Here is a 72,089-nt window from a genome sequence, read left to right on the forward strand (position 1 = left end):
ACAATGCTGCAACCCCTTATCCTGGAGCTTCCCTCCCATCAATCCCATTCAATAGCTATTTTTTAAAATAGCCACTTGATCACCCAGGTGGTTCTGGAAAACAGCCATTTTTGCAATGGTGTGAACATGCCTGGCGGAAGGCTGATTCATGTTGAAACACCGTCTCTGTGCCCAGTGCTGTTTCCAATCAACAGCCACCAGATGTTAACAACTTTTGGTCACTCCTGATCTGGGCTGAGCTATGGTGGCTGTTTCCTAACAAGATGCTGTGGCCGTGGCACATGTAATTCAGGTCATTATTCATTAAGTCCAACGCAACACCCTAGTAATTGAGTATCTGCATTTAGGTTCTTGAAGAATGTAGTATTTGTAGTCAGGTTCCCAGATATCCGGCAGTAGCCATACATAGCTGCTCCTCCCTGCTGCCACCAGACATTTTCTGAGTGCGAACCTGTCTCTCCTTCCCCACCCCCACCAGGCCCAATGACACCTCAGTGTCACGGTTGTATTCCTTCATGCCCCTCCTCTCAGTTCCAAGCCTCATACGCACAAAGGAAAGGGCTTCCCCCCTCCCATCTATCCCAATAACCCGTCTCATTTCTCCCATTAATCCACACTCTTGTCCTCCTGTTTCCTCTGGTAGCCACTCTCCTCTCCCTCCCATTTGTACCTTTCCTTTCCTGGCTACTCTCACCACCACCTCCACTTTGGGGAAAAGCAGTTCACATCTCTCCCTCCCCACTGTTTTTTCAGTGGAAGGAAACAGTGATCCCCATCCCAAGAGAACGAGCCCATCACTCTCCTCCAATCAGCCCCTCCAAATGGACAGCTACAGGTAAAGGAGTAGGGGAGAGGTTATTCAGCCAAAACAAACTTCTTTTTGTGGAGGGAGACCCTTATTGCTCCTTTCCTGCTCCCTTTATTTATGGTTTTCCTTGGCTGTGTTAAGTCTAATTTAGGCCCAGATCCTTATTTGTATCTCTGGAGTAGATCGCCTGTCTATGCAGAGTCCCACTGAAGACGGGGACAGGAACAGGGGTAGACCATAGTGGATCCTTCCTGTTGCAGGGATGGAATCTTCGATGGTAAGTTTCTTGGAGCCGGGATCATCACCTTGTCTACAAGAAGTGACCTGGGCACCTATGAAGCTTTACAAGTAATAGCAGCCCTGCCCTGGATCTGCCTGGATGACTTCCATATCCTATGAAATGGATCAAGCATTCCAATGGTTGTTGGAGGTTGTTGTTTGGTTTGGGTTTTTTTGGTACAGGAAACTTAATTTTGTACCTGTACCGTTACCTTTCATTTAATAGTTATACAGAACAATATTTGTAACTCCCTTATATTCTTGTAGCAACATAACTTTCAGTGTTTCTAAAATCATGTAGGTTTGCAGAAAAAAAGTGACAATGTCATGTTACTTATGGCAAAAACACTAGCAATCTTAAGGATTACGTTTTATGTAGTTCAGTCTAGCAAAGAGTTAGGTTACTATCTCTGATATCACAAAATCAATTCTTAACAAAGAAGTCAATGATGCTTTTCACAAATGACATTTCTGTTATGTGGAACTGGCATTTACATTTCCTTTTATCACCAGTGGTTGCTGGATCAAGACTGTAATGTATTATTTGTTTAATGTCAACCCTAAGTTCTCTACAGCACCAAAGAAAGTAAGGCAGAGTCTCTGACCCAAGATAATTACACTGGAAGATGCTGCAGAGCTCAACTCAACATAATAGTCCTTATTCTCACAAACAGTCCCTTTGACATTTTCTTACACATGAATGATACTCTGCAGAGTTGCATCGTAGGTGATAACAGTAGCACTTGGGGTATGTCTACACTGCAAAACAAAAACATGACAAGAAAAAAAAGCAGCACATTGCAGCAGCAAGTCTCAGAGCCTAGCTCTACCGACTCAGGCTTGAGCTATGGTGCTGAAAAGTGCCATGTAGACTCAGACGGAATGTCTATATGGCTATTTTTAGCACTGTAGTGTGACCCCAAGTATGTAGACCTGCGCTTCGAGACTCTCTGCCATGGGTTTATTTTTGCAGTGTAGACATATCCTTAGAGGCATCAACTTAGATCAGAGCCCCATGGTGATAGGCACTGTACAAACACACAATGAGAGACGGTCCCTGATCTGAAGCACTTACAATCTAAACAGGCAACAAAGTGTAGGAGAAAAGGTACATTATTATTCCCATTTAACAAATAGGAAACTGACCCAGATTAAGCAACTTGGCTAAATTGCACAGGAAATCTATGGCACATCTGGGAATGGAGTCCAGCTCTCTCAAGTCCCAGTCCAGGGCCTCAACCAGCCCTTCTCTGCATTATGACAAAGTCTTAATAAAAAGACAGTTTTACAAAAATAATTAAAAATATAAAGGGCCTGATCTTGCCTAAGATGATAAAGCAGCAAAGATTCCTGTGGCACCTTATAGACTAACAGACGTATTGGAGCATGAGCTTTCGCGGGTGAATACCCACTTCGTCAGATGCATGTCAGTTGATTAAGATGACAATTACACTTTGCATTTTGTTATTTGTACTGTAAATATACCTAGCATATTTTTGGGTGCCGTAAAAATAATAATCACTAAACAGCTTTGATACGCTATAATTTTCAGAGGAAAACAACCAAGCTCAAATATCCAAAAATTTTTTTAAGGCATACTGATTTGTTAAAAAATAGGTCAAACCTTTAAACTGTCAACATTAGGCACAAGTATTGCAGCAGTTAATTCTGCTCTCAGTCACACTAAAGATTTATCCCAACTTATTCTCTCATACCAATGTAAATTAGATGTCACTCCCTGGAAGTCAATAGTGTTATACCAGTGTAAGACCGGTACAAGTGAGTGGCACTTTTAAATCCAGATTTCTGTTTGGTCACAGAGAGCAGAATCTGCCTCTCTTATTTACAGCTTTACTTTTTTTTTTTAATTAAAAAAAAGACACTAAAATTTGGACAACTTCCATCTTACTTACAGTGGTGACAACCAATAGCCATGCTGGTGATGTGGAAGGCAGTTTATCCTAGCTTTGTCATTCTTATCACATCCTTCCAGAGCATCTAATACTGCCTAGCAGAAGCTTGACCAGCTCCTTAGTAGTGACTGCCTCTCCAATCAGAGCTCGCTGAACACAAATTTGTTGTGAGTAAGGATGTAAGAAGGGAAATGGAAGATGAGAGAATTATGAATAAATTATACATAATTGAACTGCCCTGCCATAGTTTTCTTAGACCTATAGTCTTCATGTTGTTGTTAGCCAGAGATTATGATGATCCTATAAAAAGCCTATTTTCTAGTTCAGTGGCTCAGAAAGACAGTTTTTCTCTCTGCTGATTCCCCAGATAATTACAGCTGCCTGTTGAGAGGTTCATTACCATCAGCTGGCTGGTATTTAGCAAGGGCTTCAGTGGCCCCTCCATGGTGTGTGATGCAGTTGGAGCGTGTTTCATTGCACCTTTGTAGCCTGCCTTTATTCTAGGGTTTATATGCTTTTCTCAATTACAGATCCTGGGCTGTAAATTAGATGAAGGGAAAAAACCAGCCTTACCGAATTGATCTCGGACCATCAATGCTAACTTATAGTTAGGATACTCTGATCAAGTTTGTTGTTGTTGACACTAGAACACCCATTTTTATGGCTTGTGTACTGTATCCAAACTAGAAAAGCGACTAAACAACATCCAAGGACCCACTATGCTCTTAACTGCGCTACTAGTAATAAGAAGTAACTCCACTGAAATTACATGAGTGTAAAAGCAGAGGCTGCAACTACTTACAGTACCAAATATGCTCATTTCACAGTTATCTTATCTTTCCTCCTTCAACATCTGGTCGTCTCTCCACCTTGTGTTTCTAGGCCCCCTTCCCCAGCCACTATGAACAATAATTAGTTACATTTGAGGAAGTAAGCAGCACAGTGACTGCAAGGGAAAGGCTAGTGTGTGACTGATTTAATACTATTCCTTCCTTCCCTACCTTTTGTGGAGAAAATGACTTGTTACTGTACTAGGAATAATTCCCTAGAAACCCTGCTGTGAACCTGTAATCAGTCTTTTGGTTTAGGAGAATACCTAAAGCGGCACCTAAATTCTGTCAAACACACTGGGCCAAATTTTTGCTCTCAGTTACATTAGCATAAATCTAGAGCAACTCCTCTGGCAGCAAACTATCCAACGAGAGAAGAATTCAGTGGCCTGTTTCCATTTGGACTTATGATATTGTTTGTTTTCGCTGGGTTGGGAAGGCAAACAGTGAAATCACCACACTACTGTTTCCTCTAAATCAAGCACTGCTCAGGGCCATCTCTCTGGAGTAACAGCAATGTGCGCACAGCACTCTTTCTGACACAGAACTTTTTTCTCCTCTTACAATGCATAGTCTCTGTAAAGCTATTTCAAACCAACATGTGGGCCAAAAGGCCCCATATCCTTATTGCGTTATAGTTAACAAAGCTTTCCTTCCTTTTATTTGTGCTGTCTGGAGAGCCAGCTGAATTTCTGTTAGGCATTTAAACCACAGTCACTTATTCTGAGTAGCACATGCAGGACACAAAAGCCCATTGATAAAAGCCAACGTTCTTCAGCAATGGGACTGTTTAAATAAGTGCGATCATCAACAAACAATTGTCAGTGCAATTCTAAAAATGGCTTATTAGAACCAAGTGGCAAAATTCTTCATCCCACAACTGAGATTAATTTTACAGCAACCTATCAGAAGGGCGGTGTGGCAGATCTGCAAAGCACACAGTGATCCTGAGTCTTTAAAAACCACAGTTATAAAGGGGAAGGATCCCCTCCACAGTAGTCAGTGAAACTGTCCTCAAACCCCAAGTAAGCAGGCAAGATATACTCACACTGCATATAGTCCAAACTTGTCCCCTTTCTGGAGTTTGACATCAGCTTAAAGCTTTCTCCCCACATGTGGGAGTTCCTTGGGCCTCTTCTGATCTAGTTCTGTAGATCTCTTTGTTTCAGCTTGATCCTCCAGCACCTCTCAACTCCTCACAAGCTAAGATCCTCCCACTATCCTGAGTCAGCAGTAATTCCTCTGCCTCTAACACAAGGTTCTAACACCTGCACAAAGGGCTGGAACCTCCCATTAGCTGCAGAGAAGAGTGGCCTAGCAGAGGACCTGTATTGCCATGCAAGGTCCTAAAAACTGCCCCTCTGTGACCCTTGCTAGTAGCACCTGCACTGAATAATGGTTGTTATTAAACACATTTTCAACCACACTGTGGATGCGGAGTTTATGAAATATTTCCATGACTGGCAGTGTATCATCATACAAAGACCAGAAAACCCAGCATCTCTAACTCAGTTGTTATGCTGGCATCCAGTTTTGAGCCCTGAAAACATATAAACACACACATGCTGGTTTAGTGAAAAAAGATTCAGCGTTTTTTAAAAATATATGATTTCATGCTATTCATTAAAAGAATCAGCTACTTTTTTCTGAATCCACCTTTACTGAAGATAATTTTGGTAGATGCAAAAAGGCCCTTACAAAACTAGAAAACACTATGAACCAAATTCATCCACGTTGTACCTCCATGGAGTTATCTAACTACACACCACTTGCATGCACAGAGTATACAGAAAATCTACACCATCTCTTGGATCTAAATAATACTGTATTTAGAATATACTCAATGTGAGCACACATAATTTTATCCAAACACACACTCACTGCAGCTATTCTTGCCAGCAAGTTAAAGAAGTATGGGCTGGATGATTGGACTATAACGTGGCTAGAAAGCTGGCTAAATCATCGGGCTCAACAGGTATTGATCAATGGCTCCATGTCTAGTTGGCAGCCGGTATCGAGCCGAGTGCCCCAAGGGTCGGTCCTGGGGCTAGTTTTGTTCAATATCTTCATTAATGATCTGGAGGATGGCATGGATTGCACCCTCAGCAAGTTTGCAGATGACACTAAACTGAGAGGAGTGGTAGATATGCTGGAGGGTAGCGATAGGATACAGAGGGACTAGATGACCTCCTGATGTCCCTTCCAACCCTGATATTCTATGATTCTATGGTCTTATAAAATATACATACATATTTTTGTTTGCACTTTACGTTATTTATTGAGTGGTAATGCCGTGCTCTGCACTTTACAGGATATGGAGTAAGACACAGTCCATGCCCCAAAAGATCTTGAATATGTGTATTCATATTGCTTCAGATGCAGATTTGGCTACATTTAGAATCACAGAATATCAGGGTTGGAAGAGACCTCAGGAGGTCAGCTAGTCCCACCCCCTGCTCAAGGCAGGACCAATCCCCAGCTAAATCATCCCAGCCAGGGCTTTGCCAAGCTGGGCCTTAAAAACCTCTAAGGAAGGAGATTCCACCATCTCCCTAGGTAACCCATTCCTGTGCTTCACCACCCTCCGAAGGAAACGCTATTTCACAATACCCACCCTAGACCTCCCCTACTGCAACTTTAGGCTATTGCTCCTTGTTCTGAGACCTATCCAGTCTCTTCAAAATCAGACTCCTACCATCCACTCTTCTTAGGGCTACATCTTGAAACCTTTCAGAAGCTGAAGTTATTTTGGAATCCAGCAGGCCACTTATTAAATGGAGCTTTATTTTGGGAGCACATTACTCTGATCCTCAGACAGCTGCTCTGGCTGCCTGTGGGCTTCTGGGGAGACTTCAAGGCCTTTAAAGCTCTACCCAGTCTGGGTTGTTTTATTGTCGGCAGAGGCACTTGAGCTGGTGCAGCCTCTGCATAGAAGAGAAGCAGGTGGCAAGGATCTTGACTCTCAAATGTGTTTCATCCCTGTGGTCATCACAACTCAGATTTTTTCAGCCTTTCAGACACGCAGCAAAGTTAATCTTTTAAATCTGGCATTTGAGAGGGGGCTGGTGGAAGGTTGGATGGGGTTGGTTGTTAATGGAGTATAATTAATTTGTGGGGCTGGAATGGATTATGAGTGTATGGACAGCTGGTAGTGGATATAAGTGACAGTTATATAGGTTTTTTTAAATTCTGGTTGTCAGTTTCAGCTATTGGAAGTTGTGGTCAGAGCTTAGGATGGCGTTTCTAGTACATATGTCTTAGAAACTGAAATAAACAATAACTAAAATATGTTCTGAAAAACTTTTCTTTGTGTTCAAGAAATCCAGAAAACCAGAAGGTTACAGTTTAAACCAGCCAGATCTGAAACGGTAGAACAGAGACCTGAGAAGCAGGGGCAGCTCAGCTTTTGGGGAATCTGTGCTATTCCCCTATTAAAAAAAAAAAAAAGAAAGAAAAAAAAAAGAAAAGAGTTAAAATAAATGTACCTTCCTTCCAGTCCCATGTGCCACTTGCAGCCCTCAGTGTAACACATCCATCCTTCATGTGGGGAAGCTACCCTGCAGTCCAAGAATGCATAGCCTACATCCCACAAGGAGTTACCAACTCAGCTGAAGTGAGAAGTGCCCAAGCTGCACTCAATACCTGGCAGCCAGAGCAGAGGACTGACATTATGAACTAAGGACCATTCCTGTGAGGTGTTACATAGTCTCAACTTCAGTGGAGGCTGATGAGGCTCAGCAGAATGACAGAGATGCTCAGCACCGCACAGGAACGAGCCCTTCATTCTTAGAATATCAGGAGCTAGGGTTGTTCCAGTTTTCCACTGTCACCTGCTGAAATACCTGGAATCAGATACCAGGGCAGGCATATTTTCCCTCTAAGTGCTCACTGTTTTATTGAATGCATGGATAGGAACACCCAGAATGCACAATCAGCCTTTTATTTTTTAAACACACAAGCTCTGAGTCCTACCATTTTTGCAAGGACATTTTCACGTTAGCCAGCTGAAGAAAAAAGTCCCATTCTGCCTTCAGATGCACACGCATGGCTCCTGCTGAAATGAAGTGAGCCACAATTAGGCCAGCAGGCTTACTGTTTGCAAGGTGACTGTCAGTTGATCGAAGGGTGTCAAGATCTCACCTGAGTATTCATAGCTAGGACCTGACATTCTCAATCTGCCTCCCTGAATTCTCTCATTCCAGAGCAGAGGACTTTTAAAAACTGTTATGTTACTGAGCTAAAAATAGCTCTTCTGGAATCCATGGTAAAGTCAAGTTTGTGATTCAATTTAGTTATTCCATAACGAGCAAGTAGCAGTGCAACTCTTTGAACTCCCTGAAATACATGAAGGACAAACTGATCCATCACAAGAGATTATACCGTGAGTTCCAACTGGCAAAATATCAAACATGAATGATTAATGTGAATGATATTGTAGCTAGCCTAGTCATTCCAAAGCCTAATTCACGGATATTTTGTGCTCATATTGTTGGTTTGAAAAGTATCCTTTCTTTTCAAATTGTAGGGGGACGGAAGGGCGCAAGCATGAACGGGGCTTATCTACCCATCTAAGTTGCTCCAGTTGAACTTAAATCTGTTTTAAAACCAGTTTAGTTAAATCAGTGCTAAACCCTGTATAAGGGTGACTTGTACTTATGAATATTACATCTTAGTGTAAACTTGTTCCTAATCAATTTCAGCTAAACCGCTTTAAGCCAGGCATATATGTATTTATGGGTGCCCATACAGCCTTTTGCACCAGTTTAAGTAGATTGATTTTAAATCACAGTTGGTGCAACTTTGCATGTAGACAAGCCTGAAGTCCTTTTGTATATTGATTATGATTCTATCATAGAATCATAGATTATTAGAGTTGGAAGGGACCTCAGGAGATCATCTAGTCCAACCCCCTGCTCAAAGCAGGACCAATCCCCAAATGGCCCCCTCAAGGATTGAACTCACAACCTTGGGTTTAGCAGGCCAATGCTCAAACCACTGAGCTTCCTCACCCAAGGAGCTAAAAATGTAATATATATTTAACTCGAATGTTACTATGTTTGAATGTTATGGTCCAATTCTGATCTCACTTTCACCGGTGTAATTTGGAATATTACTCCACTGAAGTCAAAGAGTCAGATTCTGATATCAGCTTCACTGATGTATTTCTGGAGTAACTCAAATGATGCCAAATGTTTTTCCTTTCTGAGATTTTAAATGGTCATTAAAAAAAATAAATCCTGATCTCAGGTGAAAGCAGAGCTGGAGAAGTCTGAGCTCTAGGGCATGGTTTAGAAAGATTAAATAAAAAGGGAGTCCTCTTAGGAAAGCCACCAAGAAAGGAACATGAGACATCGCACTGGAAAGGTCATCAAGGCTAGGCCCCTGCAAAGGCAGGGAACCCACTCTGATAGATATTATACACATATTTCCATATCTATGAAAGAGAAGAACAATTAAAACATCTCCTCCTTTGTGTGTGTGGGTGGGTAGGGGGGAGTAACAGCCTATGTAAAGAGCTGAAACTGGAATATTGGGCTCACTCTTACCTTTTGTTCCCCGTCCATTTAGGCAGTCCCTTGTTCGGCACTGTGACTGTAAGCTGTTTGGGGCTGAGCCTGCCTCTTTGTTATCTGTCTGTACAGTGCCTACCACAACAGGGCTAGGGCTTCCAGGCACTGCTGCAATACCAATAACAATGAGTAGTGGCCATGGAGGAGTATGGTGTGATAGACACACTGACAGACACACACTGTTCTGATTATCAGCTTGTCCCTGCAAAGTGCTGAGTGCTTCCTTCTAGCTACTGAGCTCCCTCTACTCCCACTGGAGTCAATGGGAACTGGGGACCACTTCCTAGCAGGACTGGGCCCTGTGTGCATCTCGGAGTGAGACGGCAAATACATTCTGCTGCATTCTTGATTTTAATTTTTGACCTTTAAGCACCTGTCTTATTCAGCAGGGATTGTCCATGCAGCCTAAATGACCTTCAGATAAGCAGTACAATGCGCTGTATCACTCTGCCTGGCGTACCTGACTGCATCTCATACAGCTTCACTTTCACATTGTGCAGGAAAGGGAAGGACTAAAGCAGAAAACCTAGCTCGCAAATGTAGTGTCCTTTTACATCTTGCACTAGAGACCTCCTTTCCCATTTTCCTGCCATCACTGATTGTAGAGTACCCGAAAAGTAAAAGTGAGACTGTTGCTACGTGTATTTACCTCCTAGACACAACCTAGACACAAATAGGGCCCAGTTCCATTAGGTATTGTGAGTCCTCAACGCCAAGTGACTTCAGTGGGAGTCAAGCGAGCTCATTATTTAGAATGAGGCCTGCAACATGATGATGATAAAACATTCTCAGATAGTAGTCTCCAAATCTCTCTATGTATTACAGATGTCTGTATTTCCAGTCACACTGATGTATACTATTATAAACTGGGTAAAACCTTCAGTTAAAACTTTGTTCTAACTGATGTGTGAATGTGCCCTTCTCTTAAAATAGTTGGAAGAAACTAGCGGGGTGTGTGTGTGTGAGAGAGAGATCTACTGGCTATTGTAACCAGGTGTGTGTGGAGAAAACACACAAAAAGTGAGAACAGACAAAAACAGAGAGACTACAAAGGCAAAAAAAGCCAAACAGTAGCCTCCGAGTACAGTATGAATTGGGAAAAAAAGCTAGAGATAAAGATTTTGGGTCTGTTGGCTAAAAAGGGTTGGGGCATTAAGCTAAAAAACCCCCCACTCCTTTTGTTCTGAGTTCCTCCTGCATTCAGAGAAGCAGAACTTTGTACATTCCTTGTAAATAAACAAGAGTGCATCAAAGAATAGCAGCCTCCATCAATTCTCCTTCCAACTGGAACATTCCCAGGGCCCTGAAATTTGACTGGCTCCTTGGGTTGAAAAGGAACAGAAATGTTAATTCCAAATTCTTCCTTGTCTTCCCCACAACCTGAAGCAAACACTCACCAGCAACTATACTCCACACCACAGAAACACTAACCCAGGAACCAATCCCTCTAACAAATCCCTTTGCCTACTCTGTCCCCATATCTACTCTAGCGACACCATCAGAGGACCCAACCACATGAGCCATACTATCAGAGGCTCATTCACCTGCCCATCTACTAATGTGATATATTCTATCATGTGCCAGCAATGCCCCTCTGCCATGTACATTGGCCAAACCAGACAGACAATCTCTACGTAAAAGAATAAATGGACAAAAATCAGACATCAGGAACGGTAACATACAAAAGCCAGTAGGAGAACACTTCAATCTCCCTGGACATTCTCTAACAGATTTAAAAGTAGCCATCCTTCAACAAAAAAACTTCAAAAACAGACTTCAAAGAGAAACTGCAGAGCTATAATTCATTTGGAAACTTAACACCATTAATTTGGACTTGAATAGAGACTGGGAGTGGCTGACTCACTACAAAAGCAATTTTCCCTCTTGGTATTGACACTTCCTCATCAATTACTGGGAGTGGACCACATCCACCCTGACTGAATTGGCCTCGTCATCACTGGTTCTCCACTTGTAAGGTAACTCCCTTCTCTTATGTGCCAGTATATCTATGCCCGTATGTGTAATTTTCACTCCATGCATCAGAAGAAGTGGGATTTTTACCCACGAAAGCTTATGCCCAAATAAATCTGTTAGTCTTTAAGGTGCCACCAGATTCCTCTTTTTTCCCCCTTGTCTTTGTGTATATTCTGTGTAGCATGGTGGTTTTTTTGTTTGTTTGTTTTTTTAATTCTTTCACTAATAGGTTCTGACCATAGAATAATGACATTTTCCAATTATATCTGTAAATTTCCCCTAATGCCAATCTCACATCTTTTTCTCGAGGAGGTTTAGGTAGAGAACATTCTTTGTTCACAAGTAGGCCCCCCGAGTGGTCTTGATTCCCAATACAGGTGCCCAAGCCTATCAGGTTATCATTTGGACTCGGGTTGGGCACTTAAGAGGCAGCTTTTTTGAGGCATTGGTGTCTGTGGAACCACTCAGCCCAGGATATCTTGACCAGAGTAAGTCTATCCATTCAACAGCTAGCTAGATTCCCATATTGTTTTTCATCCTTGGTATCCAAGCACTTTCCAAGTAAAAAGACATAGCAATAATATCCATTGACCACAGAGGCAGACACAAGAAACCTGCCTAAGAACTGTTTCCCCCTCTTATATTCAGAACTATAATAAGGAAAGAACAAATGAGATCTACACAGGTTGCAGTTTGTGTTATTTTTCATCAAAGAAAGCATTCCAAGTACATTTTCAGGCATGTGTTACTATATAATATTTTTACATGCATTAAATAATTTTCATAAATTATACAAATTATCTTGTTCCATCAACAATGATTTGAGCAAACCTGCTCTATGATCACTTTTTCTAATCTAGTACCAAAACCACAGTGAACTTCACAAATCAGAAATGGGCACAGAAGCAACATGTCTATCATACAATAACAGAGCAAGTCCCCCTGGACATTTCAACGCTAGAACAAGTCAGGTTATCACAAGTGTAATATTCTTACCTAAAGTCAAGTGACACTCAGGAAAAAACAAAATACGTTCCTTCCAGTCTAATCCTTACAAACTATGATCCCTGAGCAGGCTATACCAGGGACAAATGCATCAGCATTAACATGAAATGGCTTTTGGAAAGTAATTCATTTTTTTTTTAAATCCAGGCAGTTGAAGTATCATTCCAAATGGCAATCTCCAAAACTGAATTCCACTGTATACTTTTACACACTGATCTCTTGACTGGCACTTGTTTTGCAAATACTTTGGAGATATTGCATTGAGCCTCAAATCTGTTTCCAGGTGTCCTACTGAAAAACAGTACTATGGCAACTTCCCAACAATGCAATTAACGTGTAACATGCTGCTTAGTTTTTGTGTTAAATGCTTTGCCAGGAAATAAAATGCAACCAGTTATGGACACCAAAACGAGGAGGAAGAAACTGAATATTTTAAACACACAACTGATGCTACATATGGGGTGATCGAAGTTTGAATTCTGAACGTGCTGCTTGTTCCAGGGCTGGGTGCATCGTAAAGGCAGCACACTGCGCTCCTTGGGGATGGGGGGGAAGAGGAAGAGACCCTCATGTTGCTCTCTGATGCCCTCCCTCACCCTGGCTGACTCAGGAGCAGCATTAACCCGTAGGACTCGGGCCCTCTGTGTTATGCACTTGAATGCTGTTTTCAGTACCTCTACACTTCTCTCACACCTCATAATGGAAGCATCCTCCATATTCCCTTCTTTCCCTTCCCAGCAACAGGACAAGGCCCCTCCGTCATAGTTACACCTCCTGGCCTCCCACTGCACACTCCTCTGTAGTGAGAGCAAGTCATTTCACTATCAGAGATTTCACCATATAGAACTGCAACACTTTTACTCCAACAGCTGCATCCTTTCCGATCATGGGAGTAAATCAGAGTCAGCAGCCAGTTAGGCACCCAGTGTTGATTCTGAACTCAAACTTTGGGGCCGAATTCCCTGGTGGAGTAAGTGGACTCTTCTGACTTCATTGGCATTTTGTACACTAACTCTAGCAGAGAATGAAATTCTTGTTTTTTGTGGCTCATTATTTCTTTGGCACAAATTTGCTCCTTCCTCTTTCTATATTGTTTGGCCAACTGTGCGTTACTGAACGGCCAGCCCACTGAAATACATATTAGGCTGACTGTGACTGTGCAAACCCCAGCTGTTTGTTAAAATGCCTTTAGGAGTTTCTCACATAATCAATGGTGATGTCGTCTGACTGAGCCCCTTTACTCACTCCTTCTGCAGCATCAGCCAAAGCCTGGGAGCTTGGGCAGTAGCCTGAGGTGATGTCCCCGAGAGGCCTGCCTGTGATGTTTTTTCAGCCACTGAATGTCTGGGTGCTGGTCCCTGGTAAAACAAAGCACACAGGACTGGAACTTGAGCTGGGTGGAAGCCCATGTGTGTCTATAAGGTTGTTTTCTTTTATACTTTCATCCTATTTAAGTTGGACTGCTCCTCCTGCCCACAGCTTTGCTAGCCTTCTCCTCAATCAAAAAAGGGGGGGAAAGGTTTTCCATAAATTGTTTTTAACTTGTTTCCAACTCTGTCTCTACCCTCGACTATTCTGCTCTCTCTAAGGCAGCATTTTTAGCATTCATCACAGGGACCCAAATAGAGCTCTCCCAGCTGAGGAGAATTTAAATTTGAGTAAGTTAAATTTGAGCAGTCTACTGACTACAAAGCTATATGACATGCTGCGTCCTCCTTTGGCTCTATGTTCTTGTAGGGTTTTGTTCCCCTCTACTGGCTGGTTTACATAACAAAATTATGAGATTATTGCTGGCTCCAGCTAACAAAAGTAAGCATATAATTAAGGGTTAGAGGTTTATGCTTTTGGTGATGAAGTCTATAATTCAAATCTCACTGTCAGCCCAAATAGATTCAGTTATATTATGACTTAAATATTGTCCTAATTTGGACTAATACTGAGGTTTATAGGCTTTTTAGTCCACCCCAAGGAGGAGATTGTAGCATAGGCTTGGTTTTTACTGAAAAGCAGTTACTCAGTTTAAACTGACTTTGGGATTATATCAGTGTTCAGGACACACTGTTGCAACCATCAAAACAGCATATTTTACCTTGCACAACTACTCTAAATTAATAACAAAAATGGATACATCTCAAAAGGGTTTTTCCAACCACCCATTAATGCCATCAAGTCTTTAGAAGCTGTTACTAGTGTTGGTATGTGCCAAAAAACACATGAGGAATAGGAAAAAAAAAACACAGAGGGAGGGAAGACTGATTTGGAGGAGTGATTTAGAGCAAAGGATTTACTAGCTGTGCAAGACTGGATGTAGGCCGATTCATATGGAATCATGGCGCTGACCAGGTGACTCTGTAGCAGGTACTGGTGCAACTGAATCAGGAGTAATGATCCCTGGTTAGCAAACAGGGAGTGCAGCCTCAGTCGTCCCCAGCCCAGCTCTATTGTCCTGCAAGTTGTCTGATCTTTTCAGGGCATGATACAATTACCAATGGGGGCAAACGTATACATATGTATCTGTATGGCAGCATGTGCACTGCAAGCCAGATCTTTGTTCATTACGTTTGGAAGTAGATCTCCTAGGTTCAGATTGGTTTCTCTTTGGATTCTCAGCTCTTGGATTTGGCAGTACTGTCAGTCAGTTGGGGACTCTGATGTGTTGCTGTTCTATGGGCATCTCCCCAGCTCACCTTCCAGTGTGTGGTGTGATAGACCCAGGCCAGGTGGGAACAGCAGAGTAGTAGAAGGAAGATATACTGGCCACTGGATAAGCAGTTTTCTGTTCCCTGAGTGACCAGAGCAGGGGCTGCTCCAGGCTAATGAGAACACCTGACTCCAAATAACCTGCTAAGAGTCAGGTGAGGCTGTTAAGCACTTGACTCTAATTAAGGCCCCTCTGATGCTATAAAAGGGCTCACTCCAGTCAGGCCAGGGGGAGCCAGAGGAGAGGAAGTGTGTGCATGCAAGGAACTAGGAGCAAGAGACGTGCAAGAAGCTGAGAATGAAAAGGCGTACTGCTGGAGGACTGAGAAGTACAAGCGTTATCAGACATCAGGAGGAAGGTCCAGTGGTGAGGACAAAGAAGGTGTTGGGAGGAGGCCATGGGGAAGTAGCCCAGGGAGTTGTTGCTGTCATGCAGCTGTTACAGGAGGCATTATAGACAGCTGCAATCCACAGGGCCCTGGGCTGGAACCTGGAGTAGAGGGCGGGCCTGGGTTCCCCCCCAAACCTCCCAACTCCTGATCAAACACAGGAGGAATTGACCTGGACTGTGGCTTCTACCAGAGGGGAAGGTCTTTGGGTTGTTTCCTGACCCACAGGGTGAATCTGTGAGGCGAGCAAATCCGCCAACAAGCGCAGGACCCACCAAGGTAGAGGAGGAACTTTGTCACAGTGGATGCATCACATAACACTGATTAGCAGACTCACTTTATTACCCATTTCTGATACTGCTGTCTGTCTATGGAATCGTTTGTTCAATGACTAAAGAGGAGCCACCTCCACTGAGAAATATGGCAACTGTTTAAGCACAAAGCCACACTATATACATATCCAGGAAAGGAAGAAAAAAAACAAACATTCTGAGATGACTGTAAAAGATCCTGATATTTCTGAGCACTTACCCCTCCAAGTGAAGACCATAGAAGTTGCTCAGCACCTTCGGAAGTCAGGCCTCCATTTAATCCTTTGATGTTAGAAATGGTCATCAGATTTGTGGGAGATACCACACCTTCTCACTCCTGACTCTGAAAAGATAAAAACAAAACCTCCTCTTTTAGGTCTTCTGCACCAAAGAGATTTGAAACGCTAAATGCTAAAAATACCTTCTAGCATATAAGTGTGTTCCCATGTCAGCAAAGAAAAAAAAATATCTACCTTTTGCACTGGACAAGCTCACAAAAGTTGTCTTCAACAGTATATGAACCGGATGGGGCTTTCTGTGGTTTTGCTGCGATTATAAATTACAATGCTGTTTATAATAAGGTTTTTATTTTTCTTCAATCATATGGGAGTTTTAAAAACTCTAAAATACTCAGCATTCCGCAGTCTCTGCCCACAAGCAAGTGTGAGACGGCTCCAAGACTCCTCAACTTGTTTGCATTGCAATATGTTTCTAATGAAAAACCAAGCTTCTTAAATGTGGAGACATCACAAATACAGGACTTCTTCATACGAGCGTTGTGTAAGATGAAATAGAGATTGAAATCACACGGCTGTACAGAAATGTAATAGGGTTCTATTGTGCTAGATCCTGTAGAATTTTTTTTTAAAAGTATGAGATCCTCTCTATAGAGTATTTGAACCATCCTATAGAATTCTGTAGCTAGGATTCTATATAAAATGGGCAAAGTTAGCTGAATTATGTAATTCCTTATTGGCCAACTTTTTATTTGACTATTGTAAGGCCCTTATCCAAACCCCATTTAAAGTCAATAGTCATATTTCCACTGACTTCAATAAGCTTTGCATCAGGCCATATATGCTTACAAGCATTTGCATGCCTTGGCATAGTTAGTGAAATCTAGTTACAGTAAAGAACATGCAGAAAAGAATGGTTCAAGACATGCTTCTTCCCAGCTTTTTAAATACTGTGGATAATGAAGCAATTTTCGACTAGAAATAAAAAACAGCACAAGTCCTGTGATTAGCACTGAAAGCAATCACCCAACGTAGATGCATCTAAAAAATTTCCATCACTTCAGAGAAAACGAAGTGGAACCAGATGTGGAAAAATGAAAAGGAATGTAAAAAATATAATTAGTCTGAAAATGTTTATTTCATTCCCCCCCCACACACACAACTTTTTTTTTTAAAGTGTGAAGTCAAAGCACATAAATAAGACTTTTTCTAACCAGAGGCCCAAGATCTCTAAATATTTGTGCTGCCCCCCACCAGACTTCGACTGATACTTTCTCCCCCTTCTCTTTCCCGATCCTTCTTGAGAAGTCTGCCTTCCACTCAATCTTTGCTTTTATCATCACCCCCATATGTTATTCCCTCAGTATTGCCTTTCTTCCATTATCCTCAGGTCTCTTTCTCTATTACCTAGCCAGACCCATTCATTTGTATGCTGCCACTAAAAGACTCATAAGACAACCATGCACTCACTTGTCCTAATCAAACTCATGCCCTCACCAAAGCCACACACCCTCGGAACCTATGTGGCCATTCACTAATTTCCTTCTTGCATGTATCTTCCTCTCTGAGACGCAGCCATTTATCACTCACTAGCTATCCCGCCACGTCCTGTTCACTAGGCTTCCCAATGCATCCACCAATTTTCTCCTCCACCCGACCAGGCAGGCACCAGTCTCCCACATACATGTGCATGTGTACCATGAACATCACTGCCCCCGCCCCCAACTACTGCAGCTCTCTGGCCATTCCTCTCCCACAAAGCTGGGCTCTTTGGATGCTCCTAACCCTCACCTGTGTGCCTTTCAACCTTCCCTGCTTAGGAAGATTTTCAGGTCTAGCCATGCAATAAGTTGCAACCTTTCATGGGTTGTTCTCACACCAATCCTTTGTTTGCAATAGCAGAGTGAACACTGTTGTGCTGTCCTTTAAATGTGCCTGTACGTCCACTGCAGTTAACACAATTGCTTTTGCTGTGTCAGAGTGCTGTTTTTTTTCCAATTGTTCTCAGAACATTTTATGAATTCTCTTTGCATTACACATATTGGAATTCTTGCTGATTGGTTCAGCAAGAAACACTAGTGGATTGCAGCAGAATTGTTTCCAGTAGGCATGGTCCGCAAAGAAAAAGGTCTTCTCTATGAACAAAGCAAATGGAAGAGCACAGAGTGGTATTTAAACCTCTGGCATGTCAAGTTATTTAAAAGCCTCCTTTTCACAGTCCAGAGAATTGACCTTTCATTGCCTAGCAGAATAATACTAACTTTTGTTCCAATTATGAGGGGTTTTTTTTGTTTGGCTTAAAACAAAAATATTTTTAATCTTTGCATAATAAGGCTATTTGGATTTGAGACCAGAGTCTGCAAACAAAAAAAAAAAAAAAAAAAAAAAAAAAAGCACTATTCTTCTTCTATACAAGCTTCTGAAAGGGCACACAAAGAACTAATTTCTCCATGAGAAAGCTAGTATTTAAGATTATTGAGCCAGCCAGAGCATTGTGCAATGCTTGGTTACAGCACTGATCTGCACCATAGTTATAACCTAAAACAAATCCTTAGTCAGTAGTTGGTGAATTGTGTTTGGACCCTGCCATCTCCCCTGATCTGCATGCTGGGCTGGGACTGGGAGCAAAGGACTCCAAAGTCCTAATACAGCCCCTAAAATCATCTCTCTCTCCCAGCTGTTGAGCAAGTCACAGTCTCTCTGCTTCTGTAAAATGCAGATAACAGTGTTGAACTTAATTTTCACTTAGATTTTTTTTCAAATGTGAAAAATAAAATCTACAGCAATAAATTCCCAACATGTTTTACATGTTCAGTAATTTAGTCTAAAAATGGACACGTGAATATGCAAGGAACAACGAACAAAGATAAAATAAGCAAGACTGTAATCTAGGGGTGGGCAAACTTTTTGGCCCGAGGGCCACACCTGGGAATAGAAATAGTACGGCAGGCCACGAATGCTCACAAAATTGGGTTGGGGTGCAGGACGGGCTGTGGGCTCTGGGGTGGAGCTGGGGATGGGAGGTTTGGAGTGAAGGGGGATGCTCCGGGCTGAGAGTGAAGGGTTTGAAGAGTGGGAGGGGATCAGGGCTGAGGCAGGGGGTTGGGGCATGGGGAGAGGCTCAGGGGGTGCAGGCTCCAAGCGGTGTTTACCTCAAGTTGCTCCTAAAAGCAGTGGCATGTTCCTTCTCCAGCCCCCAACTCAGTGCGCCGGCCAAAGCGGAACTAAGCCGTGTGGTCTGACCCCAGACCCAGTGCCCCAGTCAGAGCACTGGAGCATGGCCAAGCCGCGTGGTCAGGCCCCCCACCCGGAGCAGGGTCGAGCCGCATGGTGCAGCTCGCTGGCCAGCTTTGAATGGCTTGCAGGCTAGATCCGGCCCGTAGGTCATAGTTTGCTGACTCCTGCTGTAATCAGTACTAGTCTTTCTAGGGTGTTTCAAGGATTAATCATCGCAGTTCCCACAGCTTGCTGAAGTGGGCTCAATTCTTGGCCTTAAAGATGAAATGTCAGATCTTCAGCTGGTGTAAATCAGCACAGAGTTATTGACAACATGACTGCAATGGTGCTACACTAATTCACACCAGCTCAGAATCTGGCCCAACAGTGCTTTAAATTCTAAAATTTAAAAACATGGTTGTTGCCAGCACAATCTCACTGCAGTGTGGATAAAGCTTTAGCTGACTATTCCAACACCTCTTTATTTTACAGTATTTGTGGCTCCCTGTAATTTCTCCATGCTGGAAATCAGCCAGGACAACTGGATTAGCAGTGTTTAGTTTTGCCAATTTCTGACAAAATGGAAGAAAGTTATGCTACCATGCTTCATAAACCTGTGACCTGAAAACCAACAAACCACGGCAATACAGTCAGACGACAAGCATACCAAACTCATGTAGGAGTACTGGACTTTGTAATGCACAGTTCACCACCAAAATACCCATGCGGTTTAAAAAATGCAAGTACAGACACTGTACCAGCACTGTAAATCAGCAAGCAAATAAGTGAATGCAATTTGCAGTGAATATTTAAAGCCACTTCTGCAGATTTGACATTAGCTTCTGCTAATGAGCATGGTATTGCTTTTGATGCCAATGTTTTCCTGGAACAAATACATTGGCTCCTCATTTTGTCACATCCATACAACTAGTCAGACAAACCACGTTTCCTTAAACACATGACAATGAAATAGCATGTTTGTTCACACAGACACAAAGAGACCCATTGAGATATAGCAGATAGATGGGTCGAGAACATTGAAAAAAAAAATTCACTGAAAGAAGGCTTGACCAGTTCTGGGAAAAATATATTTTGAAAGTGAACTGTGATTTTTAATTGGAATAACTGACTGGGAAAATTATTTTCCCATAGTGCATCATAAGGGATGCCACTGTTAGCCATTTCTCTATCTTCCCCGTGCCTCAGATCAACATGCAGAAACAGTTTTATCTGTATATAGATCAACCCAAATAACATTTCTAAATGTAGATACTACAGTCGCCAGGGCTGTACCTACCTAGATAGAAAATCATAGGACGTAGTTTTTTTTTCTTGAGCATGAAAGATACCTGGGTGAAATGTAGGTCAGTAGAACAAAATGGCTTCTAATGAATATTATGCATTAGTAAGACACGTTAACAAATGGCCTCTTATTAACTAGCACTAGCTCTTCAAGAGTCAACATCAAATGGAGTCACAGGAAGCTTTAAAGTAATTGAAGTGTAAGGTCCAGACAATCATGTCGTTAGCCTTCACCATCATATCAGACTAACATCATGACAAACACAGACCAGTGCAATGTCAAACTGTCATATCAGTTATTCTGCAACTTTCTGCCATTCAACTTGGCATAATATTGCCTCCTTCTGTCCTCTCTTCTGACGAACAGAAGAAGCTTGAGTACATTCAGTCAGCCCATAGGACCCCACAGTCCAGCCATAGGAGGGCACAACAGAACATTGTTCCCTATTGGCAGGACCCTCTGTATTCTTTGGCTGTATAAGAAGCCTATGTAGTCACCTGGAGCTGAAGAATTGCACTTCCGAATCTAAAATTGTCTTTTAAAAAGCCTGTTTCCAAGGCCCATGGTAGTGGAGGTAAGCAGCCTGAAAAATTCAGAACTGCCACATTCATCTGAATGGGTGTGAATACTCACATGGTCTAAATGTCATTTTAAGATGTCACTGCTGATCTTTTTTAGCAGAAATATCCAAGTAATGTACATCTCCCACAATCCTAAATTGCTCCTGTCCATGTGCCCCAAGCTCCAAATATATCTCACATAGCTGCCAAAACCCGGTTTTGTGTTGTCTGCAAAGTTTTGACAATTGGAAGCATAGACACTATGTAAAATAATTTGTATTTAATTAAAAACAATGGGGCCCTACTCTTTAATGTCATGGAGTTAAAATTCAGCAAGCAGAAAAGACAAACTGCTGAGAAGCAAGAACACTAACAACTGTAAACAATTAATAAGCTAATATGGTTAATGCCCGCCCAGTAGAACAATGCTAACCCTCCCTTCACAGCCCATTGGATGTCTGTAAGCACTCACCCCTCCCCTCCCCACCCTGCCTCCTTCCCTCACAAGGTAGTCATAGTTGTTTGATGCAATTAGAATGACCTCTATATGTACGCACTGTTCTTATTTTTAATCTTTGGTCAGGGTTCTCTCTTGACTTGTCTCCGTATGTACAAATTAATGTATATAACTGGCCACTATGGCACCGTATTTTCGAAGTTGCTTGTCAGTCTTCCCAATACTGTAAATAACCCCCCTTCAGTATTGTCTGTGCTTGTCTGATTCTTGGGGAAAAGAATCTTTTTGCCTAATGTTACTAAGTGTTATTTTTCATTTTTACATAATTAAAAAGTCAAGATTTTTTTAAATGTAAATGAAGCTGGCATGGAATTAAAGTCCAGCTGATGGCGTTTTGTCTATAGTACATTTTCTAACATTTTATCCAGTCTAGTTTTGTATGTGCCAAGTGATGAAGTTTCTGCCACTTCTTTGAGATTATTTCATAGCCTTACAAAACTCAAGTCAAGATAATTTTCATAATATTTATTCAATTTAAGGACTCTTCTCTAATTTCATCCAGTTACTCCTAGTTATATCTCTGTGCTCCATCTGTGACACGTTACCTCCATTCTTCATACAGCTATCTGTAATTTAATGCCCTCTTGCTCTCCTTGTCTTCTGTCTAACCAAGGTGTATAGCTTTACTCCATAAATTAATCCTTCTAGGGCTTATAATAATTCATTTTTGGTGCCCCTTTGACATTCTCTGTTATTCAATGTTATCCAGATAGTAAAGTGCCTAGAAGTTGATAAAAGTAGCAAAGAATCCTGTGGCACCTTATAGACTAACAGACGTTTTGGAGCATGAGCTTTCATGGCATGCATCTGACAAAGTGGGTATTCACCCACGAAAGCTCATGCTCCAAAACGTCTGTTAGTCTATAAGGTGCCACAGGATTCTTTGCTGCTTTTACAGATCCAGACTAACACGGCTACCCCTCTGATACTAGAAGTTGATAGGATAAGACCAGGCCGTACAGAGACTATTAAATCTCCATGCTGTCATTACAATGCTTATATGGCCCCAAGTTGCAGTGACCTTACCTTGCTGGTATATTTCAATCATGCGTCATGTCTAATTTGCTGTCCAGTATTATTCTCAAGTCTTTTTCAGCATTACTGCTTTGCAGATTTTTCTCCCGTTGTATATACAAGTCTTCCAACTCTATTAACTTGCCCTTCCATTTTTCCAAGACATTGTTATTGTCTACCCAGCTTGCTAATGCCTCTAGGTTTCATCATATTATTGCTCTGCCTATCCTGATGGATGTTTAAACCTTCCTCAATTCAGTGCATCTGCAAATGTAATTTGTGTTCAACTTTACCCTGCCATCCTGACCAATAATGAAGATGGTACATAAAATGGGAGCTGCAATATACCACTACACACTCCTTGTTTCCTTGGGACAGAGATTTGGCTCTTTTACAACCCTTTCTGCTGAGCAGTAATTGTTCTTCCTCTACGTGTTTAGAAACTCTCTTTCTAGGGTAGTTCCATTATATTAGCAGGGATTGAAGCCAGATTTACTCAGCGGTAACGGCCAGGATTATGCTTTTCTTTTCCATCCACTTTTGAAGATTCAAGGAAACTGAACAGATTTCTACTTCTGGTACCCCCCTATCCCTCACATGCATGTGACTTTTCATAAATATTAGCAACAGTTCAATGAGTAGGTGAATGCTCTCATCTTTTAGGACAAATACGTGGACTGAAACATATAAATTCCACCACCCCATTCACTTACTGTTTAAGAAACTGGCCTTTACACTTGAAGGAAATAAAGGACAACTACATGACAAATATAAAACAGTCTAACAAAGTACCCCAGAATGTTCTATTTGAGGTACAAAAATAACTATCCATGGTCTGCTCCTTAGCACATTTAATGCTGAAATACAGGACAAAGGACAAATCAGTATTGACATATATATTAGGCATTAAAGCGAGATCTCTCTCAAAGTAAGGCTTTACCAAATTCACAACCATGGAATCTCATCTCCCCTGTGAAATCTGGCTAGTGTAAGGGAGGAGCAGGTCTGGTGTCTTACCGTGAGCCCAACTCCACATGCTCATCCCAGCCAGGCTGGGGAGGAATGGGACTTCCTCTTCCCCTGCAGGGCCACTCCTAGGGCCAGATGAAACCTATCTCTGGGAACCTCTCCCAGCTGCTGGCTGGGAGTCCAGCTCTGATGGCAGCACTGCTGCCAGCAGTAGCACAGAAGTAAGGATAGCAATACTGCAACACCCCGACAGTAGCCTTGTGACCCCCTCCAATGGCCCCTTTTCGGTCAGGATCCCTACAGTTACAACACTGTGACATTTCAGATTTAAATATCTGAAATCATTACAATTTTTAAAATCCTCTGACCATGAAATTGACCAAAATGGACTGTGAATTTGGTAAGGCCCTAAACACAAACACCCCCGAAACACTGGCTAAGTATTTGAGTTATGCTTTCACTCTTGGTCTTAAGCTTGGATTCTTCTTCTCAAAAAAATCTTACTCTCCTTGTGCTGGAAATGAAACGGTTGTGGTGTCGTCAACAGCACCCACTCCACAGGGTGTTGTGCTTTAACCATGACAGCATATCCTACTGGTGGGCTGGGGACAGAAACAAGATTGGTAAGAGCGTACATACAGGACTGAAGTCATTGTGGTGCCCTGCTAAGCAGTAGCAATCCTAGATAAATGTGCGGTGGAGAATGCAACTTTTTGTAACATCAAAACATGGGGTGCTTTGCTGTCAGTCTTGATGCAAGCAGGGTGAGGAGAGAGAGAGAGAGAGAGAGAGAGAGAGAGAGAAAGACCCCAAAGCAGCAGATATCAGTTGCGCAAAAACAGCAGGACGACTTAATAGCAGATGAATGCCATCCTCTTAACCACCACTCTCTACCCCACCCAGAGAAATCAGTAAGAAGTGTTGCGATTTTCCTGAATCCATGAGAAGCACGTCAACAGGTAATACAGGACCTTGTAGAAAGGTGTGATAGTGGCTTACCAGGGACATGACTGAGCTGCCAGTATTCCCTAATATACATAACCCAAGTTTTCAGACCTGAAAACAAGATTTTCAAAACCAGGGACCTGGCTTTAGGCTCCTAAATCTATATTCAGGCAAGTAAGTGGCAAGTACTGAGAACCAAATAGCTCACACTAATGTCAGCTAGAGGTTGATCAGGCCCCAGTACAAGAAGGGAAATTTAAATTAAGTAGTTTTCCACTGGATTTGGAATTTTAGAAGACTAACATTTTTTAACAGTTACCACAGCCATCCTTTATTTGCTCACAAAGACACTCGAAAGGGTTGGTTAAGAGTTTAACTCCCTTTATCATTCCAGCTTAAGACCCTGCCTTTGGAAGAGTACAAATAATATTTTCTTTCATGAAAAAGGGTCTTTCCCCCATTTTTAAAAGGGCAACTGATTACATAATTCACTCCGTCTTGAACACAGAAGTATAGTTCTTCAGCAGAAGCTCCAGAAGGACAAATAAAATCCACACGCAGTTTACTAAAAGGCCTCCCTTATACCACATAATAAATTTGACAGCACAGCATGCAAATGCATTAATAATTTATTAACTGTACAGTCCGCATCCATGACAATAGTGCAACAAAACTAGCATTTGAATGAGTTCCAGCAGTTAGCTGTTTCAAAGTGAAAATGCACAAAAATGTTTTCAGTAAACAATAGAGCTTTGCTGTTAGTAGTGTCAGTATTAAGTTTTCAAATCTTTATCACGCTACAATAATTAATTCCAGCACTGTGTCTAAAGTCAACTGAACTTTAGCACCTTATCACATTTCTGAAGTGTAATGTCATCTACTTTAAGTTCTTAATGCCATCTGAGAAGCCAAGCAATACAGATAGTTTATGAATTATGCCATTTTTAATAGGCAAACTGATTAAAATATATGAAGATAAATTGGTAACACATTAAAATGATCTCTGTATCATTGGGTTAAGTCAGCATAATTCTAACAACAGTTTTCCTGATGAGACGCTGGTAGAAGGAAGCCCAACAGCATGAGACATTTTGCAGGGACTCTACGAAAGTGTATTATGTTTTTATTTTTAAGATGGACTTGAAATTTTTTTTAAAAGATAAACTTTAATTTGTGAGAGTGATTATGCATGTAATAAGGTGACTATGCATGCACACAGCCAGTAATAGTCATTCACATGTATAATCTTATTTTCATATGAAACTGTAGTAACTGCACATATATATTAAGTACACAATGACATAACTTACTTTTTTTTCTTATTAGAAGTCCTAAATATTTAGACTGTAAAATATATTTTCTTATAAGAAAATGACAATCACATTATGGACATCAGCTATTTGACAGTATCCCTTTTAACATCAGAAGAGAGGATATTTTAGAAAAATCCATTATTCTGAAGTGTTGTGTCTTATGTCTCAACTAATGAAACTGAGTTAGAAAATGAGTAGTTCACAGAGCAAACCCATCCTATAAAATAAAGTTATAACAAGGGCATAAAGCAACAATGACTTTGCCTAGATTCCCAGTTACCAACATAGTTCTTTGGCAAGGAATCTCTCATCATGGAATATCATAACACACTACATTTACAGAAGAAAGGAAAGGGTAGAAGACAGAAAGATAGCAGCACACAATGCAGATGCATCACTTAGCATAGTACACCATGTAGCATGTTGGCAAAACCTGAAAAGCATCTGGGGAATCTGAAAACTACATTCAACAACTCAGATTATTCAAGTAAGAAATGTTGTGAAAGCAGGTAAAGTACATTTCCTGACTTCCTGCTGTTCTTTATCTTCGCTATGCAAAGCAAAACAAGTGGACTGAGAGGTGAGTGTGTTGGCGTGGGAGAGGGAGATTAGCATCTCACTGAACCAGAGTTTGTTTTTCCATCAACACTATTAACTTCTATTAGTTATCAGCCACATCGATTCCTGAATGAAGTTATGCTGAACATATGACAAAGGTAACATGAAAAGAAAGTTTCTATCTCGAAGTTTGGCTATATCCCAGGGGTTATTTCCAAAAGAACAAAGGTACAGGTGGTCTAGTGTTTTAATGTGGCCTTTGTTTTTATTCATAAAAAAAAATAGGAGCAGATTATAAAAAGAAAGGTTGGCAATGGCTATGCAAGTGTAAAACCTAATTTTCCTGTTTTGTTTTCTGAAAGAGCTCAATTACGTTGGGTCATTAAGCACGGAAATGCATGATGGTTCAACACAGTCAGTGACAGAAAATCCTGGTTGGTACTTATACACGCAAAACAGCTTTAAAAATGACTCCGTTTTAAAAGCAGCATTCTTCAGATCAGTTTGGCTTTACAATCCACTAAAAGGCAGCACTCTGCCTCGCAAGGATAATGCTGTACAGTTCTCTTTCATCTTTAGTTTGTTTTTTTTTAAATATCCTTTTAAATGCACCACAAAGTAGCAAAAAAAACTTTCTAGTGAGGTTGGAATGGGGAGCAGGGAAGGTGTTTTTCACACTAGCCTCACACATAGGAAACAAGAAAGTGTTAAAACTGTCCTTCCAGTTTCTATTTCACAAAAGGTAGTGCCCTCCATAATGGAGAGGACAAGTAGTATGGAATTCCATGACAACACTGGGAAATACTGATAACAAGATAAGGAGGGACACAAAATTGAAGAGAAATGGTGGGGAAGCTATATGATCTCTCTAAAAAGTCAATATGAAAGCCTCCCTTTAAATCAGTTTAACCCAGAACTGTGGCAAAGTTTACAAAACAAACCCAAAATATCATAAAAACTACTGCAATATTTACTTTCGCTTTCATTGTAAACAACAAAAAAGGCTCGTTTGAAGTGTGCTTCCCTAACTGAAGTGACTTTCCCTCTAATACTTACTCCCCATTTCGACTGGATTGTAGTGTTACTTGCTTCCAGTCACTGCATTAGAGTGCAAGACTGTGCTGATCAAAAAGGGGAAAATGGTGTTTACATTACTAGCTTTCTTTCAGCAGCATACAGGATCTTTAAAATGTCATTAGTACATCACGTTCTTGTACACTAGTGTAGAAGGGTCTCCCAAAGATAAAGGAATGTAGGCCAGGTTTGATCTTCTCAGCTAAAGCCATTATTATGTTAAGATCGCCCTCTGCTGTTAAGTCAAGGTCTATTTTTAAGCTACGGAGAGACTTAAAAGGCTTTTTTCCTTTCTGCCTGCAAGAATAAAGAGAAAAACTGTTACAATATAGGAAGATTTCTCAGTGAACAAGAAATTCCCACCCCCTCCCTTCTATTATCTTTTTTACTTACGTATCATCCTCTATGTACTTTATAAGAGTTAAGGCTTTTCTATGAAGGACGAGCAGAAACTGGGCAAGGAAAGTACTCCTCAGAGACAAGCCAGGTTTCAAATGAAAGACCTGTTAAAAATTACAGTAGAAAACTAAATTACATGCAACTCAAGTTTCATTCCAGGAATGTGGAAAACTAGAACACTGAACTAACATATTTAACAGTTCCTAATTATGCTAAAGGAAATGTATAATCATGAAAGGATACATTTTAGACTCTATTCGGACAGATGTGATAAGTTATCACATCTGTTCTGCCATTCTATTAAGACAAATCATGTTTTTGCTCTTTTTTTACATTACCTGAAATGGAGCAGACTTGAGTGATTATACAATGCTGCAAGTTCAAGCAGTATTATACATCAATAGGGGGTGTGCCTTGTTCTTCACAACTGTGTCTAGTATTTTCAGTGTTATATTAGTACTGCAAATTAAGCTTGCAGTGTTTAATGGCCATCTATTTGTATTACACAGTTACATATTGCAGTGTTGTTGTAGCTGTGTTGGTCCCACCTTGTTTCTATTACACAGTCAGACATTTTAAACTGAGACCAATTTCTAACTCTACACCTGGTTGGGTAACAATCCCATGCTGAAAGGTACTGTTCTAGGCTGAGTGCACCTGGGATTCTAGCTCCTGCCCGCCCCATATTTTCACCCGCCAAAAGTCACTGTAGTTATTTCTGGACGCAGTCCCTCCTGTAAAGTACTTTCCAGGAAAAGACCACAGCTCAACAAAACTGGCATGCTGCACTGTGCATACTCCGTATTATATTACTTTTTGATTATTATAGTCATAGAATGACAGCTATTTTATAGGAACCTGTAATTAGCAGGTCATTACATTTCTGCACATGTTCAGAGGAATCTCTCTTGTACTACTATTGTTGTGCTTTCAAATAATGCAGGGAAGGATCTATTTGTGTTAAAATATTTGTTATATGAGAGTAGAGAATTGTTTTTCATCTTTTGCTCATTCTGAAAGAACAGCTGTTACCTGCTCCAGGAAGGCTTTTACTAATGTATCACGATGCAGGACATCCTGAAAAACATTCCTGTGAAGAGACAACAAAGAAAGCATGACAATGTGATAAGGAGGCACTAAATATATTATATTGGTGCCTGGTAATAACATTATACTTAAGGGTCTGACAGAATTTAAAACAAATTAAAAAAAAGTCAGTTTTAGTGAATTATGATATGGGTTTTATTTTAAAAAAGTTACTTTGGAATATGAAACCGAACTTTTTCAGCCCAGATGCACTTAACAAGAACCAGGTAAGCCAATGTCAGCTGTAAATGTACTTAGCTATATAGCATACTTATTTATTATTATTCAACCATATCAGATTGAATGGGATGTTATCAGGAATTTCATTGAGATGGAGTGCTAATGAAATACTGAGCAACAGGTACTACTTCTGAAGTGTTTTTAACCTCTTAAAACCCATTCCCCAAGAAGAAAACACAGGCTGTTTATCCTGATTGAGGAAAGCATTTGCTGAATAAAACAGAACTGTATTTTATATGAAAAGGTCTGACAAAATGCAACTACACTGTTATGCTGTCCTAAGCAATATAATTTTGAACGTAAGGATAGTACATACAAATCAGGAGTGAAGGTTTCATCTGTATGGATAGTGATATCCTGAGCCATCTCTTCATCTGAATTGGCTCTCCAAAATGCTGCCAGCTCGGACCTCATATATCGCCGCTGGTTATAGATATGCTCATGGCAAGGGGGCATCTGCTTCACTGTGTTGACATCCACATCTATATGTGTAGTAGGATATGGAGCATACATTACTTGACGGAAGGGCAACACAAAGCTTCCAGTTGCATCCTGTTACAGCAAAAAAGAGTCAGAGAAGTCTCCCAGTTACAAAAAAATACAGGTATTTGAAACAACATTAAAGCACCAGTCTTAAGTTTAAAACAGCGTGTTTAAATGCATTTCATTTTAGGGGTCTGTGTGTTTATAATTCTAGTTAAACCCTGTTGTAAAACAGGATGGTTGTTTAAAGTAACACATACACATAAAATATCAATTTTTTTTGGAGGAGGTGTTGGAAAATAGGGATGTGCACATCACTGCATTGTTTCATGACAGTCCTGTTACTGGTAACATCCTTCCAGTTCTCATGCTGCATGATGCTTGACATTAAAGTGAGTTACAAAGCCGTATTCACAGTCATGAATGCAGCTTTAAGTGAGCAAATATGCTACCAAGTGAATTGAACAGAGGTCAGGAGAGAATACCATATAACATTATACAATATTTGTCATGGAGGAAGCATGACAGCATTTAACTTTAGCCTTCTGAATTTGAGAAGTTTGAGCATGCACAAGTTTTTTTCCTTAAAAATATTTTCAGTGAAGGGAACATCATTTATCTTCACTCCTTGTAGGAAAGCTTTAGAAATTCTCTCAACACGTAAGTAGATAGTGCACATAATCAGCATCTGAAGTTAGGAACCCTCCACCCAAGTGCACACTTGCTATTGAGAACAAAGAAATACTTAGTTTACCTAGTTAGGAGGCAAACAGGTTGAGCTTTTATTTGGTTTTGATAAAAGGCACTGCCCCCCCCCCGCAATGATATTGGTACTGCTAGGTAAATACAATAAACATTAAATGTAAAAATGTGGCTCCCTCAGGTCCCTACTCCTCTCCAACAGAAGTCAGAGTGGGCAGGCAGGGGCAGAACACTGGCTCCATCTTCCTAATGTGCTGGCCAGCACAGGTTCCACAATCTGTCCCTCAACTTCATATCATTTAGCTATAGTTTATCATCATCTGTCAAATTCAGTTTGAAAGCTCCTCGGAACAGGGGCCTTGTAATATTACTTGCCTATGAAGCACCATCCACTCCTACAGCCCTTCATAAATATTTTGAAACTATTTTTCATAGTATGCTGGAGTGCTGGAGACTAACGTTCCTTTCTCTGAGTCTCATTTAGCTAGCATATGCAAATTTTAAACTCTTGCCTGTATGGGTCTAGGATCCCACCAAAGTAGTAAATCTATAGATTTATTCCCAAAGTGAAGGACCAATGACAGAAACTATTCCTAAAGGGAACAGACAGTACAGAGGAAAATTTGCTTGAAATCTGTGCATCCCTACAAACAGCTTTAAGTCATGGAATATAGGTAATAATTTATTATTGTATTACCATATCACCTAGGAGCTCTAGTCGTAGCCAAGGATCTCATTGTGCTATGAACTGTACAAACATCAAAGAAAAAAGGACAGTCCCTGCCTCACAAAGCTCACACTAACTACAAGACAAGATGCAACAGATGGATACAGACATATAGGAGAGAAATCATGGTTATAATATTGGCATCAGGAATCAACAAGTGAAGAGGACAAACTTTTTAAGACAACAATATATTTAGGTATTTTCAAGTTAAGATGATTATATTAAGAAACTGTAGCTTTCTGGATCCTGGAGAAAAGAATTTAGAAAAAAAAATCAAAAGTCACAATAAAATTGCCTTACCTTGAGCAATCCTTGTACAAAGAGTCCTGATTCATATTTGAAGGAAGATTCATTTCTACAGAGTCTGGAACACTTCCGTTCTGATGGAGTAAGAAACAGACACAGTGTCCTCACTATCTGCAATACAAAAAGTTTTGTAAAAAATAGGCAGATGTATAGTAAAGAAAGTATTGATCTTAGAACACAATTCAGCACAGATTTCAAATAAGTGATTATCCAAGAAGTTCACCACACATTAGAAAAAAGAATGCTACAATTATGTCAAATAGTTACATACTGACATCTAAAAGTAGAGGTATTAAAATTAAACCACACTCAAGACTATATATTAAATGAAAATAACAGAACAAATATTAAATGGAACACCTAAGGTAGCATAGATTAATTGCTTAGAGTCAAGAAACACAGAAGTTTAGGTTACCACGGCAACATCAGCTTTGGCCATGTTGTACATCCAGTATAATTTTTATGATATGCTTTAATAAGTGTTCTAAATGCTCTTACTCAGAGGAGAAAAAGCATGGTCCATGCTGCACGGAACATACAGTGGAAATAGATAATGAGCAGCTGAATGACATGATGAAATAGAGTAGCAAATCAATTATTTGAGTTCAGCAAATGTTTTGCTCAAAAGATGCTCTTGCTGTAGGAACTTTGACAGCTAATACTTATGTCAGAAAATGCAAAAACCTGCTTTAATGATGCAGTGATAGGTGTTTTTGCATTTTCAGAAAAATTAATAAAAATCATGAAATCAGACTTCCTGAAGGCATAAGTATATGTTTATTTTAAGCACTCCGTCTAGCTGCACCATTAACAGAAACATAGTTCAAGGAGAGAGTATTTAGAAGCACTGCTGTGGTTGTTACACAATATGCTCTTAACCTGTTTTCAGACATGCATTTCCCCAGCTTCTATTCTTTTTTAAAAAATACTGTGTATGCACAGCATGCAATTAAGATGCCCATAATTTTTTCCACTAATTCAGACTTCTTTTGCCACAATAATGCACATTTCATGATATATGTACATTCTCCTGCTTCTACAACCCCAAATTATTGCAGAATAGCCCTGTTCAGCAGCTTTTGTCTGAGAGCTCAGTCATTTTATTTCTTCCTCTGTTTAATCTACTTCTCATTTCCTAACAAGGAAATTGTTGATCTGATTAGAGATGCTCTAAGTATTAAGCGCAAAAAAAAGAAGAGCAACAGCTCTTTACTAATTAGTTATTTTAATTATCGTGTTTAGAATACATACATATTTTATCTGAACAATGTACATATCGATTATTATTTAATATTGCAGTAGTGCCTAGGACTCCCAGTCATGGAGCAGGACCCTATTGTGCTAGGCACTGTACAAACTAATAAGATGACTGTACCAGCCCCAAAGCTTACTATAACCATGTCCTCTTGTTGTAAGCATATTATATTAATATTAGTGGGTATTACACACACCCACTTAAGAGACTGACTCCCAGAACAAAACAAAACAAAACAAAAAAGTCTTACAATGAAGGAAAGTTCAATCTTGTAAAATAAACTGGAACTCAATAAGAGGCACACCATTAATTCAAAGCATAATCAAATAAAAGGACTGCACATGGGTTTCTTACTTATAAATGGAGTTCTCTGAATATATTGTCTCTACAGCACCTCACTGCAGTGTCATGCCATAGTTTCATGAGACAAACAGCAGCAGTAGTAGTAAATATTTACATTACTGCCAAACCCAGAGGCCCCAATACAGATTGAAACCTGTACAGACACACAAAAGACAACCCCGGCTCCAATAGCAGTGTACAGGTAGCAGTCATTAATGGCACACATGCCCCACACCTAAAATGTTCTAGGATTACATGTTACTACAAAGTCCTTCTCTCCATTCCTTCTCAGTTCCTCTGACTTAAAGGTGCATATTAAAGGCCTCACTTTTGGCAGTAGGACAGAGAGGCAATTCATCTGGAAAATTCAATTTCCTGATAAAGATAGCTTTATTTTCTCCATCATGAGTTGTCTCTGCAATTCTCACTGTAGGAGATTAACTAGCAGTATTCACACTACGGGGGGTGGACTGAAGAATGGCTTAATTAAATGGGAATCAAAGGACAGTCCTTCTGACCCAAGCATCTGATGTATCCCAGAAGAATGTAAGAATAATGTTTTGTCAAAGCGTGAATTCAACTCCCAGCATCAACCTGCTATTTTAAGAGACACCTTTCTAATAAAAAACACAAGGCGAGTAAATTAATATCTTTTATTGGATCAACTTCTGTTAGTGAACATGACAAGCTTTCGAGCTACACGAAATTCGCCTTCAAGTCTGGATGCCTCTGTGTAGCTCAAAAGCTTGTCTCTTTCACCAACAGAAGTTGGTCCAATAAATGGTATGTCAACCCCCTTCCCTCTCTAATATCCTGGGACCAACACTGCCACATCATCATGCCAATAACCTTTCTAATAGGGACTCTCAATACATGTAAAACTGGCACATATGCATAACTGTAACCAATTTGTACATACAAACCCATTCAGAAAGCCTCAGAGTTAAAAGGGCTTCCTCCATTTCATTTTTCCAAACACAGCTGAGCAGGTTTTCTAAAAGTATTATTCTTTTAAATATGTAGATATGCAGGGTGGATTTGATTTAAATCAAATTGATTTAAATCACAATTTAAATCACTAGTCAGGAAGACTCCATTTAATCATGGTTTTCTACATAAAAGTGCTTTCTTGTTGGTTGTTATAACCTTGATACACATTCTTCACAATTCAGAGATAGATGTAGGTTTCATTTTTTAGAAGGTATACACTATACATTTTTAAACAATGATTTATTTTTATAGCTATATCAGAAAATGATTGGGTATTTGGTTATTTAATTTACCAAAGGTAATTGAAGCAGATATTTATGATGTCATTGGGAGAGGAACTATCTCCAATTCAACATGTTAATCATTAGTATTTGGAGGATTTTCTTGCCATGCTGTATTAGAAGGAGAACATCACCAGACAGACATTTAAATTGTTTTATTTAACTTAAACAACAACATTATGTATTCTGGATTTTTTTCTTCAACAGCAAACATATAATATTTAAAAAAAACAAGCATATATCCCTCACTTCTCATATTTATCTCCAGACTTCTTCTCCTTGTCCAGACCTACTACGCTCCCAACAATCTTCTATTCACTGAACTTTCTGAAACTTTGCACTTTTAGAGAGAGGTAAGGGATTGACTCTGTGTGCACAAATTTGCAGAGGGACAACAAAGTTGAGATCTGTTATTTCTCACCTCTATATATTATTTATTTAATAACGTTTTTGCTGTTAACAAGCATGTTACTTCTGGAGACACAAATCCAGTGTGAGAAATGTAAAACTAAGCATCTCTGATGGCATCTTCTAGACTGAGCACTGAGTCCCATTGGGTAGATAGAAATATTAACCTAAATAATCTATACAGAAGCCTGTGAACCCCATAAAATTGTGTCCCTAATCATTGAACTATTAGAACTTATTTACAAAACCTTTCTTAAACATTACATGAATATATTGTCTCATACTATAGAATCAGAATTTATAATTCCTATTCCATGATGAGATATCTTTGAATTATTATATATCTCAATTAAAATTAATCTTTAGATAGGTTTTTCCTCAAAAAGCATTTTATCAAAAAAAATCCAATTGAAATAAAAAATCTGATTTTTTAATTTAAAAAAAAATCATGGATTTTTATCCACCCTGTAGTTGTATAATCACCTGACAAGTTAGTAGGCTTAGGAAGAAACAGTTACTTACTGTAACTATCATTCTTCTAGATGTGATGCAGACATGTATTCCATTTAGGTGCACATGTGCTCAGCCCACCAGAACTGGATAAATGTGCCCAGCACTACTTATAGAGAGGAGGTATTGGCGCCTCGTGGCTGTAGCTCCTCCCCCGGGCTACATGAGGTGGTACTGCCCCAACCCTCCCTTGGTTCCTTTGCACCTGTCTTTTTTTCAGAAAGTGGTAGGTGTGGGAAGAAGGCAGTTTGCCACAGGAGTTTGCAACCAGTTATTCTTCTGATTAATGGTAGCACCACTGAGATGGCTGTCTTCAGAGAGAAAGCGTAAATAGCATTATCCTGATATTCCTGGCCTTCTGCCTTAGTCCTCTTCCATTAAAAAGGCATTCAGCCAATGCTTCCTATACTTTCTGATCATGGAGGTGTAGGTAGCATAAAGCAAGCATCCTTTTGATAAGTTAGTTCCATAGACACTCCAGACAGCAAACATGACAGTCTACCAAAGGACATCTTGCTATTGCAGGACTCAAGTTTTGTAAGTCTGCACCTGCACTTTGGATACTTCATGTCTCCACTGAAACCCAGAACCTAACTGAGTTTACTGACCAAGTCACTAACATAATTCAGTTAGTCCTGTTTTATTTTTTACATTAAATTATTTGAAATGTGGCATTTATTTATGATTAAGGCTATGAGGATCATGGGGAAACTGCAGCACAAAACAGAAGTGCAAGGAGAAATCAAAGAACTGAGGGTGGGGACCTAGAAAATTTGCATCTTACATATGCATGAGTGACTCAAAATAGTTTGGGTGCATTAGATATTGTGTAAAGGCAATTTATGATCCAGAATTACAGCAAGTTTTACTCTGCAGTTGGGTATTCAATATGATAAAATTATGCATAGATTCATTTATTTAGATAAAATCCATTGCAGTAGCTGAAGAGCTAAATGTTAATCTAGAAGCCAACAGTTTATGCATATGGCTAATAAAAAAAATCTAATCCTAAAACTATAGCCTCATTTTCCATAATTTCATATACACAATAAAATAAATTAGTTGTTAAGAACTGTCAGAATACAAATAATAAATTATTTTTCATACTCAATTGCCAACCAATCATACAAATAAAAAAGTTCAATAGTAATACAGTGCTGGTCCCTCCACATCAAATATATTTCAGGGAAATATAAAATGTAACTGAATAATATTTTACTTCTCATTAATTGCCATTTTTACATTACTGCACATAATCTGCTGACAATCCAAATGCAATAATCACAATCCAATTTTAAGAATTATAAAATGCATTTACCTTATTAACTTTCTCTGCACTGCTACCTACAACCACAGAGCAACCACAAGTCTGCAGGTGTGAACTGATGGCACTGCAAATTAAAATGAAATACAGCTTAATAAATACAACAGACTACTCCAAAACAAGTGCTTCAACATAATTCTGTATGCAGAAATGAAAATCAAAACAAAAAGAAGCAGGCTTCAAACAGACTTTTCTTTACTTACATTACTAAACCTTTGGATTTTCATAACGTCTAGATTGTAATACGATTCATTTAAGTAAAAACAATCTGATTTTTTAAATATTACTATGAAGCCATCCTGGCTGAACTGAATTAAGTTACTGGAAGGCTAACTCAATTATAGGTTTAGTGTTGAAGAGTACAAGGTAATTTATTTAGATAAGCAAAAGTAAAACTATACCTTCAAATAAAGGGAACTTGAATTATTCTGTGATTAAACAGCTTTCATTTGTAAAAGAATATAGGCACGACAGTAAGGTTCTGAGTCTTGCTTTTTTTCAATTACTAAAAACATATCATGGCTTTGATCCCACAAGCATCTGTTACCACATATCTTAGTACAAAAAACCAGCAACAAACAAAACCAACACCACTTCAGGATCTAAGGTAGTACACAACACTGAAGAGTTCTTTGTTTGTATGAATATACTTCTGCAGTTGCATTTTGGAGTTTCACAAGGATGCATGACTCCTTATCTTACATGGTCAGAATTATTATAGTCACTTTGTCAAGTCCAATTTTTATTCAATGAACAAAAAAATCAAAATATATACAGAAGACATGATAAGTTTAAAATTTTATTCTGGCAAAAGCCAGGAAGCTCCCCTATTTCTTAAAGGCATAACTGAGTAGTGCAGCACAAGATGCTCAGCGGAACAGGCTATTTACAAAGTGTAGCTCTGGTGCATACACCATTTGGTTACTGAATCAGTTACAATGCAGCTATTCAGTAATGAAAATATACAGTGAACAAGTGCTATTCTCTGAACCTATTTCTTAATCAAAAACAAAAGAGTGAGGTACTGTTATTTGTTGTACAGGAGCCACACTAATAGAATGATGCATTATTACAGGACCAATTTTTCTTGATGTGTCTTGGTGGAAATCAATTCACCTACAATAAACCATGTAGTGATATGCACTCAGTGTGAAATTGTGCTCTGTAAAATCATGACTGGTGTGGAGAAAGTAAATAAGAAAGTGTTATTTACTCCTTCTCATAACACAAGAACTAGGGGGTCACCAAATGAAATTAATAGGCAGCAGATTTAAAACAAACAAAAGCAAGTATTTCTTCATGCAATGCACAGTCAACCTGTGGAACTCTTTGCAAGAGGATGTTGTGAAGGCCAAGACTATAAAAGGGTTAAAAAAAAAAACTAGATAAATTAATGGAGGATGGGTCTATTTATGGCTATTAGCCAGGATGGGCAGGGATGATGTCCCAAGCCTATGTTTGCCAGAAGCTGGGAATGGGTGACAGGGGATGGATCACTTGGTGATAACCTGTTCTGTTCATTCCCTCTGAGGCACCTGGCATTGGCCACTATCAGAAGACGAGACACTGGGCTAGATGGACCTTTGTCCGACTCAGTATGGCCATTCTTATATTTTTCTAAAAGCTAACTTGCCTCAAGATTGAAAACCTAAATAAATCCTTGCAACAAAGTGCTTTATGAACACTAAATGCTATGTAACTGCTAGGTATTATGAACACAGTCAATATTTTATTTGTGTAGTACTGTGGGTGTTTGGTGCTGTACAACACAGTGACAGTTCTATGAGCTACGGACTATCTAAATTCACCAGGCAATATACAGAGATGTTTTGAGGAATGACAGAAGATCAATAAAAGCAGCAAAGAGTCCTGTGGCGCCTTATAGACTAACAGACATATTGGAGCTTGAGCTTTCGTGGGTGAATACCAGCTTTGTCAGATGCATCCGACCAAGTGGGTATTCACCCACGAAAGTTCATGCTCCAGTACATTTGTTAGTCTATAAGGTGCCACAGGACTCTTTGCTACTTTTACAGATTCAGACTAACACGGCTACCCCTCTGACAGAAGATCAATAAACACCCCCATTAAAGATGGGAGTGTGTTATGTGATTTCCTAACACAAGAGACATTTGTGTACTGATTTACTAATGGTTAACTATTTTTATGTTAAAGAAAATGGAAGAATTAAACGTTCTGAGTACAGAAGAATGTGCATGATATTTATGGATTTGTCATTCTTTACCTGTGACTTTAACCCATGACTTTTCCTAAACTTCCTGTGATATAACCACTACTTGACTTATTGTGTTAAGAAACTCAAAACCCTTTGTCTATGTCCCCCCCTTTATACTTTTAACAGTTTCCATGCTCCTATGCCATTTTCAAAGTAATATAACCCTCATCAATTAATGCTTTATCTAAGCATGTCATTCCAGTGATAATGAGCAGCTGTCCTATACTCATGCCAATATGGGTTGATAGAGATCAGCACGCAAATTTTAAGAGCGATCAATCCACGACCATTCATTTAAAAAGGAAACAATCTTAATGATATCGCTTAGGCAGACATATAAAGAAGCGATACGAGCACTAACGTCTCCTCACCCCAAATTAACCCTTAACCACCAATACAACTAGACTTTGCAGAAGTGGATTTTTAAAAAATTATTTTGACATATACTGATGTTTATTTTTAACCATTTTTTCTATTTAAATTTTCACACTGGTGGGAAATTATGGGGAGAGGGGTTTCAGACAACAATTATTTAATGACAAACGATACTGAGATTCAAAAAGTTAAGAGCTTTGTTACTGGTAAAACACAAATTGTCAACATTTCATGTCAAAATATACAAAGCAAATATTAACTCCAAGCTCTTAAGCAGCATTTTTCTTACTTGATAATCAAAATTTACAGATAGACAATGATGGACAGATTTTTTTGTTGCTTTGTGCATATCTGGAGAAATCAGCATTTACCAATAGAAATCTAACCCTTCTAAGCCTCAAAACAACCAGTTAAGAGACATTGGCATCATTTACTTTTAAAGTGGTTTCATAACAGCATAAAACAGAGAGCAAGACCGTACTTGAGGAGAAAACCTTCATGGCAACTGTCCCCAATGTCATCATCATTTAACACTGTGTCACTTATCTGGAGTGCAAAGGAACAGAAAGAAAGGTTAGATGAAGTGGTATAACAAGCCACATTAAAAACATTTTATTTTGGATTTTTAATGATATGTGGTGATAGCTTAAGTGAATCCTAGATAATCTCAGTTTCACAATTGTGAGGAATCAAGCATGTTTAAGACTCACAAAAATACAGCTCTTCCTGTTTTAAGCCATTAACCTCTGAAGGTGGTCAACAGATATTAAGAGACAGAAAAGAGTAATTATATTGTCTAATTCATTTCTCCCCAGCTGAACCACCACTGATATCGTTCCCAACAGTATATTTTTAGTGCTTCAATCAAAATATTTTAAACTGGCCCAAGTAATGGTGTTTCCTCTCCTGTCCAGGGAAGGGTTAGTCCACATTCTAATAGATCTCACCATTAAAACTCTTTCCCCAATATTAATTTTATTTGATGACATCCTTTCCTTTCCCTTTTTAAAAAGTATAATACAGTTGACAGCCAATTTTGCTAAGTGTTGATCAAAAATTATTGCTACTACTCAGATATTTATGAGAAATTGCTATTAGCAAAAATACCATTTAGGAGAGTTTCCTGTGCCAAACAGTTAAAGAGCATAATGACTTATAATATCAATGATTTATATTACCAAAGGCAGCATTAATAAGAGTGGCATAGTTGCTTCCTTTTCAAAATGCAGCAAACATAAGGACTTACATTTATATCTTCTGGAACACTGTGTGATTTCATAGATGAAAGAAGTTCCATTACAGGAATAACTTCTCCTGTCAGCATGGGAATGATGCTTTGGCCCTGTGCAATATATAACATGTTGTGAAATAAAAGCATAGCATGCAGTATAGAAAGCTACTAGTAACAGAAATTTTTAACACTAAAGACAGAATAATTTTAGCTTTTTTATTTTTTGGTGGGGAAGGTGGCAAGACCACAAGACTAGAAGGGAGCAGGAAACTGATACATATGTTTTTCAGTTTTGCTCATCAAAAATAGCCAACTGGAAACAAGTAGCTGACCCAGTAACAAGAATGTTTATAATTAGTTTCAAGGCTTTTATTCTAAATACCCAATCAATTTGGCTTGGCTTGGACAGGGTAGATCTAGAGGTAGGTGACTGTATAATAGTGTATTAGATATAATTATCAGTAAGTATTATATTTCAAAAAGTACATGTTTTAAGAGACAAGGAGACAAACAGATACAGGCTCATTAGTTAGATTAGCATCAGAATCAAATGATAATTTCTCTTATACTTTGCAACAAGCTCTCGAGTTGTGCTTTCACATGTATTGCTTCAGAAACCAAACTCTCTTTGTAATCTCAGCCATGAAGTCTATAATGACTTCTCTCCTGGACAGTTACAAGATAGTAGTTACCAAGCATCAGTTCTCCGCTAATGACCTAGCAAAAACCTACTCATGAGAAAACAAGGGTAGAAAAGTATAAATGTAAGGAAGTTGCTATCTTTGGAGAACATCATGTTCGAGTAAGTGGCCTCCCCATTTCTGAAAGGAAATATTCTTCACAGATTTCCACTTTACCCATTAAGCGACAGGATATAATTTCCTTCAATTTGGTCAGAGCTTCCACCATCTTATCTTCACAAAGACTGCCTCCTGTGCATGGCAGCTCACTCTGCTAGTCCAAAAATATCTTCCTGGATCCCAAAATTAAACAGCAGTACCGACTTCAACAGTTCCAGTAATAGCTTTCTGATGGTATGTCATATGCATCAGTCAGTTACTCTTACCTGATCCTCCATTCTCTCCGTGTTTTCCAAGACAATCTTCTGGAAATGTTCTTGCCTCTCCTGAGCAAGAGAAGCAGTTAATTTTCACACAAGTTATAAAAGCTCCAGTATTTGGCTATACAATTATGCACCCATCAGTCAACTGGAAAATTTTCTTCTCTGTAGAGTCACACTTCTTTGATTCACATTTTGATGTTCAAGTCATTTTCCTTTATAGAGTTATTTTGTGGCAAATACTACCCCTCCACCCCCCATCACCTGTCCTCCCCATAAACCTCTAACTTGCAGGGGTGGGGAGGGGAAGCTGGAATAAAACAAAAATATCCTTCACTCTCTGATCATGAAAATATCAGATGGATCTGTCTCAGGGAAAATAAAGATGCTGAATTCAGCTATGCTGATTTTTACTTATTTTTTTCACTGTAAAAGGAGTAAGTTGTTCCAGCTTAACAAAACACGGGAAAAATGCAATCTTCAAGAAGAGGAAACTTATGTGTGTTTGGGTAGGGGATTTGTTCCATATCTTGAGATACTGGCAGATCTTCAATACATTAACTGTTCTAGAACTAAATATTGCAGACATCCATGGAAACATCAAGGTACTTCACCACAGGACACACAAGATGTCACACCAAAAATTCAGCGAGAACTCTGGTAGCATCAAGTCATCAGAACCTCAGTAGTGAATATGATGATGAATGTAATCATTTACAACAATTCAGCATAATATGCTATGAAAACTTGGCTCTAATGAATGGCACAGTCAGAACAACATTATAGGCAATGAATATTCTGCATGCTCCAGAGATGTCTTCTTATAGAAGCTGAAGTGTTGCCACATCTTTTGCAGGTTTACTCATTAATTTCCTGTGACTGAGATATTCAAGGCTGATCAACTGCAGAACAGAAAGCTTACATACCTCCTCAGAACAGATGAGGAAAGAAACAAGTTAGAGTAGAGTTTCTCCTGCCAATGATAAAACCTAAATGAATCTGAAACAAGTGCCTGTGAAAAACAACATTGGTGCTATATAGATCCCTTAAAGGCACTTCCCCTCCTGGACTTAGGCTTCAATGAGAAATGACTTCCTTGACAAACAAGATTCTTGGTTTTAAAAAAATTTCAATCTTCATGTAGTTGAAACTGAACTAATTACTAGAATCCTTTTTCTCTTTTGAAATACAGCTGCTAGGAATTATTGGACAAACACATAAAACTTCAAATATCTAGCTTTCACAAAGCTAAACAAGAGTTTAGACCTATTTAGAATGACTTCTAAACAGTTGCTTGTCTGTCTATGTCCAGCATTCTAAACATTGCTCTGCATACATCTGAATCTAAGTGGATATGTGAATGCAGGATGCTATTTCAAATTCGTAGCGAGTTTCTCTCTCCTAATACAATCTGGCTGGAACTGCTGACCATCATATGACAAAACTCTTGAAAACCTGGAAGCTAAGGTATCCGGTAGGAATACCTACATACACTGGTGGCATCAATTAAGGCAAGACTTCAAGACATTTGTTTTCCATTTTAACTTGGCATGTTGGGTTAATTGATAACTGATGCAGAAATCTGCCCTTCTTCCAAGAGACACAGTATTACACATTTTCCCATTTTAATAATGAATATTTAAATTTTATATTATTATGCCCAGAAACTGTCAGACACTGGTATCTAAAATGTATACAATGCTATATTTGTAATCTACATTTTTAGAGCATCTATCACTGAGGTGTCTCTATTGCGGGCAAGGACTGAGCTGGGATAGAGATAACGTATGTAGAAGGGCTCATAACTGCTCAAGAAAAAAAAAACAGACAAATAACTTTCTTACAGAGCTTGGCACTCTGCCACTGAGCCTGTCTGTTCCAAGAACAGCTGGTGGAAAAAGAAATAAATAAAATCAAAGATCTCACAACTAGTTTTTTGGGGTTGACAGAACATTTTCTGCAAGTTCCAATGCAGCTACAACTCCATGATTTCATCATGAAAATCTTTAAATCTGTACATCAGGAAACAAATATATGACTGCTTCCAAAAATGAAGCATCATGTTGAGTTTGATCATTTTGCCTCAAAAAGGTCAAAGCGTAGAACACTACAAAATGAAGAAAAGATCTGTCCACAAGCACAAGACCATGATAAACATAACTAACCTATGGTTATTACAGAATTAACTGCTAAACAACATATCTGGAGTTATTTATTTAGGAGATAGGACTGAGCAAGAAATATTTGTGACATTGCCCTCATCTAGAGAAAATGAGAGTTTAAATACCTATTGTTTTTTGTGAAGTATGACAAAAATATCAAGACTAGACATGCTGGAAGACAAGTTTTCACAGGGTTATCCTATGGAATCAATAAATTGAGTACTCAGACAAAATGGGAATTAGGAGATAAATTACTTGAGTCTCCTACCTCAAAAACAGAATCAAATAATTTTTTAACAGGTGCTCTTTTATAAAAAAGAAGATTTTTTTTTAATTGTCTAGGTCCTAGTACACAAGGTAAAACTAGAATTCCCCCCCCATCAGACAGACACTTTAAAACAACGTCAAAGCTTACCACTTTTTCAAGCAAAATTATAAGATGTTTATCAGCTATGAAGCATTGGGATTCTCTTACACAACAGAATTATACTGAAACAACTTTTACTGTATAAAGATAAAGCAGCTTTTTCTTTTTTTTTCTAAAGCATTCAGTCTGCAAATAAGCTTTTACAGCAAGACTGGAACTGAGTTATGTAATCCTTGAACACAATTTGATTAATAAAATTGCCTTTGGGATTCCAAATGAACTGTACTTGTACTAAGTGGGAACTTGGGTCTTGAATTCTTGATTTTTGTTACGAAAGTGCGTTTTTTTTTCATTTTCCTTGGTTCTGTTAGTTTTATCCAATGTTCCTGTTTTATTCTAAAAGTTCATATTTTCTTGTCATTTTAAGTACTTACGTTAGTTATCAGTATGTCTCAAAAACCCTGTGTGCAGGATGTTAATACTCTGTATATGGATTCAGCTTACTCAGCTTTTCATGTTTTGGGATCAAACACACTAATAGCATCTTTCCAAAAGGTGTTGAGGACGTACAGATCCAAGTACCTTTAAAGGCTCATATGCATTCTCTTAGCTGGTGCTTCAGTGCGGCATAAGGAAATTACACAGGGCTTTTTGTGCCCACAGTGTTTTATTTTATAATAATAAAAACACCACAATTTTTATAAGCACGGGGAGGTAAAAAATGTTTCCATAGAAGGCTAGTGTTAACTGAATAGAACTGTAGGGGATCTCAGGCAAGTCATTACCAGCCCTGATAGGAGTTGCATGCACTCAGGAGCAGGCCCTGAACTTGGTAGCTTTAGGATCAATTTTTAACATACAACTCCAGCAGTTGTATTGAAGTAGAGATTTTATTTATAGATCTAAGAGAATTTGTTTCTTGGATTGTTATGTAATGTGACTCAGGGAGATAGTTGCCTTTACAAAGCATATACCTATTTTCTATACAATGCAAATTCTCTGCGTTGATTAAAGGTCTTACCAGGTATTTAACATTTGGTTGCAATGAAGAACAAACCTACCTTATGCATCCATATTCTTCCTTTCCTTATAATATGCGTTAACCTATCAACACACACTCTGTGAAGAGGAAGATAGAAGCCAAGTTCACTTTGTGGAAGTATAATTGATAGTCCATATGTACTTCTGTCCCCATTCCAGTTTCCATCAAAGATTAATGACACAATAATTACTCCTTTTTCTGCCAAGACAAAAAACTTCACATCTATTGCTCCACTCTCTGCATTCCTAAGTATTTCCCCATTCAATGTGTGATTTGCAAGAAAAGTTATTTCTCCATCACTGAGAAGCATCTGTTCTGTCTTTGGGGCCCAGATGTGTCTGACTCTAGGTCCAAGAATATTGTCCCAGTAGGCAAAAGTAGCAGCTAGTAATGGTGAGTCCCCATTCAAGGAGATCTCTGTCTTGGCAACAGCAGGAGAAGGAGGTGGACAAAGAGCTGACATGACTGCTTCTTAACTGTCACATCCTAGAGATTTTTTCCATCACCTAGAAAAAAAGTTTTAAAAGAGGAAAGAGATTAGTTATTTGTTTGCCCCTTTTCTTCTTCACTAAACAGATGACAGACAAGTTTTGATTTCTACCTTACGCATTTGGAAATCTATTCTAATCTCTGTGTATGGATGAAGTCTACAAGCACACTTTTGACTTAAGTATGGTATGTAACAGATTTGTTACATACCAGTGGGATAATAAAATAAATCCTGTGTTTGAATTTAAAGACCTAATTGTTGATTAAGGCTCTTTCAATTCCCTATATGAATACACTAAAACCAATCACATATGAAGCTACAGCTAATTTTTGAGAAATTACATATATCTTTAATATTTTCATGAAACTCACAAATCAAGTTTATGTGCCAGACACTTAATTTACAGTGTTTATTTCTAATTAAAAAGCTGTAAATCTTGACCATTTTATTTGTAAATGATATCTAGATACCATGATGACAAACAGACAATTTATAAATGCTATTTAATAAATACAGGTACCACATACTATTATTAACGAATAGACTTGGTATAATCTTGGAATATGTTGTCTGCCTGCCCCACACACAAATTAAAGTTAAAATCACTATTGATTTAGTGAGGAGCCACATCTTCCCCATATGAGTAAGAAAGGTCCTTTCTGAGCAGAAGCCTAACACTCAACCACTAAAGCATGTCTCTTGAATAAGTTACATAGTTATCTACATCCTGCAATTTCTGCACATAAGCATCAATTGCTACTGCTGTTTATAATGTACAGCTAAAGAAGTTTCTTCCACAAAAGTCAGATTGTTTATTTGTATCTGCAAAAAATATTATAAGTGCTTATACACTTAAAAAATAGCACATTTGCTTAAGTATTTTCCGGTCCTACACTGAGAACCATGCAGGCAGATCTATGAGTCCTTGCAGTTTTCAGAGCATGACTGGGGCTTAAAAGAAGAAAAACATTCATTTACCAAGTTCAATTTCTTAAGACAGAATACATAGAGTAACAACAGATGCACTTCTTAGGTACTGGCTAGACACTATTGCCTCACTCCCAAAAGTGTCAAACTGTACATGCCTCAAAATGTAAATAGTTTTAGGAAATACAGACTTGTTCATAATTAGATTAAATATACATTTGGGGTGTGCAACAGATAAAGCATATATTAAACTGCAACATTCCGCATAGAGCCTGCAGGAAAGACACTAGCATATTCCAAAGAGAAAACTGAAGACACTGAAGTTTAAGGTTGCTTGCCACAGAACTTGAATTGGGACTGAGGGGAAACAGATGTTTTATAAACTGTAATCAAACAAGCTTCAAAACATGTCTGAAGCTGGTAAATCAGGGTTTACTTCACAGATATGTTGGACGTGCAGAGTTCAACACAATGAGGAACAACATATTAAAAAAAATGGTGAGTCAGAAAAAAATCCCTCACAATGGAGAAACAAGGAGTCCCTGTGGCACCTTAGAGACTAACAAATTTACCTGGGCGTAAGCTTTCGTGGGCTAAAAGCTTATGCTCAAACAAATTTGTTAGTCTCTAAGGTGCCACAAGGACTCCTGGTTGTTTTTGCTGATACAGACTAACACGGCTACCACTCTGAAACCTGTTACAATGGAAAAGAACTCAAGATAGCAGGATATTAGCAGTACTAATGGAATATTGACAGTACCAACCCTAGGCACTTATTAAATTACTACTGACATTTTTTCCTTTCTTAAAGCACAAGACCCTGAGTTATCCGGGTGCTGACTACTGACTCTTTCAAACAGCTCTAGTGCTTTCTGGTTTTAGTGACATGCAAATTTCAGAACATTTTTCTCCTTCATCCTACCATCTACAATCGGATTCATTTTATTTAAAATATAACACTTGGGTGGCTTATTATCATTACACCTGGCTGAAAAAAGATAAACTTTTTTTGTGAAAAGGTTTTATCAGCTCTAGTTGTAATATTTTTGCACTAAGCACTATATTAAACAAAAAATGAACTTATCCCAAGTGTTTGTCTCTTCCTCCTAGCCTATGTTTGTCTACATCTGAAATGCTACAGCAGCACTGCTGCAGCTGCACCACTGTAGTCCTTCAGTTACTCCTGAGGGCATTCTGCACCAAAAAGTTAAAAATTGTGCAAATTTTATTTATCAAATAAATTTGGAAACTCTAGCATGGCACTAGGGAGCACAGACCACTGGCTGTATAGGGGTCGGAGATCACTGTGAAGCTCCCCATAGGGCACAGACTCAGCAGTGAGTCTGTACCCAACCCTGTCACAGCGCAAGGACTGGGCCTGTCCCAGAAACACCCCAGGGCCCTGCCCCTCCGTGCCAGGTGCACCAGGTGTGGACAGGGAGGCTCAACAAGGCAGGATCCAAGTGTGGAGGGAATCGAGGTGTGGGGTCAGAGGATTCTGCATGGGGCAATCTGGATGCAGGCAGCTCAGTGCAGGATCCAGGTGCAGGGGGCGATCTGGATGCACAGGGGCTTGCTGAGGAGGTTCTGGATGCAACAGTAATGGGATTCTGCAGGGGTGTCCAGATGCAGCTGGTTGGGACTCGGTGGGGTGGGGGAATCTGGGTGGCTTGTCTAGGTGGTTCAGGTGCAGGGGGAGGACTCATGGGAGGGGTTTCTGAATGCCGGGGGAGGGGTGATGCTTGGCAGAAGGGTCTGCGTATGAAGGGGTCTGGATGCACGGGAGTTGGATGAATGGGGGAGCAGCTCCCTGAACAGGGGGGATCCATTCCCCTAGAGCTGAGGAGCAATGGGTGCAGGAAGTGGGGGTGGAATGGGAGGTGAGCTTGCAGAGCTTCCTTCTGCTGGGGGGAAAATCTGGGGGGTGGATCTGACCCAGCCCCAGATGCTGTGCAAGGGAAGAGGAAGTTCTGTCCTCCCCAGGCCTAGCAGCTGAGCCCAGTGTAGAGTAGGAGCCACCAGCCGGGTCTTCCTCCATCCCTCCTCTTGCTCCACAGTGATTTACCTCTCTACCGGCTGCCTTGGGCCTCTGAAACATACTGCTGGGGAGGGTCACATGACTGCTCTTGTGGTTTCCCTGTCAGAAAGTCATTTTTCTGCAGGGAAGCAAAGTAATCTGCGGTAGAACACAAATTCTGTGGATGCACAGTGGTGCAGAATTCCCCCAGGAGTAATTCAGTGTATAATACCTATGCCAAAGGGAGAGATTCTCCCACTGGTGTAGATAATCCTCTTCCCTAAGAAGATATGTGAAAAATCCACACCCTGATGGACACAGTTAAGCCAATTTAATTTTCTAGTGTAGGCTTCTATCTGTATTTGAGAGTCTCTTCCTCTTTGTATTCCATTGTCTATTTTCATTTATTCTGCAACAGTAATTCCATCTCTCCATTCCACTCCCTTTTCCTGTGTTGTGTGCACTTTGCCTTTCAAGCTCTTCCTCTAGTTTTCCCCCCAAAAAATCTTTCTTTTCTTATAACCTCAATCTTTTCATTTTCTAACAGTGCACTGACTTAAATAATGATTAAAATCAGTGATTTAAATTGATTATTTAAATAAAAGCAATCTTAATTCATTTTTGTGCTTGTATGTTCTTTCTTTAGGAAAATTACTATTTATTCTCACAGGCTGGTAACTATTAAGCCATGCTGATTAAAAACTAAAAATAGCCTTTGCACTAAACTTGGTGATGCTTAATGTTAACCAGGATATGCTGTATTTATACACATTTTAAGTTATTTAACATAACTTACATTTATTCATATTCTTTTATACATTATTTTGTTAGAAAATGGTGTATGACTTTTTTACTTGATTAAATTCTAACGGAAATTCAAATACATTAAATTTTTTAAAATGCTGATACATAAGCATTTAAAACTAACGTTTACTAAACAAAGGAATTATAAGCTGCCGTTGGTGAACTGAATTGATTGTTTCTGATCATGTCCTCCAAGATTTTAGAACTATTAGATCTCATCCTTATTACACAATTTTTATTCATAGACTGGAAAACAAGTTTTCTTGCTGCTTCAACTCACAATTGGTTTCTTAATAAACTAGTCACTGAACTAGTTGAATGAACTGAAGAAAATACTGTACCAGCAGAAGAGGCTACTGCTGTCAAAAAACTGGGAAGTGACTTTTGTCAGTTCTGTGGCTTGACTTTCTTTATTACAGCAGCAAACACATACTGCTTAATATTTTTTGTATTTCATTTAAATTTGAATAGACTGTAACAAAGCTTAGGCCTTAACATAGGTTGTCAATCTCAAATTTAACTTTAAATTAAATAGAACTTAGATTTAACTAAAAACCAGTTTTTTTGAAGGAGCGACGCTACTGAGTTATCCAGCCTCTCCATTCTAACGGGTCATTTTGACTGGAGTGAAATCTGCAAAGCTCAAGCAAATGCTTACCCAGCAAGGAGAAGAAAGACACCACAGCACAAAAGGAGGAAGAGGTGTGAAAGTTGTTACTGCACAGCCTGAGACAGATCCCTCCTTACCTCAGTGTCAAGGCCACAGAGACATGGAAACATAAGCTACCAAAAGCAATGCCACACACTTGACTGGCGAAGGAGGCTACTAACTGCACCAAGGCGCTGGGTAATGACCACAGGTGGGCAACAGAGCCATGCCCCTCATACCACCATCCACCTCTTGTGTGTCCCCTTTCACCGCTAGAGCTCCACGCACTTCGCAAGGGAGGTCGCTATCACGACCCCTACTTCCCAGATGGAGAAACTGAGGCACGGGAGGGTGAAGTGAGGTGCACAAGGTCACCCGCCAGGCTAGTGGCCGAGCCAGGGACAGATCCCAGGTCTCCCGGGCCCCAGTCCAGGGCTTGGTCCACCGGGCCCACCCTGCCCCCCTGTAACTCTCCTTCGCTCAGCCTCCCCCTCCCGCCCGGCTCTCGGGTGCAGCCCCAGCCGCGCGCTGTCCACGGCCCCCCAGGAGGCTCCCTCTGTCCCTGACGGCAACAGCCACAACGTCCCCCTCAACCCCTGCCGGGGGGGGGGTGAGTGGACTCGCCCCAGTTATCCGCCCGCCCAGCCCCCAGCCTCACCTGCGCAGCCGCACTCCCCTCAGGCGCGCGCCGGAACCACCACACTGTACGGACAAACAAGCCACGCTCGCCGCCGGCCTCAGGCAAAGCCCCTCGCGCATGCGCCTCTGCACCCCGCGGCCCCGTCTGTCTCGCTGGCGCCCCGGCGCCGGCAGCCGTGGCGCGCGGGCTCCCGCACGCGCAGGCGCGCGAGGCGGAGAGAGAAGCCACTGCCTGCACGGGAGCGTGCTGCTGGCGCTGCCCCGCTGCAGTGTACGTGTACGGAGAGGGCTGTGGCTGCAAGGTCATGGGGGGAGGTTACTGTTCAGCACTGATTTTTGCAACCCTTGAGCTTTCATCCCTTGCCCACCATAAAAAACATGTTAGTTAGTTAGCTAGCTCATAATTCATTAAAAAGAACGGGTACTTTTTACTTGCCTCCTGGATTGTAGCTTTAGGGGTCAGATCACGTTTTCAAGCTTTTCTCTCTATGCCTTTTTCTTTTTTAAAAATGAAAATCCCATGTAATTCCATGTGCAGCACCTCACACGAGCAGCTTGTTTTAGGTCTTTATGCCCTACACTGACACAAACACAATAACAGAGTCAATACCAAGCATTCAAAACTCATAAATGCCTTAAAAGCAATTTTTTATTTGATGTATCCGTTTTGACCTATGAAGATTAAGGACTCCAAGCATCCATAACCATGAAGGATAGACACTTTCTTTTCAAGTATCAGATGATAGTCCCTTGTAATCATATAACTCCAGCAGCTGAATCTGTAAAAAAACAAAAACAAAAAATGCACACCAAATATTACAAGACTTGGCAATAGCGAAAACCGGACAACTCACCACCCTATTTGGCAACACTATGTTGCACTCCATGGCCTGAATATTTTATGGTCACTCTAACCAGACAAGACAAACAGTCCCGTTTTACAAATGAGACACAGAGTGGTTACAGCTTTACTGCTGAAAACTGCCCAGGAGTCTGGACATATAGTAAAAACAAAGAGGAGTCCTTGTGACACCTTAGAGACTAACAAATTTATTTGGGCATAAGCTTTCATGAGCTAGAACCCACTTCATCGAATGTATGAAGTGAAAAATACAGGAGCAGGTATAAGTACATGAAAGGATGGGGGTTGCTTTACCAAGTGTGAGGTCAGAATAACGAGATAAAAATCAATCAACAGCAGGATACCAAGGGAGGAAGAATGACTTTTGAAGTGATAAGAGAGTGGCCCATTACAGATAGTTGACAAGAAGGTGTGAGTAACAGTAGCGGGAAATTAGTATTGGGGAAGTTAAGTTTAGGTTAATTAGGTTTTGTAATGACCCAATCACTCTCAGTCTTTATTCAGGCCTAAGCCGATGGGATCCAGTTTGCAAATTAATTCTAGTTCTACAGATTCATGGAGTCTGTTTTTGAAGATTTTTTGGTGAAGAATTGCCACTTTTAGATCCATTATTGAGTGACCAGAGAGACTGAAGTTTTCTCCTACTGCTTTTTGAATGTTATGGTTCCTGATGTCAGATTTGCATCCATTAATTTTTTTGCACAGAGACTGTCCACTTTGGCCAATGTACATGGCAGAGGGGCACTGCTGGCACGTGATAGCATATATCACATAGATGGTATGTAGATGTGCAGGTGAACGAGCCCTTTATGGTGTGGCTTAGTGAAATTCTTTGTGGGGTCCTGGCTTAAGTGACTTACCAATGTGCACAAATGAAATTTAAGGCAAAAGCACGGAACTGAATTTCATTCTCCTACTGCAAGCACAAAATCATTCTTCCTCTCAAAATTCCTTTAAAATTAAAGAATAAAATGTTGGTTTCATAAAGACTGAATACACTACAGTGTCATGCAACTTTTTGCCACGCCATGGCAAGAAGCAAATCTCTAAACATACTCTTACACCACGCCTGTGCGTTTGTTACAATATAGCCCTTTTTTAGTTTGTTTTTAGTAGTTGACATGGTTTTTATTTTTTTTATAAAATATTACTCAGAAAAGTCTATATACATTTTTATTTTATATCAATTATGTACATTTATTGGATTATGCTATTGTTCTGTAAACGGTAAAATTTCAATTTAAAAAAATCACTCAAATGCGTACAACTGTTCTTTGAACAGTGGAACAAGTCGCAAAACTAGCTTGTAGTGATAAAAGCTGTTGACATTTAAATTGTCAGGCTAAAAACCAGGCATCAAACTCAAAGCTAACAAACAGGCTCAGCAATTTTGACTACAGTGCACTTGCGATGCTTACATCAGGACTACATTTGACCTTATATATACTTTTAAAATTCGTTAGGCTAGTTATTAACATCCTAAATTATTAAAACTGAAAGGATGATCTGTTTATTTGTTCTTTATGCAGTTTACTGTTTACATTTCACTCCTTTTGGACAGCAAAAGTAGATTGGGTAAACCCTACCTCTGATGTGTGAGCCAAACAGTAAGCTCTGTAGGTTGAGTCGCTATGTGACCTTGGGCAAGTAATTTAACAGCTCTGTGCCTCAGTTTTCCCATCAGTAAAAGGGGAGCCTGCTTTGAAAGCTATGAATGAAAATTATATAAGTCTTAAACCTTAGTATTAAAATAAGTAGACATTTTTTCTCTTAATATATAGTGCTGTTTGCGTGCCATGTTGAGGTATCTGCAAGGGCGATTCATTTCTGTGGCAGCAACTTTGCCCTTTGCCTTTTTGTTTTTCTGTCAACTCTTTGGGTTTTCTTCATGCAGCCAACAAAATAGGAATCCCATTTTACATGATCTTAAAAGATTAAAGATACGCATGCAGGTGCATTTTGCAGAAATAGTAGAGAAGTCGTGAGTGACAGATTGCTATGTAAGCAGATATTTTTTCAAGCCGAAATACAGCTGGTGGCAAAGCTTAACTCTGCATTTCTATGTCAAAGTTAATTATAATGAGTATAAAAGAAAGCAAAAAGGAGGAGGTGGTTCAGTTCAGGCTATGGGCCAGGGCTTAAGCAAACAACCAAACGAAACACCCTTTTTAAAACATTTGCAATGTCTCTTCTCCTGAATAATGTCATTTTTAAATAAAGGGAGGTTTGGGGGAATGGAAAAGAGACTGAATAATATTTACTAGAACTTCAATGTGAGGACTGGTGGAAAAGCAGGCATTTTCATTATCTTGTTTTTCCATTTATGGTGTGAGATGGGGTGAATATACTAAGTGATTTGTCCTGGAAAAATAAAAATGGATTTCTCCTTTTTTCCCCTCAGGTTCCATACCCTGGGCCATATTCATCCCACATGTAATTCTATTGAAGTCAGTAATGAAAATGGATATGAATTCAGGGATGAATTTGCCCCAATATGCTCACTATCACCGCAGTGGAGATAGAATTCTATATTGTTAATACGCTCAATAAAGAAAGAAAACTTCTGCTTGAAGTTTAAGATTAAAATTTTGGAAATTAAAAGGAAATTAAAAGCAGTACACTACGACCTACAGCAATATGTTGTGGGGTAAATTCTTTACCCAGCATGAATGTGAAGTGGTCAGATTGTCTATAGTGACATGAAAGCTTACTAGTAAAGCATTAATTCCACACCCCAGATTTTGCCCTTAGCTTCTTAATATGCACATCTATGTTCTCAAAGATTGTGCCACAGTGATTTTCTTTGGTTTCCAATACTGCCTTACACTGCAGACCACCCCCCAACTCCTCTCAGTGGCACAATTACTGGAGCTGATTGACAAAATTGCCATTACCAGAGTAATGAGCCAACAAGTCCATCAACCCTGTATTTCAGTGGTTCTCAAACTTTTGTACTGGTGACCCTTTCACATAGCAAGCCTCTGTGTGCGACTCCCTCTTTTAAATTAAAAACACTTCTTTACATATTTAACACCATTATAAATGCTGGAAGCAGAGTGGGGTTTGGGGTGGAGGCTGACAGCTTGTGACCCCACCCAGTGTAATAATCTTGTGACCCCCTGAGAGGTCATGACCCCCAGTTTGAGAACCCCTGCTGTATTTCCCACTTTTAACTGAGAGATGAGATACACTAGTTGAAGAGCTCTGGAAATTGAATCCCTCTGTTTCCCAAAAAGATATCACAGGCAGCAACAGCATATGTTTCCCACAGTGCCCTCACAAGTGGGGTGTAGACTGAGAGCAGTTTAGAGTTGCGCACTTATGACAATTTGGAAAAGAAGTGCCTCTATTACTGATGCCAGTCATCAATCACAATGGTATTGTCACAAATGGAAAGATGAAGATAAAACAAAGAAACTGGGAGAGTGTTAAAGTTGCTGAACATATATATATTATTTTTAACGAGGAAAGAGCAAAGGCGAGGTGAAAAGAGTGCCCATTGAAGGTCTCAGAGGTGTGATTTCTCAGATCTCAGCGAGACAGTAACTGCTAAGGTAAGCACCAAAGTAATCCTAACAGCTAACTAAGCAAACTTCAATAGCAAGGATGCAGAATCAGCATCACTTATTTCTATAGTATTCATCATCACTTTGAAAGAGCTTTGAAGAGTTACAAAACTATATATGTTGATGAATCATTCCTCCTACAACTGAAAGGAACCACCTTTGGTGTTTTTAAACAGCACCTAGTAACCCTATATGGTCATTTAGGACAACAAGTGAAGGAGGAAAGCTTACTTAAGCAGTGAAGGAAGATTAGGAAAGCAGAATGTAATTGCCTCAAAGAGAAATTGGCTAGGAAATGTAGAGACACACCACACTAATTTAAAAACAAAACAACAGCAACAAACACCATGGGATTTTTTTTAAATACACAAGGGATGTTAAATCAAGGTTCTGATATCAATAGTTTGAACAGAATTTGGCCCATTTTATACAGAGATCACTTCACTCATTATTGAAATGCAGTCACCTCCAGCATGGAGGCATTTAACAGCACTCAGCAATACTACACAACAGCAGCTTAGGATAAGAATTAAAGATAAAAGACAGGTACTGTATCCAATTGAAAATGAAAGCAGGGCTGAATTTGGGTCAGCAGAATGTAAGGACCCAACTTGTAAACTGGGAATAAAGATCATGTTATTAAAAGAGATACAGAATCCTTATTGGCCACCATGGTCAGGAACTCTATTGTATATCTTGGGAAAGCCACCATCCCCATCAGAAAACTGGTTCACAAAAGAAGCAAGATACTAGCAAAATTCAATTATATATGTAACATATGTAACAGCATGTTGTGGCTCACTGGATGTATGCACAAAACTGATGCTCTTCAGCAGAGATTGCCAAACATATAGCAATAACTTGGACTAGATCTTGTGTCCATTAGCCATGCCACTGTTTTGGGGTTTCTCCGTATTTGGGGTTTCTCAAATTCAAAAAATATCAGTTAGAATCACATGACTTATTTGATTTACAAAACCAAGCAAACAAAAATGACCATTGTAACCTAGTGTAACATTTCTAACTAGAGGACATGTGGATAGGATTTTCAAATTGAAAGACTCTCTAAAACACCACTCAATGAAATCAAGGATTTTAACCTTCATTATAAATTAAGACTGATGGGAAACAGTGCATGTTTCTGCTTAAGTGATAGCAGAACTTCCTCTTTGTTGGTAATTTCATATAAGACCTTGTTTGTTTCTTGTTCAGACTCACTTCCTCTATTGAGTTTTACTTCTCTTAACGAGAGAGGACCTAGTGATTTACTGGTGACTGATGATGTGTTGGGAAACATGTTAATTTGATTAGCTGTAGATGGTAGGATGGCACAGTTGCATATTTTTTCCATATGTTGTACGTATGTTCATTACATACGGCACCATGCAGAGAAAAAAAACATTTTCAAGAGGCAGCTAGTTTCCAGCAGTATTTACCTATCTCACAATGCAAGGATTCAGATTTTACCATTCCTACATTTTCCACTATGCATCCACTGCAAGCAGGAGTTAATTACATGGAGGAACCCTGTTCCTTCCTCCATGGCGATGAGACCCTTGCCTGCTCTGCAGATGGTTCATTACTACTACATGGGAGAGGTGGGATTTGAAAGCCCATTCAGGGAATCTCCACCCCTTCAAACTGCAGAATCCAGGTCTGATGAGACTTCTTCTGCAACCTCATGTAATTGGGCTTGAGGATGCTCCATTTGCTGTGATCTCAAAGAACAGAAGCCCAGCGTCACAGCTGCCACGGAGTGGCTTCACTGACACTGGAGCTTGGGAGAGGCACTTTTGAAAATGTTGGTCTCAATGTTTACTTACCATTACTTGCATGTGTATCACTGGCAATGCTAGAAAAGAATATTTGGATTTGATGAAGGTAGGATAGGAAAGCCAATAAAAACATTCACAATGGTATGTAAAAATCTGAGAGTGCCTCATGTCAATACCAGCAAGGTGTGATTCTCATAGTGTTTGGAGGTTTTGAGTTTTTTGATGTCAACAGCCCAAAGTTCATACATGCTTATTCAAACTTCATCCAAGCTTTTGAAATTTCCAAATTGCGCTTGCAATCTCCTTGCTCAATTATAGTTATATTCAGATGTCTAAAGTATATGGTGCTCCAGCATTTCCAGTTCTTGCTTCTTCCAATTCAACAAATAATTGAGACACCTTTCTCAAAAAACCCTTCCTCTTCAGTATTTCCAGTTTAGTGTCATAACTTTCATCATACCATTTACTGCTGAACAGATTACAGTTTTGGTTTTTAAAACTCTTTGTCCCTTTGTTGACTGGCCCTTTCTTAACATTTTTAGCTGCTGTGCGTACTTGGTATTGCTGAGGGAAATAAGCACTTTCTTGCAGAACTGTTCTCACAACTTGCAAAACTCTTTCAAATCATATGTTGACAAAGAGGCTAAAATCACTGGTGATGTGAATGACTGATTAAGTTACATATTACATAAGATAGTCAGAAAATGGGTGTAAGTGGTAAAGCAGCATAACTTGCATTGATCTGGGGTTGGTAGCTATGCAAAAGAGGGTAGCAGGAAAAACATTTAAGGGTGCAAGATAAGGAAGGTACAAGATAAGAGCCTCTCCCCTCCCCCAACACATTAACTGACACTATTTTCAACATTGCTGGGGTCAGATTCAACACCAGTAGAAGCAGGAGCATTTTTCAGTCTTAACCAATGGAAACAAATCATAGAATTTCAGGGTTGGAAGGGACCTCAGGACGTTATCTTGTCCAACCCCCTGAATTACTATGCTTAAAAGCTTTGCGATTTTTCTTAAAGATCACAGGTTATTCATATTTCCCCATGAACACAGTTGTCCAGGGCTGAGCTTTGGAGCCAGAACAGTGGCTATAGGCTCCTTGATTTTTATGAGGACTTCAGATCACTTTGCAGCTGGAGTTGGAGGAATAGAATCGAGACCACCCTAGAGAGAAAACTAGGCTGCCCAAAGCTCTCTCCCAAACAACTGCCTGCACCTTACTTGGTTCCAATACAGAATAACTAGGATTATCTTTGGGCATGAGAAGCAACTCAGTGTGAAAGGCAGCAGAGGCTAGTGGACTAAACATGGGGCGGGGGAGAAAATCAAGGTGGCACCAGTTTCTCTGCCATAGTTTCCCCATCTGTAACACTAGGGTAATATTACTGATCTACAAGATGACGACTGTTGTGATGAGGAAGCAGTGAATGGTTTTAGCATCCTATGCCTCCCCACGGCAGAGGGCCTAATGGGCCAGAAGCTTACTTGGAAAATTTTCAAATGCAGAACATTTTTGAAAAGGTTGGCAATGATGCACAAATCCCAGCTCAAGGAACTCAGCTCTACTTCTTCATCAGGAAAGTTGTGGAGTATGGGGGGAAAAGGATGGGAACCTAAACTTCCTCCCCTCAGCACATACACTTTTTATTTAAAATGACTGTTAGTTTAGGGCGTATCCTAAAGAATCACCTGGCTAGCCCCTCGTGCTCAAGCCAACTCCGAGCACAGTAGTATAGTCACAGTGAATGGAAAATCCAGTTACATTTATCAGGGGAGTGGCAGACAGCCTCAAAATACAAGGACTGTGGCTGCTCAAGACTTCTGCTTTGTTGCTTTAACCCTTTACATTATTTTAAGATATGAAAAATGAGGAAAAAAGTCAAAGGTGAGTTCCCAGAGAAGCACATTTTAACCACAGATGATGAAAAAATAGACTGTGGCATTTCAGGTTGATTATCATCTCAAACTAGATTCCTTTTGCCCTGTGCTTTGTCAAATGCATTTATAAGTTAAACAGGCTCATCATTATTAGGAACCCCCATAGCATAGAAAGATTTTGCTATGCATATATTTTCCCTTTTCACATGGCTGAGGCTTTCATCTCTGATTCCATGTCATTTGTATACCTGTTCAATTCTTTTACTGAAATGTGAAACTTTTTGCAAGCAGATACCTTACTTTGGCATACATTAGATTTTATTATTTCCACAGTAAGATCCCATTTGCTATTCACCTATAATTTGAGTGTATCAACATGTTCTCATTATTACAGTCAATGTAATTAGTGTACAAGGTAATGTGGTCAGTGCACACTTCACACAGGAGGAATGTATGTATGAATTAATGGTTTGTGATGAATAGATCCATTTCTTGAGTACAATGTCCGGAATTAAGATATTATGAGGTTGTTGTAGATGAGACTCTTACACACATGCAGTACAGAGCAAGCTTGCTAGAAGGTTAAAATACCAGAATGGCAATATATTTTAGCCTCACTGAAAGGCTACCACACAAGAAAATGGGATATTCCACTTTCCTTCAAAAAGAGAGTTGAAAGTTTCACAGAGACCACAGATCAATCAAAATAAGAATTATTGTGTTACAGGAAAATCACAGCATAATAATCATCTCCTTTGACATTGAATTACATGTAAGTGTAACATACTGCAGGGAATTATTGTCTAGTCTTTGGCTGCCCTGTTAGCACAGCATGAATGATATTACAGTCTTAACTCTTAATTTGCTAAAGTTTGTGGGTTTAAAGATGTTAGTGTTAAATTCTGACCTAATTTGCAACCCATTGGACTTGAGTATTGTTGCGAGGGACCAATCTGAGGATAGACTTATGCTCTTCATTGTTAGGGTGACCGGACAGCAAGTGTGAAAAATCGGGACATCTGGTCACCCTATTCATTGTTGTATTTGAACAGAGACCCCTGTGCTGGTGATAAGGGCCACATAAGTATATAGATATCAGTAAGACAATGTTAACTTTGCTCTTGACATCAGTGGGAGCAGGATTAGACTATTAGGAGTGAAAACCTGGCCACATTGTCAATGGTAAAACTCCCATTGACTTCAATGGGGCTAAGATTTCAATTGTAGGTACTGGGGTTTTCATTCCCTGTCTGTCTGGGAGGTTTTTTGTATATAAGGACTAGACGACAATAAAATAGTCATGATGAATGCAATACAGCAAGATGCTGAGCACTTCGTACAAGGTGATTAGACCCTTCAGCTCCCATTGACTACACCACTCACAGGACTGAGTCCTCAAAAGTGTTGACAAGAACGAGTGCAACAGTCTATAAAGTAACTCTGGTATAAATACTGTCTAGAGTTGGACAGGCTTTTTAAAGCATATTATTTACTTGGCTTTGGTATTGATAGTCAATTTATTATAGGCAGCAGATGTAGTGACACCTATAATTAAGATTGCCTGATACTTTCCATGATAAGATCCTATTTTCAGCTGCTTATAATTTTGCCATTTGATCTGAAGTTTTCTATGCCAGGTGTCTGCATTTTTTGTGGACAGAGGAGCAAAAATGATGTAGCCTGTTCTAAGTATGAGTTTCAGAAAAAAAGTTTTGCTGATATTGGAAAAATTCTTATACCTGTTTCATTGAGAAGCTCTAGCACCTCCTTGCTTTGGAGCAGGCACTTGAAATTTGCGAAAGAATTTGCTCTGGCATCAGGGATATGTGTTTTTTACATCCCTGTGAATATCTGCCCCTCAGGAGCCCCTAAAAATCTGAGTTTGCACATGCTCAGCAGAGATTTGTTAGAATTGGGCAACTAAATTCTCAGATTACTGAATGAAGCAGAGGTCCTGTGGAAAAAGATAATATGTGATCATGTAATTAAAGATAATACATATTCACAGCAAGCCTCATTAACATTGTATAGGCAACTTTAATTCATTTCCTAACTTTTGAGTTCTTGACTCTGTGAACTTAATGTTCTTGCAACATTTGTGTGTATATAGGCAGTGCTGAACGGCAGATGGAATTTATTGTAAAGCTGGGTTAGTTATAAATCTAAATAAATGAAAAACTTAAGAGTTACAGGGAACCAAAGCCTAAAAACCAAAACATGGAGTCTTATCACCAACTAAGGCAGATATTGACAAAATATTTGTTGGCAGTCGTTTTGATTTTCGGATAAAAACGTAGTATGAGGGCAGTAAGGATGCATAAGCTGCTCTTGGTTAGGTATACAACAAGACATTTTAAACCAAATCTTTAGTTGGATTGCATTGAAGCCAATGCAACACCCCCAGCTGAAGATTTGTCCTTTTGCCTCTCGTTTAAGATCTCATAACTCTAGGAAAAGGCAACGGCTAACCCTTCCATCTCACAATTATTTAAAGCAGTTCCCAGATCAGTTATCATAGTGCCTTTGGTGCTGCTATACTTGCAACACATTATCCATCACAATAAAATACTTTTAGGGAACCTTAATGGGAGCCAGTGTTCTCTGTCTGAATTTGCACTGGCTGGACCATGATCAAAGTCATGGAGTTAATTAACACTGAATGCTCCAGCTCAGCAGATGGATTTTCTTTCTTGTCGCATAGTCCTCAGCCATTCAATGCTCCATATAAGGATTCCTTTGTGCTCATTAAGCAACTTCTAGACAGTGCTTGAGTCATGCCCCAATGCTGCTTAATGTCATTTTGGCCTTTTTTTGGGGGAAGCTGGAATGGTACTTCCAGTATTTGCATTCCAGCACTACAGTTTTTAGGACTGGAGCACTGCTTGTGGATACTAGCAATGTATGTTATTTTACTTTGCCAAAAGTACTGTGGTATCCCAGACACAATGTGCTGAAGGGGTAGCACGCAAGTCTCTTAATTGCTTCGCTGTTTTCATGAGCTTCCAGATTTGGATCAGTGGCAGAATAAAGAGTTGAAATTTATGGATAGTTTGAAAAACATTTTCAAATACTGTAGATCCTCAAGTACTAAAATTTTCTTGCCCCTCTCCTATTGTGCCCCCAAAATCATTATGGTTATTTCATTACGACTCTAATTCTAGCTGCACTTGGTCACACCAAGCAATTATAGAGCAAGAAGAATGATAGTTGCTCAGTACCACTACAGTTGCCAAGAATCATATCCTTTCTGTATGGAAAAGTGCTAGAACTCTGGATACAACTCAGCTATATAATGGTCTTTTGGAAACAGCCAAATGTGAGAGCATGTCTTTCATTAGAGTGAATAAACTCCACCTATAAACACATCTAGCAAGATCTTTAAGTTTATGTGGACTACTCATACTGCACTGTAATCTTTTATTAACAACAGTGCAGCTTGGATGCCTTTAAAACAATTACAGATACTGGCTTCTATCCTAGATGTACTAGAGCCAACAGCTGCAGTGCTACTCAGGCAAAACTTCCACTGAAGTTTGAGCCTAAAGTGAAAGCTAAACCTAAAGCTCCAGTCATTTTGCTGTAGCTGTTTGTTCTCCATGTGATCAGTCTTGTTCCCATAGAAGTCTATAGCAAAAGCTCCCCTTGATTTGAATGAGAGCAGTATTGGGCCCCATATGCAATAAGAAATTTCCCACTATAGCTGTCAGGAGTGAGTTTTCCTTTGAATGAAACCTTGGGCCTGATTCTCCATTGCCCTGTAACTTGTACAGTCATTTACCCCACTACAAAAAGTGTGTAAAGTGCTACCATGTTGATTGGGTAGCATTTCACACCCATTTGTCTTGAGCTAAATAACTGCACAAGGTGCATGGTAACAGAGAATCCTGGCCCTTGTCTAGGACATGCTGCCTTGCTTTCATATTTATTGTTTGTCTAGTCTGTCAGATACTATTCCTTCTTTGTGCTTCAATTCCACGTGTCCATATATCAGAGGAGGTCTGTGTGGCTAGAAAAATAAGGGAAAAAATTAATTGAAATTGTGTTTCTGACTAACTAACTGTGGAGACGCCACAAAGAGTAGGTTTACGTCTGATGGAAGCTACTGTTTTATATATTTTGGCTTGTGCATTTTCTGTTAAGGAGTCCATAAAGGTAGAAATAACATTCCTGTGTTATATCAAGGTTTATTCTGCATTCCTTGACTGTATAATTCACTTAAAATAATATCGTCATTGTCATATGGATGTAAACAATACCTTGTTTATGTTCAGTGTTCTGCATAACTATTCATGCTACTCTGTTTCTACCAGTGACTCAGTTAAAATGTATCAAACATTTAAAAATTAAAAATGAATACATCTCTGTACAGATGTAATGCTCATGTGACTTTATGATATTGCCTCACTTATAATATCACGTCACTGCTGAGTGCAGGGCTGAATTTGATATGTGGAGAATTTTCCTTAACTTTCTTAGATAGAAATTTAGAGTATTATCTGGATACCAATTATAGAATTTTTTTGGTGAAACAAACATACAAACCGAGACGTGCTTAGATATAGATACTGTAGAGAAAATATATACTGCATTGACATTTGCTGTCAAAAACAAGATAAATGGAAACTAGGAACTAGTTTTTTCCATTTTGTTTTCTATACACAAGGGAGAAGAATTAAGACTGAAAAATAGGGCCTTTAACACTCTTCATTCAGGCAAAACCCCCCTTGAATTCTAAAGGAGCTTTTTCTGAGCAAGGTGTGTTAAATCATGCCCAAAATATTGGCATAAATTTAAACCAGACATGGATCAACAACAAAACTGGTAATTAGACAGAATGGATCCCTGAGTAATCTTCTTTTGCCCTGGAGGACAGTGATATGTCTGTTTCTCTACAGTAAATGTCTCAGGAAGTTACTGAATATTTTGTCTCTCTAGTTTCAAGTAAATCCAAGTAGAATTCCATATATCCTTGCTGATTAGAGTTTAATTTATAGTTTCCTAAGTAGTTGGCAGACTATACACAGCAGAGGAATAGAAGTGTGTAGTATTATAAAAATAGTTTTCATAGGAGGAACACAAGAAATCTAGGTTCTGATGATGAGTGTGGATGGGTTTCACAGTCACTCATTAAAAAGTCTAAAATACTAGATGGGACTTTGAACTCTAGTCCAACTGATTTTCTTTGTAAACACACTATCACTATTGTCAGGAAATCCAAGGAATTTATTAATACCACTGCACAAGCAGCAGACTTATTGGAAGCAAGGATTAAAAGGGTATGATTGTCATCTGTTATTCTAAACCAAATTCAGACATCAGACAAGATCAGAAACTGCCCTTCAAAGATTTTTTTTGGGGGGTAGGTGGGGTAAAAACATAAAACCTATTTATCTGTTCTCATACAGAGATGTACATAACCTGTCAGTCAACATGGACTAAAGAAACAGTGGACATCTCCCTTTGGCCTATTCTTACAATGCCCTCTGAAGAAAGACTGAACAACATAAGGCTAAATCCTGCAACGAGAAAAGGGGAACAATCCATTTGCCCCCATGGCCACAGCACATTCAGCATCTAGAACCAAGCAAGGCAACATGGTAGATCATCTCTATGCCATCAAATGCATGAGCACTTCCAGTAGTTCAAATCTTCCCTAGCTGCTTGGAGGCTCTATTTTCTGATATGTTTTGCCTATGTAGCCTGTGAAGCACTACCACCACCACCAGCTTGGATCTTGGTTAATACTTGCTAATGTTTTTGTTTGTTGATCAGATGCCACATGAATTTACATGCTGAAGTACTTAATACAGAAAAGACTTCAATATCTCTGACAATAGTTCACAGTTGAGCCAACTCCTTGAAACCCTCCAATGTCATTAAAGAAAATGCACGTACATTTTAACAGCTGCCGTTCATTTGAAATTTCTAACAGGAACAAGGCTTTTTTGGAAGAAATGTAGCTGTTTAATTTAATATCCTCTTTCTTGCACAGTTGGCAGGTGCCATGAACTCAGGACATGAGCCACTGCGGTGCATTTTGAAGAGATTCTTATAATCTACCATATAATAGGTGAAATTCTACTGCCATTTGACTTGAGATAAACTACAGAGCCGTCAGCAAAATGGGTTCAAAAGGCTCTCTCAATTTTCCCGTGGAGTGGTGCTGATTTCTTTAAACATTAATGTTGGTATGTACTGGCACAGTTGTCTGCAGAACCAGAGGAGAGTCCACAGATGCAATGATCATGGAAGCGAAACTACTCTTCACCCCGAGAAATGATTCTTCCTGACCTGGTCCAGGTCAGGGTTGAGGCACTCTAGCACCACACTATGTGGGAGCCTGTCCTGCTGGTGCTCATGCTGAGCCTCTTCTGTGAGTAAATAGAAGGGATTGACTTCCAGGGTTATCAGTCGAGTACCTTTCATCAGCTATAAAAATCAAACAAAGCAAACAAACCACTCCCACCATATTGGTTGGTTTCATATGTCTGAAATGGAATATATTCTTACAGAGGTTTAAATGAGTTGATCCAGAGAATCCAACAATTTCTGCAGCATAGACAATTTAGAAAGCTTCATCAATGAAGATGTTAAATTATTCTTCCCCCCTTTTTAATTTATAGGGTGGACAGACAGACAGACAAAATATTACTTGTCCAGAAACTTTTTTCCCTAAAACTCAAAGAAAACCCCCTAACTATTCAGTTATTCCAACAAGAATGCTAAATACACCACCACCAGTGGATTTCGTGTGGTGGATACTAGTCATCTGTCTAAACTGAGCTCACCAGCTCATTTTACACAGGCTAGTAAACAGCCGTTTGCTGTTGCGGACTTCTTCACTCTACTAATCTAGATCAGATTCATAACTGAGATATGAAAGACCCATTACCAATCTCCTTGGCTATCCATTCTCTCTGCATGTTCTTTTTATAAACACTTTATACAAAAATTTCAACAGGTACATCATTAGTACCTAAAGTACGAAGACAGTCTTTCTCCTTATGCAATACTTGTCTGGGGATGTGTGTGAGAGAGGTGAGGACAACATTTTGTTGGTAAAGCAGCCAGTAAGAAAATGCTGAAGATACAGACGCCATATTGTATCATCTAAGCACAGCTATTTTGTAGCTACTTCAGTTCCCTCTTTGAGCTGCATTAAATGTGAGGGGTGGGAAGCAGAAAGTTTTAGCTCATAAGGTGTGGTCCTGAGAGCCTTCACTCCCATTGGTACTCAGCACCTCACTCTGCATCTCAGAGGATCAGGCCACAGTCTACAAAAGCATGGCAATTCTTAGCAAAATAACCATTCATTTGTGTTCACAATAGCTAAGTGTGTTCCTAGCAATACTTTATCTACCAGTGCACATGAGTGATAGGATTTTCAATGAGCACTAAGAAAATTCCCCCCAAAAGTTAATGGGAGTAGAGGACTAAAAAAAGTTCTTAATTTCCTTTTACCTATTAATTTTTTTAAAGGCTGTAAATCCAGTGTTACTAAACTCCCACCTCCATTGTATGTCCTCTCTAAAGACCGTTCCCTTTATCTTCTGCCCATAGAGATAGCATGTAAATAAATAGAAGGTTGCTGTAACTGAACCATCATCTAATCAGGGTCGCACAAATTCCACCCATATATCTGTTTACAGCGGGGTAGGCAACCTAGGGCATGCATGCCAAAGGTGGCAAACGAGCTGATTTTCAGTGGCACTCACACTGACCAGGTCCTGGCCACCGGTCCTGGGGGCTCTGCATTTTAATTTCATTTTAAATGAAGCTTCTTAAACATTTAAAAAACCTTATTTACTTTACATACAACAATAGTTTAGTTATATCTTATAGAAAGAGACCTTCTAAAAATATTAAAATGTATTACCGGCATGCAAAACCTTAAATTAGAGTAAATAAATGAAGACTCAACACACCACTTCTGAAAGGTTGCCAGCCCCTAGTCTACAGCATCTGGGTCACATCTCCACCACTCTGATGTCAGCAGGATATAACCTTTTACAGAACCATTCCAATCCCACAACTGATTCTGTAACTGTGAGCCTTCTCTGTTTTGGTTCCTGTGCTTTACAGTTTTAAAATATGTTCATCCTAAACAGTGTTCAAGGATGCACTCAGCATTCAGGCCTCCGTGTGGTCTAGTCAGTAGAGCGAGACAAAGTGCCTTCTTTTATAAGCCTTGGTTATATGTGTATGGAGAAAAGTGCCAGATTAGTAATACTGGATTCACAGCCTTTAAGAAAATGAATGGGTAAAAGGAAATTAAGATAAAACTTTTTCCCCCCCAAAAGTCAATGAGAGTTGGGCACTGAATTTCCTTAGTGCCCTTTGAAAATCCCATCACTCATGTACAAATAGCCTTTGAGGACAAAGTCACTCAATTAACATGCAATTGTAGTTAGTGTGTGCACAAGATAGACAACATCTGCAGTTTTTTGTTGTTTTTTTTAAATCAGTCCTTCAATATCCAAAGCCAAACTCCAATATGCAGTTTTTTACATTGCAGACATGCTGGTGACTCAGATGTTTATATAATGTCAAAAACATTTTTCCTTCCCACTTCAAACCTAAAAAAATAACCAGTACCTGAGCATCTGGAAACTTCCTATCATGAAGCCTACAATTCACTATTTAAATTACTTGGAATAATTTAGGCTTTAATTGTAGTTAGTTTTAAAATATGAATGTTACTGTCCTGGTGCCATCTGAAAGATCTATAATTAAGTACCCTGGGTAACTAATTATGCAAGACACACTCAGAATTGTAACATCTGAAGCTAAAACATCACCTCAAGTGAAATAGGTAACTTTAATCTACTTGCATATTAGTGTTATGCAAAAACACACAGATGCCTAATAGAGCTTCATAACACAAGGCAATAGAGATATAACCAACTCAGGGTGGCAGTTAAAAAAAAAGTTTTTCAAAAAGGCTAAGCGAAGGTATTTTAAAATTTGATCTGATTAGAGGTACAGAGAGTATACAGAAGTTCCTGGGGTTATTAGTCTCCCAGGTATCACGAGAGAAAGGTATGAGATCTGTACAAGTTCTATTCAAACTCCTTGAAGCAAGGGGTGATTAATGAAAACAGTTCATTTGGAATCGCAGTAACCAAAATATAACAGATGCCCAAGTAAGAACACTAATGGGGAGATTTAAAAATGTACAAAGGGCAGTTCGGTGCTCAACTCAGACTGAGAAGTCCCTTTGTAAATATCCTCCAAAAGCCTCCAGAAAAATTAATCCAGCTAATCATTATTTCCAGGAACTCTGCCTGATGGGGCCCTGTGGTGCTTACATTGCTTAATGGAATAGGAAGGGGTGCGGGGGGGAAACCTGCTAAAATAAAAGTTTTAAAAAAATAAAATAAAAATGATGAATTTGTGCCATAAAATAATTTCGTTAAACAAACACAGGTTACCAATTTATAGAAGCTATAGGGAAACTAAGATCAAAATGACATAGGATTGTATTCTATCCATTATACACACAAGTGGTAAAAAAAAGTGTCTTAAAGTAAGGATCCTCATTCCAAATCCCCAGGTGCAGAATGGGAGCAATTCTAGATAAACTCTAAGAAGTACATTGTCAGGAGCCAGCCAGTGCTCTGAACGTGGTCTGCCTAGTAGTTTCAGTGGGAGGCACAGTTAAGACTAGGTGAAATCCTGGTCCCAGTAACGTCAATGTGAGTTTTGCCTGCATGAGTTCTACAGGCGGTTTAATCTGATATTCAGGATTAGGCTGAAAATTGTGTATTGGGTTAGAAAAAAAAATCTAGCAAATGTATGTGTGGGGGAAGAGGGTAGGGAAGGCTGTCATAAGTTCTTGAAAATAGAGGAACCCAAAGAAAAAGGATTTTGAAAGAGCTATGAAGAAATTTGCAACCTCAATATTTGGTTGGTTTCTTTTAAAAAGAATCAGTGTTCTGCAATTTCTGGTATCTGGTTTTTGGTTTCTTTTCCTATCTTCAACTTGGCTCATTCCGCTACAGTGTTTTGTAACCACCACATTAGGCAACTGTAAAAGGAAAACACCTTAATAAGATTTAATGAAGGAGGGTGCTCACTGAAAAGAGAAGCTTTGAAACATAATTTAATGCAGGTAACCTTTCCTGTCAGATTGAAAACGTTAGAGAAATTAAGAAAATACACAGCAGTAAACAACATGTTTCTCCAAGGAACTTTCCCCCCGCACCTTCCCAGCTGAACTGTCAGATGTAGTTTTTTAAATTAAATTCTCCAGGCCAAAGTAGGCCTTGGTATAAGTGGATGCTATGCCATTTGTTTGAATGAGGACACACTGTTGCAGAGTTTTCAGTGTGAATAGCAATCTGGCTATTTGTGAATGTTTTCAAACTGGTTTGAGACGGCCAAAAGGCTGGGCTGGCTTCTTCCAGTGTGTTTTTTCCAAGTAATATACTGAAAATTTTATGGATGTCTTATGATAGAAAGTTTTAGAGCACATTTATTCCTAATGAGATTCTAATGCCACTATGGTGGCAGCACTATGGGTTTTACTTAAAAACACACACATAGACACACTTTACTTACTTGAAAGGGATGGCTTATGACTTTTGAAGTCCACTGTTGTCGGAGATTTGGCAGCAGTGTATAGGTACCCCTAGATACATGTATATAGTTCAGTCTGTTTCCATCTGTCTGCTTTACCCTCCTACTCAGGGCTGACACCCTACTCAAGAAAGCACTGCGTTTACTAAGATGATAATTAACAACAAGCAAGCAGAATATACTGGAAATTGAACCAGCCTTTTTGGTCCTTTCAGAGTAAAAATTAATACTAATACTCACTTTACATTATCAAAGCTCTATACAAATATTAACCAATGAAAGAAGCCAAGAAAGTGCTCTCACTTGGAGCAAGGTCTTCTCTCACAGCTTCATTTTACATTATAAATGTAACCATGTTTGAACATCTCAGTTGTGAGTAGGGCTGGAGCCTGTATGGTTGTGGCCAAACTATTATAACCATAAATAACCCGGCTGTAGCCCTGACAATTAAGTGGCTCCATCCTTAACAGGACCATACATGCAGCAAGACCACACAAGCAAGACCAAATCTTGTTATAAAAGTCCGGGGCACACCGCTTTAACAGGATAAACTGCATAGTGTAGTTGAGGACTTAATAAGGCAGCAGCACATACTCTCTGCAGCAGAAATTAACTCTTCTTATTACTGTTTTACCATAGTGCCTAGGAGCCCTAGTCATGGACCCTACTGCGCTAGGTGCTATGTACACAAAGAACAAAAAGACCATCCGTGGACCATTGTCTCTTTGCCCTGCCCTGTGACTGCCACACTCCTGCCAGTGCTCCTGAGTTCTGACCAGCTAAAATTCAGGCTAGTCCATGACTTCGCTTGAGCAGATTGCTAATCATTCCAAACTCAGTATGGGGGTTGTGAACAGGACAAAATGAGGGAAAAAAAAACAACCCCAAACAAACCAGATTTCCAAAGGTAGAAAGCAAATGCACTGTGCCACTAGTTCTCAAACATTTTACTCATTGGTGCCTGGGCCCATTAATTTTTATATACAAGTATAATATATTTCTGTTTGATTAAGCCCTAGCACAATGACATTATCCAAATGCTGCAAGTAAAAACCACCATCTTGATCTCAGTAGACAGAGTTTTAATTTATCTTCATGAAGATTACTTAAGATTTCCCTGAAACGATTGTAAGCATAAAACATCTTGATGGCACTCAGTCACTGAGAATAAATTCTTGATGTTATTACCCTGATATAACTGTAAAATACTCCAATCTAATGGCTGTTAATTAGCCATTGTTCTTTGAATCTGTTGATTAACTGCTGGGTATTTCAATCAACGCTTTGCAGTAAAAACTTCTAAGTCTGTGTTAGTGTTTTACAGATCTTTGTCTTGGTTTGGAGGATAGATCCTATTATATGTTTAAGCAAGCACCCAAATACAACAGTTCCACTGGCAGTTTGCAGTAGGGAGTCAATGTGGATAAGCTCCACCTATAATTGGACTTTTTCTTTTTTTTTTAATCAAGAGTTGTTGCTATCAAAGGGTTGGTTTTGGAGTAGGGGTGTGTGTGTAAAATACTGCACCCCCTGGTTGGATTGTTGGTAGCAGGGACTGAACCTGGGACCTGTGATCTAAAAGCACGAGCCTCTACTGTCTGCTTGCTGAGGTGCTCCTCCTGCAGCAGCCTCCCCCAGAACTCTGGATCTCCTTTATCTTCCATTTCCACATCAGCCCCTTCTTGGCTGTCACATAGGAGTTGAGCTCACTCCGATCACAGTTCATCTTCTCCTCCTGGTTCAGCCACATGAGCTCTTCAGTAGTGTCACTGAAGATGACATGCAGGCCCTCCAACTGTCATACACCTTGGATGAGTTCAGCAGTTTGGCATACTGCCACACCCTGCTCACTCAGGCATTCTTATTAGGCACCCTGCAGAGTGAACCATAGCTGGGCCTCATCAGCACATACTCATTCAATTCTGACTGGAACTCTCTGATGAACCAGTGGAGGGCCCAATGACTGCCCAGATGAGACTCCATATTCCCATCTGACTTAACACCATTGATCTGCCTATGGTTTTCCTCGACCCAGGCAGCTGGTCCTGGAGGTTTTGCAAGGTGATACTGTCCAACTCCTGCTAGGGCTGCTGGATGCCTGACAGAGTCAACTGGATGAGCTGTGGAGACTCTGACTTCAGGACTGGTTATACTCTGTCCTGATGGTGACCAAGCACTCATGCAGATGGTAAACATTGCAGGGAGACAGGGGAGTGCAGCACTGCCTGGCTCACACAGACGTGCTGTGGGGCCAGGGTAGGGTCTCTGAAGGATGGGAGGGGAGTGCGGCACGGCCTGAGTGCACGCAGGCCAAGGGACCAGATGGGAGAGGATTCATCTGGCGTTACTTGGAGTGCACATGTGCTGTCAAACCAAAAGGGAGGCCAGAGCCAGGGAGTGCTGCATGGTTTCCATTACATATCCCACTCTGATCTGCACTGGGGGAGAGGCAGGAAGAGGCTACCTTTCCCATGGAAGATTTCTAGTTTATATTATTAATCATTCATAACAGAGGCTTGTCTTTCTATAAGTCTTTAAAGAACTCTGCATACCCACAGCTCTGTATCAATAGGTAATAGCCACGACTTAGTCCTTCTGAGTTCCAGGACCTCAGAACACCTGCAGCCAGCATCTCTATGGCTCTGAGATGCGACCGATTTTGTAGAGGGGAGGGGAGGTATGCTGCCGTTGCTGCTTCTCCTGCACTCCCTGCTGTGATCCTCCTTCGGTCACTCCATGGGTCCTGCAGATTCCAAAGCGGCTGCACTTAAGGCTTAGTCCTTAAGTGCAGCCACTTTGGAATCTGCAGGACCCCCCCCAACAAACTTCATTTGTTTCTGGTGATATGCTATCTCACAGTACTTCCTCTCCCTCCTTATTGGTGGGTC

General features: G+C 39.7%; 1 protein-coding gene across 3 annotated transcripts; it reads right to left on the minus strand.

The window, feature by feature from the left end:
• Positions 1 to 27,039: 27,039 nt before the first annotated feature.
• Positions 27,040 to 50,646, minus strand: C9orf72 (C9orf72-SMCR8 complex subunit). 3 transcript variants are annotated; one of them, XM_050943131.1, is made up of 11 exons: positions 50,556 to 50,646; positions 45,030 to 45,516; positions 41,446 to 41,505; positions 40,395 to 40,490; positions 39,630 to 39,694; positions 36,532 to 36,604; positions 31,422 to 31,538; positions 29,526 to 29,761; positions 28,916 to 28,973; positions 27,878 to 27,987; positions 27,040 to 27,781 (listed from the first exon to the last, which is right to left on the minus strand). In XM_050943131.1, exons 2-11 carry the CDS (start codon positions 45,471 to 45,473, stop codon positions 27,595 to 27,597), a joined length of 1,446 nt encoding a protein of 481 aa, XP_050799088.1. In that variant the 5' UTR covers positions 45,474 to 45,516; positions 50,556 to 50,646; the 3' UTR covers positions 27,040 to 27,594. The 3 variants fall into 3 exon arrangements, with proteins under 3 accessions (XP_050799088.1, XP_050799090.1, XP_050799089.1); XM_050943133.1 differs by lacking the exon at positions 50,556 to 50,646 and adding an exon at positions 49,996 to 50,386; XM_050943132.1 differs by lacking the exon at positions 50,556 to 50,646 and adding an exon at positions 49,907 to 50,000.
• Positions 50,647 to 72,089: the final 21,443 nt, after the last annotated feature.

Source organism: Gopherus flavomarginatus, chromosome 3 (assembly GCF_025201925.1).
Source record: "Gopherus flavomarginatus isolate rGopFla2 chromosome 3, rGopFla2.mat.asm, whole genome shotgun sequence".
Classification (NCBI taxonomy): domain Eukaryota; kingdom Metazoa; phylum Chordata; order Testudines; family Testudinidae; genus Gopherus; species Gopherus flavomarginatus.

Bases quoted from the DNA above. Each gene is read 5' to 3' on its own strand.
- C9orf72 (XM_050943131.1), bottom strand. From the start codon at position 45,473: ATGTCAGCTCTTTGTCCACCTCCTTCTCCTGCTGTTGCCAAGACAGAG. The intron at 41,506-45,029 runs GTAGGTTTGTTC...TCTCTTGCTCAG, and splicing joins GAAGAATATGGATGCATAAG to GAGAGGCAAGAACATTTCCA. The intron at 29,762-31,421 runs GTAAGGCAATTT...TTGCTGTAACAG, and splicing joins TTGTACAAGGATTGCTCAAG to GATGCAACTGGAAGCTTTGT.